The sequence below is a fragment of the Neophocaena asiaeorientalis genome, unplaced genomic scaffold (genome assembly GCF_003031525.2).
Source record: "Neophocaena asiaeorientalis asiaeorientalis breed wild unplaced genomic scaffold, Neophocaena_asiaeorientalis_V1.1 scaffold171, whole genome shotgun sequence".
Classification (NCBI taxonomy): Eukaryota; Metazoa; Chordata; class Mammalia; order Artiodactyla; family Phocoenidae; genus Neophocaena; species Neophocaena asiaeorientalis.
The window spans coordinates 15,440,561-15,512,649 of NW_020174013.1; positions in this window are offsets into that span (position 1 = coordinate 15,440,561).

The following is a 72,089-nucleotide window of genomic DNA, read 5'->3' on the forward strand; positions in this document are numbered from 1 at the left end:
CAGACACACACACACACACACACACACACAACTAAATGTTCAAAAACTGCAGACGAGACTGTATTTTGAGTGATGAAATACCCTGATTTGAACTATGAAAAGACTAAAGCTAATGTCTCCTTGAGGAATTAATGTCTATTTGACTAGAGTTGGTATGTAAACACCTTAGTTCTTTTGGCCCTTGGCCAGAATAACTCACAGTGGCCAAGTGTTTCATATCATACCCTATATTGACTTCCATCCCTTCTTGTGTTCTTTTATATAGTCAAGAATTTTTTAGTATTCTTCCCCAGTAAACTACTTGAGCATAAAGCCTTTTTTTCAGGGTCTGATATTGGAGAATCCAAACTGAGACACGTAATGAGAACAGTTCTCATACTTCTGAAATTATGTTAACATCATTAATTCTCTAGGTGTTCACAAATTGCTTTTTCTAATTTTCATTGTACACAATTTTTTAACTGCAAAAATAATACATGTATATTTTAAGGTAAAAATATTTAAAAAGATAATGATCTAATTTCCATTCTTATTTCTACTTTACCAAGATAACCCATTTCTCCATGGTGTAGTGTATAACCTTCCACAACATATTCAACACTTATAAATATATGCATAATCTTTTTCCAGCTCAAGATGGCAGACTAGGAAGATAGCGGAAGAGTAAGACACGGAGATCACCTTCCTCCCCACAGATACACCAGACATACATCTACATGTGGAACAACTCCTACAGAACACCTACTCAACACTAGCAGAAGACCTCAGACCTCCCAAAAGGCAAGAAACCCCCCATGTACCTGAGTAGGGCAAAAGAAAAAAGAATAAACAGAGACAAAAGGATAGGGACGGGACCTGCACCAGTGGGAGGGAGCTGTGAAGGAGGAAAGGTTTCCACACACTAGGAAGGCCCTTCGCGGGCGGAGACTGTGGGTGGCGGAGGGGGAAAGCTTCAGAGCCACGGAGGAGGGCACAGCAACAGGGGTGCGGGGGGCAAAGCGGAGAGATTCCCGCACAGAGGATCGGTGCCGACCGGCACTCACCAGCCCCGATAGACTTGTCTGCTCCCCCGCCGGGGCGGGCGCGGCTGGGAGCTGAGGCTCAGGCTTCAGTCGGTCGGAGTGCCGGGAGAGGACTGGGGTTGGCGGTGTGAACACAGCCTGCAGGGGGTTAGTGCGCCACGGCTGGCCGGGAGGGAGTCCGGGGAAAAGTCTGGACCTGCCGAAGAGGCAAGAGACTTTTTCTTCCCTCTTTGTTTCCTGGTGCGCGAGGAGAGGGGATTAAGAACGCTGCTTAAAGGAGCTCCAGAGACGGGAGCGAGCTGCAGCTAAAAGCGCGGACCCCAAAAACAGGCATGAGACGCTAAGGCTGCTGCTGCCGCCACCAAGAAGCCTGTGTGTGAGCACAGGCCACTATCCAAACCCCTCTTCCGGGGAGCCTGTGCAGCCCGCCACTGCCAGGGTCCCGGGATCCAGGGACAACTCCCACAGGAGAATGCACGGCATGCCTCAGGCTGGTGCAACGTCACGCCGGCCTCTGCCGCCACAGGCTCCCCCCGCGCTCTGTGCTCCTCCCTCTCCCCGACCTGAGTGGGCCAGAGCCCCCGAATCAGCTGCTCCTTTAACCCCGTCCTGTCTGAGCGAAGAACAGACACCCTCCGGCGACCTACACGCAGAGGCGGGGCCAAATCCAAAGCTGAGCCCCTGGGAGCTGTGGGAACAAAGAAGAGAAAGGGAAATCTCTCCCAGCAGCCTCAAAAGCAGCGGATTAAAGCTCCACAATCAATTTGATGTACCCTGCATCCGTGGAATACATGAATAGACAACGAATCATCCCAAATAGAGGAGGTGGACTTTGAGAGCAAGATTTATGATTTTTTCCCCTTTTCCTCTTTTTGTGAGTGTGTATGTATATGCTTCTGTGTGAGATTTTGTCTGTATAGCTTTGCTTCCACCATTTGTCCTAGGGTTCTATCCGTCTGTTTTTTTTGTTTTTTGTTTATTTTTTTCTTAAAAATTACTTTCTATTTTAATAACTTTATTTTATTTTACTTTATCTTCGTTCCTTCTTTCCTTCCTTCCCTCTTTTAGACAACGAATCATCACAAATTAGGGAGGTGGACTTTGAGAGCAAGATTTATGATTTTTTCCCCTTTTCCTCTTTTTGTGAGTGTGTATGTGTATGCTTCTATGTGAGATTTTGTCTGTATAGCTTTGCTTCCACCATTTCTCCTAGGGCTCTACCCATCCGATTTTATTTTTTTTTTCTCTTAATAATTATTTTTTTTATTTTAACAACTTTATTATATTTTATCTTACTTTATTTTATTTTACTTTATCTGCTTTCTTTTTATCCTTCCTTCCCACCTTCCTTCCTTCCTCCTTCCTTCCTTCCTTCCTTTCTTTCTACTTCTACTAATTCTTTCTTTCTACTTTTTCTCCCTTTTATTATGAGCCATGTAGATGAAAGGCTCTTGGTGCTGCAGCCAGGAGTCACTGCTGTATCTCTGAGATGGGAGAGCCAACTTCAGGACACTGGTCCACAAGAAACCTCCCAGCTCCACATAATATCAAATGGTGAAAATCTCCCAGAGATCTCCATCTCAACATCAGCACCCAGCTTCACTCAATGACCAGCAAGCTATAGTGCTGGACATCCTATGCCAAACAACTAGCAAGACAGGAACACAACACCACCCATTAGCAGAGAGGCTGCCTAAAATCATAATAAGTCCACAGACACCCCAAAATACACCACAAGACGTGGACCTGACCACCAGAAAGACAAGATCCAGCCTCATCCACCAGAACACAGGCATTAGTCCCCTCCACCAGGAAGCCTACACAACCCACTGAACCAACCTTAGCCACTGGGAACAGACACCAAAAACAACGGGAACTACGAACCTGCAGCCTGTAAAAAGGAGACCCCAAACACAGTAAGATAAGCAAAATGAGAAGACAGAAAAACACACAGCAGTTGAAGGAGCAAGATAAAAACCCACCAGACCTAACAAATGAAGAGGAAATAGGAAGGTTACTTGAAGAAGAATTCAGAATAATGATAGTAAAGATGATCCAAAATCTTGGAAATAGAAAGGACAAAATGCAAGAAACATTTAACAAGGACCCAGGAGAACTAACCATGAAACAAACAACGATGAACAACACAATAAATGAAATTAAAAATACTCTAGATGGGATCAATAGCAGAATAACTGAGGCAGAAGAACGGATAAGTGACCTGGAAGATAAAATAGCGGAAATAACTACTGCAGAGCAGAATAAAGAAAAAAGAATGAAAAGAACTGAAGGCAGTCTCAAAGACCTCTGGGACAACATCAAACACACGAACATTCGAATCATAGGGGTTCCAGAAGAAGAAGAGAAAAAAAGGGACTGAGAAAATATTAAAAAAATGCATAATCTAATGAAGAATTTATTTATTTTCCAGATTCATTGAGATACTATTAACACGTGTGTTTAAGGTATACAACGTGATGATTTGATACACGTATATATTGTAAACTCTTTACCATAGTACAGTTGGTTAACACATTCATCACCTCACATAGTTACCATTTTTGTGTGTGTGGTAAGTAGTTTTAAGATTTACTCTCTTAATTTTCAAGTATGTAATACAGTACTGTTAACTATAGTCACCCTGCTGTACATTAAATCCCCAGAAATGATTCATCTTATACCTGGAAGTTTATACTGTTTGGCCAACAATTCCACATTTCCCCCACCCAGAGCCCCTGGCAACCAGAATTCTAATCTCTATTTTTAGAGTTCATCTTTTACATTAAAGTAAAAACACACAGTATTTGTCTCCTCTGACATTTTGCTTAGCATAATGCCCTCAATGTCCATCCATGTTGTCACAAAAGGCAGCATTTCCTTCTTTTATATGGGTAAATATATTCCATTTTATATATATATATAATTTTTTTATCCATTAATCCATCAAAAAACACTGAGTTTATTTCAATATCTTGGCTATTGGGAATAATGTGCAGTAAACGTGTGGGTATAGATATCTCTTCGAGATAGTGATTTCATTTCTTTCAGATATATACCCAGAAATGGGACTGTTGAATCATACAGTAGTTTCATTTTTTATTTTTTGAGGAACCTCTGTACTGTTTTCCATAGTGGCTGCACCAATTTACTTTCCCACCAACAGTGAGCAAGGCTTCCCTTTACTCCACATGCTCACCAGCACCTGTTATTTCTTCTCTTTTTGATAACAATCATTTTAACAGTTGTGAGGTGGTATCTCATTGTGATTCTGATTTGCATTTCCCTGATGATTAGTTATGCTGAGATCTTTTCATATATCAGTTGGCCATCTATATGTCTTTTTTGGAAAAATGTCTACTCATTTTCTTACTTTTTAAATTGGATTGTTTATTACTTTGCTATTGAGTTGTATGACTTCCTTCTATATTTTGGATATTAACTCCTTATCAAAAGATGGTTTCAAAATATTTTATCCCATTCTATAGGCTACCTTTTAATTTGGTGATTGCTTCTTTTGCTGTGCAGAAGCTTTTTGTTTGAAGTAGTCCCACTTGTTTATGTTTGCTTACTTACTAGTACTTCTGGTGTCATATAAAAAAAAAATCGTTGCTAAGACCAATATCAAGGAGTTTTTAACCTATGTTTTCTTCTATTAGTTTTATATTTTGGGTTCTTATATTTATGCCTTTACTCCATTTTGATTTAATATTTATGAGTTGTGTAATATAGAGGTCCAATTTCACTCTTCTGCATGTAGCTGTCCAGTTTTCCCGACATCATTAATTGAAGAAACTATCATTTCCCCATTGAGTATCTTGATTCCCTTATCAAATACTAGTTGACCACATATATGTGGGTTTATTTTGGGCTCTTGATTCTATTCTGTTGGTCTATGTGTTTGTTTTTATATCAGTGCCATGCAGATTTGATTTTTCTAGCTATGTAGTATGGTTTGAAATCAGGAAGTGTGATGCCTCCAGCTTTGTTATTCTTTCTCAAGATTGCTTTGGCTATTCAGGATTTTTGGTTTATTGGTTGGTTGGTTGTTTTTCTTTCCTTTGGTTCTGTACAAATTTTAGGTGTGTTTTCTATTTCTATAAAAAATGCCATTGGAATATTCATAGGGATTGCATTGAATCTATAGATGGCTTTGGGTAGTTAGGACATTTTAACAATACTGTATTAATTCTTTCAGTCCATGAACATGGAATATCTTTCCATTTATGTGTATCTTCCTCAATATCTTTCATGAAGTCTTACAGTTTCCAGCGTACAAATCTTTTACCTCTTTGGTTAAGTTTATTCCTAAGTATTTTATTGTTTTTGATATTGTGAATGAAATTGTTTTATTTCTCTTTCAGGTATTTCATTGTTAGTTTATAGAAACACAACTGATTTTGTTATATTGACTTTGCATCCTACAACTTTACTGAACTCTGATTAGATCTAACAATTTTGGGGTGAAGTCTTTAGGATTTTCCATACATAACATCATGTCATCTGCAAAGAGAGATGAATTTTAGTGTTTTTTCCCAATTCAGATGCATTTTATTTATTTTTCTTGCTTGATTGCTCTGGCTAGGACTTCCAGTACTATGTTGATTAGGAGTGGTAAGTGTGGGCATCCTTGTCTTGTTTCCAACTTTAGCAGCAAAGTTTTTAAACTTTCACCCACTGAGTATATGTTAGCTGTGGGTTTTTCACATATGACCTTTATTGTGTTGGGATATGTTCCTTCTATACCCAGTTTGTTGGGCTTTTATCATGAATGGATGCTGAATTTTGTCAAATGCTTTTCCTGCATCTGTTGAAGTGATCATGATTTTTATCTTTCATTCTATATATTAATGTGGTGTATCACATTACTGAATTGTGTATGTTGAAGTAACCTTTCATCCTAAGGATAAATCCAACTTGGGTGTATTATCCTTTTAAATGTGCTGTTGAATTTTGTTTGCTAATAATTTGTTGAGAATTTTTGCATCTATATTCATCAAGAATATTGGACTATATGGTTTTCTTTTCCTGTGCTATCCTTATCCAGCTTTGAAATCAGGGTAATGCTGGTCTCAGAAAATGAGTTTGGAAATGTTATCTCCTCTTTAAATTTTTGGAAGACTTTGAGAAGGACTGCTGTTAATTCTTTTTATTTTTAAATGTTTGGTAGAATTCACTGTGAAACCATCTGGTCCTGGGCTTTTCTTTGTTGGGAGAATTTTGAACACTGAATCAGCATGTGCTGGAGTAAGCCAGGAATCTGGGTTTATGGGAGCCACCTAGGGCCACAGGAGCAGGCCTGGTGCTAAGGTGATCCAGCTCTGGGGTCTATGGTGAAGCTGGCTGCTGCTACAATCTTCTTCCATGGGGAGGGCATATCTTTCTGTGCTAGGCTGCTTGGGCTTGAGGAGGGGTGATGAGGATAATGTGACATGATTTTTCCTACCCTCCTCAATACATCTTTTCTTATTTCTATGTTTCACCCAGGTGCAATTCCCTCACCTGGAATTCCCTCACCTGGAATCCTTGGCTCTTGTGAAGGTATTTTCATACAAGTAGCTGTTCAAATTGATGCTTCCAGCGAGGCAGTAATCACTAGAAATCCCTTTGCCACCATTCTGGCCTCTTTCTCTTTTTATGCTAGCTTTATTCTTTCCATTTCTTCATTAATACATAAAAATCACAGTCTCACATTGAATTTTAATTCACAGTTTATTTTTTCACTGTTACTGAGGTTATAGCAATTCTTCCTCTGTGAATTATCAGTTTATATACCTAATCTATAATCTATTGAGTTTTATAATTTTTATACTATTCTTTAGAGATTCTTCTGTATTATTCATATCAATGTATTAGAAGAATATCTGTCTTATATAATATTGAAATTGACTATATATTTGTTGTGATCAATATAGTATGGTATTGAAAAAGAGTACAAGTAGAGAGTCCATAAAGAATATATGCATATATATATGTGTACATAAATGTATAGATAGATATAAATGCATAGGAGAAGTTGATATATGATAAAAGTGATATTTCAACTCAAGGGGAAAGATGGTTTATTTAACATGTCACTGGCATAATGAATAGTATCTGATAAAGTTAATTTAAACCCTTGCCTCACATCACAGAAATGGATATCAGGTCAAGAAAAAAAAAAAGGAGAAAAGAAATAGGAAAAGAAAAGTAAAAAATCAATTCTCTAGCTCAGATCTCTTATCTGAAAAATAAGGATATATAAACTCTCTCACAGTGAAGCTGTGACACAGAGGATATGAAAGTTCTTATCAGAAGAACAGTATAAAGTCACCTGTAAATGCAAAACAGAAATATTAGTATATTTTAACCAATGAGTTGCTGCACTTTAGGGAGTGCTTTGTGACTAGAACATACTATTCAGGGGTGAGGTTTAGGGCACTAAGTGAGGACTGTAAACACTTTTCTCAAAAGAGGAGAATTTACAACAAAGGAGAGAAAAAGTTGCTATACCTCTGTGATCATAATGCTGATCATTTGCATAAAAGGAATCTGAATGAGAACTTTCTCCAGCAGATTGTAAGATATAAGAAAAGCAGAGGAAATTTGATTTCTTCTCATTAAATCAAAAAGAAATGATTCATCTCCATGAATGCAAATGAAAGCTTTCCAAATGGTGTGGTCATAACATGGTAATTAAATGCCTGAGTGCCAGCCAGATTCCTTCATTCTTCTAAATTATAATAATTACAATTGACTGTTACTGATAACTACAGCGATCAGAGTGTCAAATTCCAATTTTTCATTCTCTTCTCTGTATTAAATGTGTAACTTCCTTCCAGTAAAATCTATCAAGTTTTCTTTTTCCTTACCCAAATCCTTTCTACCCTTTTACCACACACCCACAGAAAACAGTTCTCTCTTCACCCTCTCCTTTATGTTTACTCACCTCATAATAATGGTTTCTTTTTTGAATTTCTCCCAGGGGTTAATCAGGAGATGTCTAGCTATATAAGCATTATATCAAGGTAAAATTAAAAGATTAACTATATAAATTATTATTTCAAAAAGGGTTCTATGTATTCTGAATGCCTAAATCACTTCATACCCACTTATTATCCCTGTAATTAAAATAGAAGCTAGTAATCAAAGGTCCTAACCAATTCCTTGAGGAAAGCATACAAGTTAAAAAGGGAATGATTACCTAATCCTTCCAGCTTTACACTAATACCATGTTTCTCAGCCCTTATAAATGTATGAATTTCCTACCTGGCATGAATTGTGATTTCTGTTGTGGGACTTTAGAAGGATTTCCTACAAATCATATTTTAAATATTTCTTTCCTTTTGAATTAACTCATTCCATTCTCCAGGTGTCTTCCTTGAAAACATAAATGCCCCTGAGTAAGTCAAACTGCCCTTAATCACTCATGGCCCAAGTGTATCAGCTTGCAACTTTTTAGGACTACTAGCTCAGTACAAGTGTTAGGGAATTCTGAGGGCCATGTTGGCAATATGAATCAAAATTTCAATGCATAGAAATTTTGGCCCTGTAGTAATATCTATAAAAAGACATAAATAAACATATATTTATTGTATTATGATTTTAGTAAAAATATTATATAAAAAACTTGCATGCCCATCAATAGATAGCTAACCATTTAAATTATGGTACAAATATACAATAGAAAAATGTTTAGATACCTTGATTATACATACACACATGTACATAATAAACTTTTGACATGACAAGTTGTCCAAGACATATGATTCCATCTACATAAAATTTAATGCATGTATGTATGGGTGTGAACATAGAGCAAGGACAGAAAGAATCATAACCAATGTCAGCAGCTATTTTATCTGAGTGGCAGGACCTCACATAACTTTAATCTTTTATAAATTTTATAGAATGTTATATACTTTTATATCCTTATAAAGGTGAAGCATGGATTAGAATCATGCTATAAGGGATCCTCTGAGTATCTCCAAGTGGATTTTATTAATTGCTTCTATCTATTGTTTATAGATATATATCTATGGTTGATTTTCTGTATTGATTGAATCACGTCCCGATAAAAATCCAAAACATTCACAGTGGCAAAAACAAAACAAAAGCCCATTAGATTTGTGATCTCTACCGAAAACGTTCCAACATATGTATCCAGTGATATAAGGACATATTTAACTGGAACATTTATTCACAGATTTGAATTATGCAGGCTTTTCCTCTTACTCAAATATTATTGTCCTTGTCAGACCCAATTCTCTGGGAAAAAAATGGAAGGGACCTTGTATTAGAACTGGAAAGTTACTCCCTTTAGATAAGTAGAGGTTTCAGTGACCCTCCCCGAGCAGACAGTCTGTGGAAATTTACTGCTTATTCAAGATCATTGCAACAAGATGATGGCACGAAGTAGACAGCTTCCTCACAAAACCACCGGAAAACATGAATTGTCCTGTATGTTACACAGTCCTTTGCATACTCCGGTTTATTATTCTTGTCTTCACACTTTTCCTCTTTAAGATCTGACCCTTCCAATTTAGCCTTTAGTGGTCCCTTTCTGAAGTCTAGGCTTTACTAGAGACACTCATCTCTAAACCCATAGTTTTTTATCTGGGTGACCTTGCCTTGAGTCCCCAACCCCACCAGGGACATTTGGCAAAGTCTAGAGCCCATTTTTAGTTGCCATGACTGGTGGGAAGGTGGTGCCACTGGCATCTATTAGGTAGAGGCCAGAAACACTGTTAAATATCCTACCATACACAGAACAGCCTCCCCACCACAAATATATGCAACAAAGAATTATCTGATACAAAATATCGGTAATGCTGAAGTTGAGAAACCCTTCTCTTGATAGAAGCAACTTTGGTTGAATGAGAAAGAGAACAGGGTCTGAAAACAAAGAGAGGTTCCCACACTCGTAGGAAATGACTGACTGTCCCACAGCTATGTCAACAATTAGCCCCCAGAACTGGTTTTAAACCTATTCATCAGTTACTGAAAATCTGTCTTGTGTCTTGTGAACACTTTTACAAGCCAGTCAGTGAGAGCTTTTTGGTTTTGGATGTCAGACAATCAGGAATGAACTCATTCCAATAAACACACTATTCAAGGCCAACCAATCAACAGTTACCACACATATATGGATGTGGTCAAACCATTTGAATCTCTGAAAATCTACGTATCCCCAAACTCCATGCTTCTCAAAACCCTGTATAAAATTAACAGGGTTCTCTCATTGGGTAGACTGTATCTGACAAACACAATTCTGCCTTACTCTAATAAGCAGTAAATTTATCTTTGTCTTTATATTCCAGACAGTGACAAACCCAGAACTGTCAAAGGATTATGAGAACACCTCTCAATATCTAAAATAAAAAGGCAAATTAATGATCTTTATAATAAGGGAGAGCTATGCTGATCAGGAAAAACAGACTGCTAATTTTATATAGTGGTTTGGGGAAGCAAGATCTTCCAATAGGAGGTTGTTACTCTGACACAGAAAAACCAAAAACAGACAAGAAATAAAGGCCACTAAGACTGGTGAATAGTATGTGCTTACAAATAATGTCTTGTGTTCCCAAACCAAGCAGAGGCTTGGAAGGGACCTTATGATCAACAATCTTATGGTGTTTATGCTGGAATGCAGAGTAAACAAAGGAAACTTCTTTCACAAATTGACGAAAAAGGGAGGATTTTCATGAAAGACTTTTAGGTCACCCAGGGTAAAGTTTGACCAACTAACTTTTCATGAATTGGTCACCAGTCTAACAAACCATTAGTCCTCAGAGCTGGCTTGCTTAAGAATTGAGACTTACTTGGCTTATTCCTCCACTTATTCCCTGTGAAAGATTCTCTTATACATTATAAAACCCAGGAAACAACAAAAATATATAAAAAGAGATTGTACATATACACAGACAACAGCAAAAGCAAAATAAGCAGCAGGAGAATAAACAGGTTAATGGCAAAAAAACAAAAAAAACAACAAAAAAACGAAGGGCATACTTTCAAACCTAAAGTTCTAACGACCTTATATAAAAAACTAAGTCTAAGTATTTACCGTGTAAAGTAGTATATTTGTATAAATAAACTTAGACAAAGACTGGGCTTAATTATACAAAGACTATGGTCTAATGACTTTATGCAAAGCCTTATTTGGTTACAAATTCGAGGATAACAAAATAAATTCAGCAACAAGAGCTTAAAGAAACTAGTCAGAACTCAGACTGCCATTGAGACTGACCCAGCCCAAAATACATAGTTTGGGTCAGGGTCCCCCTGAGAACACCTGCTGCTCTGAGCATCCTCTGTAGTCCTGCTAAGCCTAAAGTCTTCAAAACAATCTCAGTAGAACCTTGTTGATCCTGGTACAGTTTTCACAAAACTGTGGCTGTCAATACTTAAGGAAGAGATGTTGCCTCTATCTGTTCCTGCAGCAGGAGGATGAAATATTTCACTTTATTTTAAGAGCCTTGACACTCAACTTAGAGTTTCTAGGAAATGGATTTCCTCCTTTCTGGTCACTTGCTATAGTTATTCAAAGACGATATCATGGGGCTTCCCAGATTTCATAGCACATTTCTTGGGAAGCATTTGATTGCTTAATTCATACATTTCTTCAAAAACTTTTATTTTTTGACATAGTACCAGACATAGTTTTGGATGTTGGATAGTCATCAATGTTTGTTAATCTATGGGTCACCATTTGTCTGTGATTGAATACTATACTTAGAAAGTCCTAAAATTAATTTTTTTTAAAAATTCTTTTTTAAAAAATTAATTCTTAATATCAACATCATCTTTAATTTGGTATCAATTAAGCCTCAAAAATAACACATGCAAGCTTTTCTTATTTTATTTATATAATATTAGAAAAGACTGGTACTATGATTTTTTGATGAAACATATATGCTAGGAAAAAAGTCATTTGATGCTTCTGGAAATTTTTGCCATTTAAATGACCCAATGGAGCAGAAGGGAAAAAACCTAACACCTTAGTAAGGTCATTTTCTTACATAATGGCACAAGCATCCACCCAGTTATTTAAGCCAAAAATTTAGATGGTCGTCCTTGATTTCCTCATTCTCTTCTAATCCATCAGTCAGTCCATCCTACCTGACTACTCTACCCCCAAAATGTAAATCTGTCCCCTCGTTTCCACTGCTACAGCTAGATTACTGTCATAACCTACCACATCCTCTCAGCTATTCTACTCTTGTCTTTCTATAATCCACTTCCCAAGAGAAGCCAAAAAGATCACTTTAAAATATATAATAGATCATATAATATCCCAGTTTAACACCCTCCAATGACTGCCCATCGTATTTAGAACACAATCCACACTACCTACCAAAGCCTATCATGGCTGTTCCTAATTTGCTGACATTATTTTCTACCTTTTTTATCCTCATTCAATATAACCCTGCTTGACTGGCTTTCTTTCTTTTCCTAGGAAACACCAAGAACTTGCTTGTCTCATGGTTTTTGCACCTATCATTCCACCTGCTGAACCTGGTTCCTCCTCGGCTTAGATGGAACCCACAGTGTGTCAAGTTGTACAATAACCATCAGCTAATTCAGAGAGGCCTTTCCTGGACACCCATAGTCCTTTCACGTTGTTCAGCTTCATATGCCACACATAGCACACTTGCCAAAATATGACACGACCTTTTCCAATGGTTTGTTTATTTTGCTCCTTTTTAAGAATATAAGCCCTAAAAATATTTATCTGTCTTGTTCACTTACATAACCTCAGTACCTACAACAATGCCTGGAAGATAGTAAGTGAATACTGCATTGAGTAAATACACTTATGATTCATCGACTCATGAAATCATGCATATGGATGGGGACAGGTTAACGGGAGTTGAGAAAACACCTTACAGATCTGAACTGAGGATCCCCAAATAAATAATGGCTGGATCCCCATTTCTGTCCTTTATTACAGTTCTCTTTGGTCAGTTCTCTCAGAAATGATATTTAGGTTTGGCTCACCAGAGATTACTTAAAATTTTCTCCTTTAAGAGTCATACCAGTTTCTAGACCATTATTTTCCAGTGCTGAAAGAGCTTGGCACATGCCTCATACGTGCATCTTTTTCAGGGTGTGTGGTAAAATCCTGAAATAAAAATAATTTCCAATTTCTATTAAAAGTAGTTTAAATCAGGAAGCATTTGAAAACCAGCATGTCCTCTAAGTCCTGGAATGCTAGAGGTAGAGAACACCAAAATCTTGAAAACTCTTAGGATTTGGTTCCAGTCGGTCATTTATCTCTCCGGATACACTGTTATCCTTCCTTTTTTGCATGAATGAAAAGATCTTTTTATTTTTGCAATTATATCACTCACGTATCCAATGTTTATATAATATTTTCTACCCATTCTGTCTTCACTAAATGGACTTTTATCTTTAATTTATGTAGAGGTATGTGATATGTGGAGAGCAGCACAGCAGTAAAAAGAGATTGAACTTGAAACTAGACAATCATTGGTTCAAATTCTGACTCTACCATTCACTAGCTGTTAGAACTTGGAAAAATTTCACAACCTCTCTAAACCTCTTTTCTCATCAGTAATACATATACTATATCACAGTATTATTATGAGTAATAAATTTATAAACAATGTGTTCAGCATAGTGCCTAACACATAGTGGAAACAACATAGGTGTAATTTGCCTCCTATAGCTTCTCTTGTCTACCCTTAATGGCAAGTCACCTTAAATGTTTTGGGAATATTGGAAGGGCATATATAGATTTTAAAAATCAAAAGCATAACCTCCTAAATATAAAATATAAATGTAGAAAAATAATATACTAATCCTAGCACCTCTGAAATGCCAAGTGTTGTAAATAAACTGAGAGAGATCATTAACTTAAGAGATTGTAGATTCAAAGTATACTTTCTTCAATGTTTAAGAAGGGTTTAGAAAAACTGCCACAGTTAGGAAGAGAAATCAGGTGGGTCAGGCGTAACACCCACCAGAGAAGCCAGCCCTCTCCTTTGTGGTTCAGCTCTAAGAGAAGGATTCAGAACAGAGAGCCAGGTCTTTAACATCCTATTTTGGAAGAGTTTCAAACTCACAGAAAAGTTAATAAATAGCTCACAGAGCATCCCTGTACTGTACCTTTTACCATTACTTTTAACATTTTTTCCAAACTTATTTTCTTTCTCTCTACCTTTCTCCCTTCCATTTTCCCTGTCTACATACATTTTTTTTTTCTGAAACATTTGAGAGTAACTTGCTGGCATCTTACCCATTTCCTTCTAAATACTTTAGTGTAAATTTCCTAACAACAGGACAACTCTAACACAATCATAATATAATTATCAAAGTCAGAAAATTCACATTGACACAATATAGCATCTAATCTGCAGGTATTATTCTAAATTCGCCAGTTGTCCCAACTATACCCTTTATAAGCAAAAAATAATCCTGGACCACTCAGTTGTATCTGTTTAGTCTTCTTTAATCTACAAAAGTTCCTCACCCTTTCTTGATCTTTCATGCTATTGGTAGCCTCAAAGGGTGGAGGGCAGTTATTCTTTGAAGAATGTCCCTCAGTTTGGGCTTGTCTGATGGTCCCTTAAAATTGAAATGATGACCTGTGTATTCTGTGTATTCTACTCAAGGGCCTTTGTCTTCTCTGAGTCTCCTAGCTCTGTTTGAAACCACATTAGTCTCTTCCTCCTCTGTGTTCTTTTGCACTTAGGGTCAATACCATAATATTAGACCTAAATCTTTTCTAATTAAAATAAATTTATCTGAGAAGAGGTGGTGTCTTCTGTACCTGTCATCACATAGCCCTCTATCTATATAGAAAGAAGACAGTCAATTAGACTTCATGTTAGAAAAAAAAAGTGAAATCTGTATTATTTCAGAAGCTTCTTTTACCAAGTGAAAACTGAGGGACAGTCTCCATTTTATCACTCAAATGGATCCTCTGAAGGCTCTGTTAATTTCTAAGTTCATCAGTGGAGGAAGGCAAACAGATTCTTTAAATGCATCTTATGCTGGTCATGATTGACTTAAAAGACTTCAAGGAGAAAATGACCCTGGAGTTGGACCTGAATTTATGACAGAGATGAGGAGAAAATGAATTAAATTGGATATCCATAAAGGTAGGAGAAGAAATTAGTAACTTACTCATGTTTGCTTTCATAGAAATTAGTAATGTTTTCTTTCTTTTGCTTAAAGCAAAACATTTAGTGTTAAGTTCTAGTCTAGTGTGTGTGTGTGTGTGTGTGTGTCTGTGTGTGTGTGTGTCTTTTACCAAGCTAGAATACACAGCCTTGATCACAATTCAGCACCCAAAGTGGCCTGAGACCTGGAAACTGACTCGTGTTACTCTAGCGTTTGAGACTTCGGATGTGATGCTATTGTTTTCGCCTCCATTTGCTGGGCTCCCTATGGCTTCTGAAGTGTTCCCATGTAGAAACCTGCTTTCCAGGAAGCCCTTCCATTAGGGAGCAGTTAGGATCAGCTGTTCTCCATTCACAGCAGTTTGAGACCCACTAGAATCCATGTAGACTAAGAGTTTAGAGATTTGATGACTTTAATATGCCCAACATTTTGCAATGAGAGTTGAAAACAAGGCTATTATAAGGATCCCCTTGTGCACTAAAAGTTTAGAGAATAGAGAAAATACATAGAACCTACAACATCTTTACAAACAAAACAGCTGTATTTTTTAAAAATATGTGAAGAAACTGGAAAATAGCAGAATCCCAACTGAGGCAATCATTGTATTTTATGGATACTCAGTCTAAAGCATTTAAATTTAACAATTAAAAAGACACTGGGGAAGAAGGTACTGTTCCATTCTGGTACTTTAAACCTGTTGTTTATGTTTTACTGAGTGAGTTCTCAAAATTTTCAACTGTTCCTGCTTAAAACCAGAGGTGCAAATATTGGAGAGCTGGAACAAGATTATGAATCAAGACAAACACTCAAATTACTTTAAAGAAACAGAATTCTCAGAAGTTCAGTGGACTAAGATGGGAAAATAATTATTTTAAGCAGTGAGTCTCATGAAACATATGACAATTTTTGAGAAAATACAGTCTCTCCAAAATGGAAACACAGAGACACTATTCTGTAAAAGATTAATTCAAAATAAAAGCAGAATAATGCGTGCTTCTATTTCTCTGGATTACATTCTTTTCATTAGCCCCACCAATCCAGAAACATATTACATTAAAAATATTTTCTTATATATAGATTATTGAGCACAGGCAGAGAATATTTTTTAATCATAATAATAAATTTACAAAAGAAGCAAAATGGAAATGAAATCCAATCTCTTCATTACAACAACACTTTTCCTTTCCAATATATCCAGTATGTCATTAATACCACATTGTAACTGTTAGGCACATGGCCTCGAGGTAGACAATGTATAAATAAGTTAAACTGACATGATACCTATTTGCTGGAAAACTATAAAAGAAAATAAACAAGTATGTCAAACTCTGTTTTCTATTTATATGCTGTCCTGGTCTGCACAATCTCTGCCTACCATATGTAGCTATCAAACTAAATGAAAGCAAATATTGAAAAAAAAAAGTAATAAAATCTTTATGGCAGAGATAATATTAGCTCAATGTGTTAACTTCAGCTGTGTATACTAATACTGGACAAATACAGAAAAAGGTATTGGCTTAAACCTTTTGATTACTTTGATGAGTGAGGAGTGAGTTACAAAAGTCATTTATGTAAATAATATTTAAGGACTCTCACATGCCATGTACTGCAATAGATCTAGGCTGGGGATATGGCAGTGAACCAGATGGTCAAGGTTCTCCCTTATCACTTATCTCAAGTATAGTAATAAAAACTAAAAGAAAAATAAACAATGAAAATATGAGTGTAATGGGAAGGAATAGGAAGTTGTGGATCATCAGGGAAAGCATTTTTGAGGAGGTGACATTTAAGCTAAAACCTAATTGATAAGAGGCTCCGGCCATGAAATGATCTGAGAGCAGAGCATTCTTGGTGAAGAGAACAGTAGGTTCAAAGGCTTGGCTGGATGGCGGAAAAGAAAGAAGAGTGCTATTATTTAAAGCAGTGAACACAGACCCCTAAACTCACCAGTACATGCCTCGGCCAAATCGGTCAGAACAGTCCAGTTAGGTGTGTGTAGACACAACTCACTGTGAAGTTTCCTCCCCATGGAGTACAAAATGGGTATAGGACAGGAAACTTGGACCAGAAAAGTCTTACTTGATAGCCATGATCCTTTTTGTAAAACCCTGCCTAGTTCCTCTTTAGAGGGTTCATGGGCTGTCTCTGAATCTTAACTCTTAAAATAGTGTCTTTGTAAAAAAGTCTGCAGAGATGAATATCAACACTTGGCGTGCCATCTGCATAGAGCTAATTATATACATTTTGTTATTTGTCACTATAAGATATTTCAGAATGAAATGTGCGAACCATCTGCCGAAGACGTTATTCACATTTCTTGGATCATCAACAAGAAACCTTATACTTCTTTTCTCCCCAGGGAATACAAATTGTAATGTGCACAAGGTGGGTAGATGGGGAAAAGATTCTAAAAATGGCTTTAGCATGTACCAGATAAATAGGAGGTATTTTCAGAATGTCCTAGAATCATGTGTATTCATTACTCTGCCATGTGCCCTTGATACAGCGTTATACAAACTAAACCTAACCCCCCACCCCCAGTGTCAGACAGGCACCAGTGCTTTTGGCATTATTTACGTGACTGTTGGGTAAGGAAGAACAAAGAATCCATGAACGTAAAATAAATTGCAGTTTGCCATTTGATAATGTAAATATGTGGTTGCATGATCCCCAAATCACGCTTTATGCACAAAGGCAAAACCAGCTTTTGTGTTTTGAAAAGCAGGTGCGCAATTACTCCTACAAAGAAAAGGAGTCATTTGCAGTGATTTTGGAGGGGTGAGATGATTGAGCAATTATAGGCATACATGCTAATTTTGTTTTACCCTATGACCATCTTCTGTTTGTAAAATGGATGGGTCTCTCTCTCTCTTTGATAAGGGAAAGAAGCTGCAGAAACAAAGATAAGGAAGTTGGACAATTTATGCCATTGCCAGTGGACATCAACCTGGCACCATCTGTTCAAGCATTTCTCACTGAGTACTTGTCATGGCCCAGCATTTAATAAAACACCCAGGCAAAGTTTAGTACTTACTGACAATGAGTTTTCCAAATACCCCACAGAAAGCCAGGGATTCAGTATTACTGCAATACACATAATTTTCAATTCTACTTTCTAACAGTCCATTTGGCAAGAAACTGAGAGGTGAAGGTAGAAGATTAAAACAGCCTATACTTTGATTTGGAAATTCAACTCACTTCCTTGCTACCTGAGCTTCCCTCGAAGGCAAGAGGGCTGTGTATTCACTATGATATAAAATTAGAACATGGATGATACTAGAAGGCAGAAAAGTGACAGAAATACAGTTCTTCACTACTTAAGCTACTTTCACTACTTGAGCCATGAAAATTTTCCAGGATTAGAACTATAATACTATAAACAGTCAAATTTCTATTTTCAAAATTAAAATTTTATAAATAAAGTTGGCTTAAGTGTATACATCTAAATTTTTTTATACATAAACACATATACACGTGTACACATACACACACACATTAACACTGATCTTTAACCGTATATTTATATCTATATTTTAAGGAACAGGTGAAGACTCTCTAATTGTAGAAAACTATTTTAAATAATTCAAAATCACTACAATGTCAATTACCTTGGAAAATTATCCCACTGAAACTACTTTGGAGATAATTGAGTGTACATAATTTTACTCAAATAATTTGATAGGGCTCCTGGTAAACCATTAGAATAGAAACAGCTGGTATAAATGAACATAGCCAAGTATTAGCAATAGACTATTATAATATCCTGGATAATAAGATGGAAAAATATAATTGGATTCTAATTAATTCTAGATTATATTAAAATTAGCAAATGTCTTAATCTAAAATGGTATAGACACATGAATCAATATCACTTGGAAAAAAGGCTCACAGCATATACCATTATATTCCATCCTTGACTGTTCTGCTTATCAACTCCATAAACACTTTGGATGAGGAAAAAGTGATATGCTTGTTATTTGCTTATTAAGAGAAACAGAGAACCTCCATACTGTTCTCCATAGTGACTGTATCAGTTTACATTCCCACCAACAGTGCAAGAGGGTTCCCTTTTCTCCACATCCTCTCCAGCATTTATTGTTTGTAGATTTTTTGATGATGGGACGTTCTGTGAGGTAATACCTCATTGTAGTTTTGATTTGCATTTCTCTAATAATTAGTGATGTTGAGCATCCTTTCATGTGCTTCTTGGCCATCTGTATGTCTTCTTTGGAGAAATGTCCATTTAGGTCTTCCTTCCATTTTTGGATTGGGTTGTTTGTTTTTTCTGATATTGAGCTGCATGAACTGCTTGTATATTTTGAGAGTAATCCTTTGCCCATTGATTCATTTGCAAATATTTTCTCCCATTCTAAGGGTTGTCTTTTCATCTTGTTTATGGTTTCCTTTGCTGTGCAAAAGCTTTTAAGTTTCATTAGGTCCCATTTGTTTATTTTTGTTTTTATTTCCACTACTCTAGAAGGTGGGTCAAAAAAGATCTTGCTGTGACTTATGTCAAAGAGTGTTCTTCCTATGTTAATAGAATTATCATATGACCCAGCAATCCCACTACTGGGCATATACCCTGAGAAAACCATAATTCGAAAAGACACATGCACCCCAATGTTCATTGCAGCACTATTTACAACAGCCAGGTCACAGAAGCAACCTAAATGCCCATCGACAGATGAATGGATAAAGAAGAAGTGGCTCATACACAGTGGAATATAACTCAGCCATAAAAAGGAGCAAAACTGAGTCATTTGTAGAGATGTGGTTGGACCTAGAGACTGTCATACAGAGTGAAGTAAGTCAGAAAGAGAAAAACAAATATCTTATATTAATACATATATGTGGCATCTAGAAAAATGGTACAGAGGAACCGGTTTGCAAGGCAGAAATAAAGACACAGATGTAGAGAACAAACATACGGACACCAAAGTGGGAAAGTGTGTGGGGAGGTGGGATGAGTTGGGAGATTGGGATTGACATATATACACTAATATGTATATAATAGATAACCAATGAGAATCTGCTGTATAGCACAGGGAATTCCACTTCACTGTATGGTAGAAACTAACACAGCATTGTAAAACAACTATACCCCCAATAAAATTTTAAAAAATGTTTTAAAGAGAAACAGAGAAAAGGCCAACACAAAAATTTAGTTAAGGTTAAAAATGATAGAATGAAACAATGGGCCAAGTTTATCAAAAAAGAAAATGAATACAGTAAAATGTAGTCTGGATTTATTAAAAGTACATTTTATCAAAGCTGTGCAAGCACAAGCACAGGATAGTCTGAATCTTTGCTGTGTCATTTACTCACTCTATACACTGGAGCAAGTTGTTTAACCTGTGTTTCAGTTTCTTCATCTGTAAAGTTGATTTAATAAAGAGAGTATGATCTTTTATGAATGTTGTATGATTAAGTGAGGCTAAGGTTTGTTCAGGCACAGAGTAAAATCACAATGAATGTTAAGGAGGGGTATTTTGTGAAAAAAGGGGGGGTATTTTTTTTGCTAACATCTCAGTGTGAATTAACAGTGTTATGAGATTGCCAAAATACACTGACCTGGGGCTTTATTAAAAGAAGGAAAATATAGGGCTTCCCTGGTAGCGCAGTGGTTGAGAGTCCGCCTGCCGATGCAGGGGACACGGGTTCGTGCCCCGGTCCGGGAAGATCCCACATGCCGTGGAGCTGCTGGGCCCGTGAGCCATGGCCGCTGAGCCTGTGCGTCCGGAGCCTGTGCTCCGCGACAGGAGAGGCCACAACAGTGAGAGGCCCGCGTACCACAAAAAAAAAAAGAAGGAAAATATCAAGACTCATAAGCCTATGGGAATGTACACACGTGCCAACCCAGCCCCTCGCTACACACATCCCTTCTGGAACATCTACCTTCTGCTGTCTCTGTCTCTTTCTTTGTTTCTCTTCAAGCATCCTTCTTAGGTATCTTTCGCTCCCTGTCTCCCTCTTTATTTATCTTTCTATGCCGCTTCCTTTCTGTCACTTTAAAGGAAAACTCAACAGTCTTGAGTGCATCTAGGGGAGAGCAAACACTAGTTGGTAAAGGCTAGAAGTGGGGTGCTAGAATGGCAGCTCTGTAAAAGGAGAATGCTGGGCTCGGGGAGGAGATGTGCTGAGGAGCAAAGCGAGCTGTTTTCAAGGCCAAGGTCACACAGTTTAAGCTGGGGCTGTGCAGCTCAGCGGGGAACAAGAAGAATGAATGGAGACATTACAGAGAAGAAGCTATTTGGATTAAAACAGTAAGTAACTTTTAACCTAAAACTGTCTAGAATTAAGAAGAGTCTCCTAAAAAAAGGAACCCTGTACAATGTTAGTGGGAAGGTAACTTGGTGCAGCCATTATGGAAAAGAGTATGGAGGTTTCCCCAAAATTAAAAACAGAGCTACCATATGATCCAGCAATCTCACATCTGGGTATATATCTGAAGGAAATGAAATCACTATCTTGAAGAGATATCAGCACCCCATGATCACTGAAGCATTATTCACAATAGCTAAGCGATGAAGAAACCTAGGTGTCCATAGACAGATAAATGGATAAAGAAAGAAATTCTGCAATATGTGACAACATGGATGGACCTTGAAGGTATTATGCTAAGTGAAATAAGCCGAACAGAGAAAGACAAATACCATATGAGCTCACTTAAATGTGGAATCTAAAAAAAGTCAAATTCATAGAAACAAATAGTAGATTAGTGGTTGCCAGAGGCTAGGGGGTGGGAGAAATGTGGAGATGTTGTTCAAAAAGTACAAACTTCCAGTTATAAGAGGGATTTATTTCTAGGGATCTAATGGGCAACATGGTGATTATCATTAATACTGTATTATATGTTTGAAAGCTGTTAAGAGAGTAAATCCTAAATGCTCTTACCAAAAAGAAAGGATAATTATGTGAGGTGATGGATGTGTTAATTAATCTTATTGTGGTAATCATTCTACAATATTTATGCATCAAATCATCCCATTGTACATCTTAAACTTACACAATGTTATATGTTAATTATATCTCAATAAGCTAAGGAAAAAAATAGTCTCCTCATGAAGTAGTGAATTCATCTCCCCAAAAGTTCAGAAAGGGGCTGGATAGCCTATGACTACATGACAGCTGGACTTGGATGATCTGGAAAGGGCCTGTCAGTTTAACCACTGTTACAGACAAAACAGATGACTTTGTATTTGCTGTACAGCAGAGGCCCTCCAGTAAAACAAACAAGTAACAAAAAAAGCAGCATTTTGACCCCAAAATGGAACAAATTTGGACTGCGCCATTGGATCAAGATATTGAAAGCTCTTGTCAAAGCGGAAAATACTATCTGGGAGTGATTTTTTAATCATTATCATTTTACAGGGAATTTATTTCCCAGCTGGGCAAAGGAACGTGTACATAATCTAAAATGGAATTGATTTTTGTATATCAAAATAGGCAACTGTTGAGAAGATACGAACAATAAAATCTACTGGTTGTGTGCTCTCTTTTGCTTTTACCTCCTTCTTTTCAAGAAGGCTGTGGTTATGTACGTGATAAATGAAAGACATATTTCTGCAAAGTATGTAAGCCACAGAGGCATTAATAATTATGTGACCACACAGATATGAGAAAAACATGTATGATTAAACTGAAATACTGCCATTTTGAATATACCCAATGTTATTATTTTGGCTATGTCAAAAAGGCAAGGAAAAAAAATGCTTGGGCCTATTATCTGTAACCTCAGTGCCATTGCCAATGTTATATAAGATAACATATACATATAAAAAGAAAGGGGGCATATACACTCAGCATCCCAAATATGATTACTTCTGAAACAGATTTCAAAAGAAAGACTCCTGATATATTTGCATATAGATACAATTACCTTGAAATTTTACTACCTACTTGCTAATAAAGATATAAAATTACTCATTTTATATGATGCTTTGGGAAACAGGATTTTTTTTAACAACATAACATTCATCACAGAACCTTCCAGTTGACTTAAAACTGCATTTTTCTCACTTGCCATTTAGAAAATGGAGAGGGTCAACATTCCAGGAGAGAAAGGTGCTTGAGAGCAGTGACACAGCTCTTGGAGGCCCTAATATCCTCTCCCTGTTCCTCTAGAATACCAAGCTACTAGAGAAAGTTTTTCAGGAAGAATTGTGAGAAATGAACTTTGAGGCAATGTCTTTGGAGAAGGGAACAGACAAAGCATCAGCAAGGTGTTCACAGTAATGCAGATAAGAAGTCAGAGATGGATTTTGAAGAGGTATTGAACAGGTGAGAGAGACAGAGACACACACAGAGATAAAGGGACACAGAAAGAGACAAGAGACAGAGACTCCAAACGTGGTTTAAACAGAGAAGAAAAAGAAGTCAAACAGTCTACCCAGTAAAGTTGTTACATTTTACTGTGCCCTGTGTAAAAGTTATGAGGAATATCTTGAGTAGTACCCAGGAGTTAGATATTTTTATTCTGTTCCTTCAGCCCATGGTTTCATTCTGTTCAGAACAAACAACTGAACTTTTCAAAGATAATTAAAGAAGAAATCTTAAGGCCTTAGAACTTCATATTATTGCTACAAGCCTAATCCTGCCTCCTCCACACATGATGATACTGAAATATATCTTTTATTTCTTTGATCCCAAAGGTCACTTCTTCAAATTCGAACATCAAAAGAGAGGAGAAACTGGTGGATTCTTTTTCTTATTGTAGCATTTATTTCAAACAAATTCCACTTTGCCTTTTTTCTTCCCATAATAAGACTGAACAGTACACACTAAATCTTCTCCTATGCCAGGAAATCCATTCCTACCATGTGGTAAATTTTTGGATTATAAGAGCAAGTGGGCAAAACATAGTGGAAGTCGAGACATGGATATAGTCCTTACCACCAGCAAAACCATGTGATTTGGGGCAAGTTATTTCCCCCCTCTGGGCTTCTGTTCTGTTCACTGAAAAATAATAATTCTTAATTCAACGCTTGCTAATGTCCTTTGTACTTATAAAATTATATTATTCTCTAGGTAACTATACAACATGCTAATGAAATAATGATTTTTGAATAATAGTCATTTTATTCCATTGTTATTTGACTTAGCACTTTATATATATGTGCATATTTAATGGTTTAGTATATATTTAAACACAGCATATATTATAATCTTAACATTCTCCTAATGGTTCTTAATGCACTTAATTCTACTTTGCCTTCATAAGAACACTTACGGCTTAATTGCTTTACTAAAGAGGAGGGTATTACAATCTATTGAAAGAGTCACACACAAACACACACACACACACCACAAACCTATTATTTCTCAGCATCAAAGTAAGTTATTTTCCATACAAAGGTAGGGAGGGAGGTGATGTCAACTTAATCAGACAATAATGAAACACATTAATAGGTATACAATAGCATCAAGAAAAAAGAGAGCCCCCCCAAATTATGAAAAGTTCTTAGCAGTTAAATGATATAGTATAAATATTGGCTATTTTTAAGAAGGAAGACTAAGATTTGGGTTATTCATGAAAAGTGTAGGAAAAAGCAAATGATTCCTTAAAATAAGTGCAATTTCTCCCAACCATAAGTGATTATATTGTGGTAAGTATAAAAGTGATCTTATGACAATAATCTGTGGGAAAATTCTAGTAAAATTCTGGTATCAAATTTTAAAATTATGTCCCAGACTTTAAATTTTGAAAACTATAAGCTAACTTATTGATTTGATGTCCATGAAAAATCTGGAGATTTAACTAAACATGAAAGTCTATTCACTCTTAGAAAAGACTATAGCAATCTGTATGAGCCACCAGAGTGATGGCTCATGCTAAATTAAATTTGCTTCCTTTTGTGAAAGATGTATTAAGATTTTCAAGCCAGATTATATTACAAATAATTTACTGCAGTATCACCTTGGTTCTACTGAGTTTAACATTTTTATCAATGATCTGAATGAACACTGCTATTTGTGGACAAACATGATAAATATTATAACAGATAAAATAATGAAAGGTAGATATAGTATCAAAAGAATCCAAACACATAAAATTGAACATGTATAAATGTACGCTCTGTAGTGGGTTCCAAAACAATTTCACATATATGCAGTCAGACAAGCATCTTTGAAATTAATTTTTGTAAAAATTATAGTCAAGAGCAGCTTGAACTATAGGTTGTTATACATCTTCTTGTAGAAATATGTTTTCAGATGAATACTACCTAAAGAATCAAAGCTGGAGAGAATGAGGTCTTCCTTAATCAAGCTTAAATGAAATACAATAGAGTCACCCCTCAGTATCTTTGGAAGATTGGTTCCAGGACCTCTGCAGATACAAATATCTATAGATGCTCAAGTCCCTGATATAAAGTGGCCTAGCGCCGCTGACCCTCTGTATCCATAGGCACTGATCCTCCACCTGACTTTGGTTAAATCCACAGATGTGGAAACCATGGATACAGAAGGCTGACTGTAATACCCGATCCTCAAAGTAAAATGAACAGTGAAGAGCTATCAAATATTCAGAGAGTTCCAGGCAATGTGTTAAGCAGTTTATATGCATAATCCCGTTTAATTTTCATGTCAATTTCATTGAGATAGGGACTGTCCATCTCCATTTAACAACCTAGAAACAGGCTTAGAGAGGTTAAGTAATATGTCTGTGTCACATAGCTACTGGGTAAGTCATGACTTAAAGCCACTCCTGATACTCCAGTACCCACATTCTTATCACTACAATATATAAACTCCCTAGTGTGGAGGTTATAGAGTTAGAAACCCTGATCTAAGTTTTATGACTTGTGTACAGCAGCTAATAGATCAGAATATAATTTTCTTTATTGTTAATGATATGGCCTCAATATCATCACCTAGAAATGGCGTAAAGTAAAACTTCCCACTGCTATAATAAAGAATTCAATATCAATTAAATTCAAATGAAAATATTTCTTGGCTCTTACATTTAAAATTTAGTTGAAGAAAAAATGATACTACCTCTTGACCAATAAATTATATTCTAAAACACCTAAATATTGTACACAGGAAATCACTGAATAATTTCATTAGACCACTGTTGCAGTTTTTAAAAACTGCTAAGATTAGAGTAACTGTAGAAGGTGGACAAAGACAAATGCCATTCCAATATTCAAAAAGATAAAATTGGGTTTATTTCCTGTAATTGTGGACTACGTAAAACAGACTAAAGCTTCTGTTGAGGAAAAATAGAAAAACTGGAAAAATATCATGGAAAAGACCCTAAAATCCTCTTTAGAAGAAGAAAACATCATTCCAGGCCTCAAATTATTTCCACAAACATTTTTCCACAAACATAATATTTACAAAACATGAAAATAGAACAACATAAAGGAAACTGAGCAGAAATAAAAATTAATGATGTCAGGTTTAAAGGGGCGTTTAAAGTGTTGTAATTATCAGACATAAATTTTTAAGTAACCACTTATTCTGTCCAAGAATCAAAAGAAAAATGAAAAATTTAGCAGAAAACTGGAAAAAAATCACTTTGCATATTTGAAAAAGAATCCCAAAAAACTAGAATTTAAAAACACAAGAGCTAAAATTTTGAACTCAGATATATTTAACAATACATTAGACAAAGCTGAAGAATTAAAGAACAAGAAGCTAAGTGATTAAAAAATACTGAAAATGAAATATAGTGGGAAGGCAAAATAAGAATAGGTAAGAGACAAATTGAATACATTGACAAGTTTTAATATACATGTATTAAAAATAGACCAATGGAACAAAATTAAGATCCTAGAACAGACATATAGATATATGGAATCTCTATTGATAGGCAACAAAAGTGACACTATAAAGCCATGGGGAAAGGATGGTCTTTTCAATAAATGATGCTGGGATAATTAGATATCCATGTAAGAAGAAAACAAAACTTTACTCTTTTCTTCTACCATACAAAAAAAAAAAATCAATTCCTGGTGGATTTTAAGCACAAACGATGAAACTTTTAGAGGAATAGAGAAGAATATCGTAAAATCCTCAGGGAAGGAAAATGTTTTGTTTTGTTTTTAACAGAAAAATCAAAAGCACAAACCATAAATGTGAAGACTGATATTTATGACTGCATTAAAATTAAATTCTTTTTCTCTACAAGAATCAAGAATTGGGAGGCAAGTCATAGAATTGAGTTGGCATTTGCCATTCATAGAACCAAAAAAGGAGGTGTAAATGCAGAATATAAACACCACACAGTAGGATATGTTCAGATGGCCCACTGTCAAATGAAAAATTGGTCCTCTTCATTATTCATCAGAGAAATGCATATTAAAACCATAATTATATATCACATAGACCCGCCAGAATATCTAATATTAAAAAGACTAACAAGGTAGGTGCTAGCAAAGATGAGGAGAAATAGGTATACTCATAAAATTTGGTATTATCTACAGAAGCTGAAGACGCTCACCTTCTATAACTCAGCAATTTCATTCCTATGTATAGACTCAACCAAAATTCATTCATGTGCACCAAGAGACAAATAAAGAATTTTTAATAGCAGTCTCATTACTAACAGTCAAAAGCTGGACTCAACCTAAATGTCCATGTACAATTGATTGGATAATTTAATTGTATTATATTCATTCAACAGAACACTGTAACAGCAGTGAAAATGCATAGACAATACTTATATGTAAAAACATGGATGAATCTCACAAACATGTTGAACAAAAGAGCCATATGCAAAAACAACACTTATTGGAAGATCTATTTATAAATCTAATTTTTTATATATGTGTTGTATTTCATAGTAAAAGTGGCTTCTACAAAAGGATAACACTGTTATGCGATAACATTTATAATCACACATGTTACAGAAGCCTTTCTAAGTGCCCAGTTTATATTATCTCATTCACTCTTGAGAACAATCCCTATTTATAGATGATTACTCAGAGGCTTAAAAAGGTTAAATATTATGACAATCACAAATGACAGAACCAAAAATAAACACAGTTCTGATTCTGGAGCTTATAAAATAGTCTGCCTTAGATGTATTACCTCATTTAATCTTGTAAAGTTGCAAGGAAGGAGCTATTATTTCTATCTTCTATGAGACAAATGAGCCCTGAAGAAGTTAAATCATGTGAGCTAGGAAAAGCCCATCACACTGCCTCCTTCTAGTAAGACAAGTAGGCACATTTTTATGTTTTACTGTACACAAGTCCACTGAAATACGTTAGCAGCCTTGCTTACTAAGTAATTTGGTGCATAAACATGCTATACTGAGCCATATGACCTATTTATTCCAAAATATAACATGATTCTCCATTTCCTAAATAAGAATTGAGAGGTAACACACATTTGTTTCTGGCTTTCCATGGTAGTATGTGACTACTGATTTTACTTTTGTGACAATGGACCCCAGCGGCCTAAGTAGGACTAGTTTTGAAACCAATTAGAAAGAAAAGTGCAAAACAGCTAACCAGAGGCAGAAACTGTCAATGCTGCTTCTGAGATATAGTTGGCTAATTTCTTTGTGTTCCTAGTATCTTTTAAAAAAATTTTTATTGGAGTATAGTTGATTTACAATGTTCTGTTAGTTTCTGCTGTACAGCAAAGTGAATCAGTTATACATATACATATATCCACTCTTTTAAAGATTCTTTTCCCATGTAGGTCATTACAGAGTATTGAGAAGAGTTCCCTGTGATATGCAGTAGGTCCTTATTATCAATAGTTATGGTATCTTTATCACAAACTGCAATTACTATACAAGAAATCATGTGAGGAGAAAAAATTAAGGTTAAATAGAGAGAACAAAATTTTAAAACAGAATTTCCATTCCTTAGGTTGCTTCCATGACCTGGCTATTGTAAATAGTGCTGCAATGAACATTGGGGTGCATGTGTCTTTTTGAATTATGGTTTTCTCTGGGTATATGCCCAGTAGTAGGATTGCTGGATCACATGGTAATTCTATTTTTAGATTTTTAAGGAACCTCCATACTGTTCTCCATAGTGGCTGTATCAATTTACATTCCCACCTACAATGCAAGAGGGTTCCCTTTTCTCCACACCCTCTCCAGCATTTATTGTTTGTAGATTTTTTTGTTGATGGCTATTCTGACCAGTGTGAGTTGATACCTCATTGTGGTTTTGATTTGCATTTCTCTAACGATTAGTGGTGTTGAGTATCTTTTCATGCACTTGTTGGCAATCTCTATGTCTTCTTCGGAGAAATGTCTATTTAGGTCTTCCTTCCATTTTTGGATTGGGTTGTTTGGTTTTTTGATATTGAGCTGCATGAGCTGTTTGTATATTACAATTAAAAAATTCAAAAAAAAAGAATTTCTGTTCCTTGATATCTTGAATAGGAAAAGGAAGGAGGGAAGAAAGGAAGAAAGTAAAGTAAAGAGGAAGGGAGGGAGGAGAAAGATCTTCCCACCCTAGGGGGCAAAAGAAAAGTAGTCAGAGAAAGAGTGATAATAGGAACTTCCGTTCTGATTTCTGCCAGTTTGTGGAATCAGATCACACTCTCAGTGACTCCTAGTGTTTAATCACCATTCTTCTCTAACTTTCTCAGTCTGAATTGAAAAATGCCATCCCACATTCAGCATGATGTTACAATAAAATGATTTCTTCCAGCAACTTGCCTTGTAATTTGGGTGAATGACAATTGGCTCACCCAGTAAAATAATGTAATGCTTTTTTGTGACCTAAAGTCTTCAAAACATCATTCGTTTCTCTGTCTTGAAAATAAATGTTTTACTACCAAATTTATTATTTCAGAAGGGCCTAAGTATCACTATTTGAATCACCACTGTACAGAGTAGTTCTGGTAATACTGACATCAAAATACTTGGTGTCAATTCTAAAAACAAAATGAGTTTCATCCAAAGGATGAGTTGCATCCTTTAATTGCACTAACAGTCTCTTAATGTGGCATATCAGCCAAAAGGGGATGTTCAGTTTTAGCCAACAATTTCATGCAGACTCCTATTCCAAGAAATTTCCTACTGTCACTGGCATTTGTCTTGTTTTCAAACTGCATCCTGTGTCGCTTGTAAATCTGCATTCCCAAAGGAAAAAATGACATTCAAATCTTATATTTTTGTGAGGCAAGACAAGAAGCTCAGCTGTTTTCTGAAACCTGCAGAATGGTAGAAATATCATTTCTCTGTCAGGTAATGAGAAGATATTCCCAATCTTCTCCAAGGGAACCCCAGCAATGGAGAAATGAAAATCCTTTAATATACCAAATTATGTTCTAAAACTTATAAATGGTCTGAAATAGGGAGTGGATATTTTTGAAAAAATTAAGCCCATGGGTATCACAAACTGAAAAGAATAACATTAAGTGATATATAAGATAGTGATTATTTTACAAGTATTTTCCTCCTCCTGCTTGCCCTCAAAATTTTCTCTATTATTTCTGTATAATTTAGAAAAACTTATTTATACGTTGAGCTAAAACTGCACAAATGCTCTCAACTAGGAGTCAGTTTAACTGACAACTAATATATTCTCTATCTGAAGTAAACCATCAGAAAAAGTTATGTCCAAGTTCGTATCAAATGTATGTGCTGATGGAAAACAAGAGAATTGGGTAACTCTTATAGAAGTAGAAAATCACCACCTCCAGAATTAGAAATAACAGGACTCCTAGAATTCTTTGTGTCTACCACAGGGAAAGGACTCAAATGGTTTTCCCGTGTCCACCCACATTAAAGTAGAAAATGGGAAAGGGATTCCACTGAAGAACAAATTAATGTATTGTTTGGGGCCTATTTACATGAGTATGGGCTCAGAGAGGGACATCTATCTTGATATAATTGGTGGCCAAATCAAGGGAGAAAGGAACAACATTATTTTCCTGGATTCATCACCTGGCTTAAACTATCAAATCAGGTGGCCTGGGAGAGGGAGAACCAGAATTAGGCCCATCAGTACAATAGACTAGAATAATTCTTAGCCAAGAGTGATTCTGCCCCATCATCATAACTTGAGGTTTCCACTGGAATCTAGTGGATAGAGGCCAAGGATACTGCTAACATCCTAAAATACATAGGACATCATCCCCCACCACGAAGAATTATCTGATCCAAATGTCAGTAGTACCAAGGTTAAGAAAACATGACCTAGGGAAATACCCGTGTGTATAAATGATAGGCAGATAAAAAGTTAAAGTTAGAAACACAATACATTAAGTTCAATGAAATTTGTTTATAGGTCAAAGCACATAGAAACTAACTGGGCTATAGTTTAATTCTTGATTTGTATATTATTTCTATATTAAAGTATATCTTAAAGAAGTCAGTGCTTCTTAATTCATCATGTCATTTAAAAGTTTTAAATATTGTTCTGATACAACACCAAAAGCCTGAACTATAAAAAAAAACACTGATATATTACACTTTATCAAAATTAAAACTTCTGCTGTTCAAAAGACACTGTTAAAAAGAAGACACTGTTAAGAAAATTAAAGTACCATTCATAAACTAGAAGAAAATATTAGCAAACCATATGTCTTATAAAGGACTTTATCCAGGATATATAAAGAACTCTCAAAATTCAATAATAAGGGAAAAAACTCAATTAAAATGTGTGCAAAAGAAGTAAAAGGACAGTTCACCAAAGAAGATATACAGATATCAAATAAGTATGTGAAAAGACATCAGCATTATTAGTAATCAGGGAAATGAAAATTAAGATCATAATGAGATACAACTTGACACCTTTTAGAATGTCTAAAATCAAAAAGACTGACCATATCAAGTGTTGCTGGAGAGGATGTGGAACAATTGGAACTTTCACACATCATTGCTGGGAATTTCCAACCACTTTGGAAAACAGTTTGGTATATATCTACACAAATACTTGGACACAGATATACAGAGAAGATTTATTTGCAAAAATAAAAAACTGGAAACAACCCAAGTGTCCATCAAAAAGTGAATGGAAACAAATTATAGCATATTTATTCAATGGAATACTGCTCAGCAATAGAAGGGGTCTAAGAACACAGAAACATGGATAAATCTCAAAACAATCTTGCTGAGTAAAGGAAACCAGACATAAAAGCACATACTGTATGATTCCATTTATACAAAGTCCCAAATAATGCAAATGCATCTGTAGTAACAGAAAGAAGATCAGTGGCTTCTGGGGAACCAGTGAGCAGAGGGACATTTAAGAGAAGATGGAGGAATTACAAAGGGCCATAAGGAAACCTTTGGGGGTTATGGATATGTTTACGATCTTGACTGTGGTAAAAATTCATGGATGCATACAGAGGTCAAAAATGAAAAAAACTGTTTACTTTAAATATGTGAAATTTATTGTATATCAATCATACATCAATAAAGCCATTCTAAAAATAAAAAAGAAAATTTTTCTGCAAAAGGCGCATCAAAGTCTTCATTGTTTATTATTCTGAGTTGTTTAAAATAAAACCTTATTTTTAACATAGAACCTTATTTGACCCTTCCTTAACTGTCATATAGTAGCAAAAACTCTTGATCAGCTAACACGGCCAATGAGAGTCCTAACTAAGTAAACCTCTGACAGCCCAGATTGAAGTAGCTTAGTTTTTTTATGTGATAACCAAATAGGACTTCTACAAAAAAGTTCAAGTTACATATTAAAATATCACTCTACCAGTCCTTAATGTGTGAGTTTCAAAACCAATGAACAAGTAGTTACTGAAAACCAACACAACTCATTCTAAAGTTTGAGCCACTGTTCCGATCCTCAAGAATTTCCAAAATGATCTGAGAAATAATACTACATATTTATATTATATATACTATATAAAAACTTATATATAACTATATATATAATTTATATATACAGTAAAACTATATATATTATTTATATACATGAATAAACTTGTAAAGATGAAAGAAAAATTTGAACAGAAAATGGTTTTACTAGAACTTTTATAAGGTGAGTATTTCCATGGATTTGGATAATAAGAAGTCTATATTAAGGAACTGAGGCCTAACTGAGCTATATCATTAATTTATTCAACATATATTTGTTGTGTGTCCACTAGTTAGATGCTAGAAATACAGCTAACTAGAACAGATCTCATGGAGCCATGCTTTATGAATTTTATATTCAAGTGGGAACAATGCATAGTATAAATTTAAAAAGTAAAGTTATACATGATATCAGTTGGTAAAAAGTACTAAGGAGAAAAACAGAGCAAAGAAGAGGAATAGTTGAATGTCACAATATTAAATAGGGGGTAGGGATCCTAGTAAGTCCTCACTTAAAGGGTAATGTTCGAGCAAAGACTTGAAAGAAGTAAGAGAATAATACATATGGATAACAAGGAAAAAGCACTTCAGGAAAAGAATAACCAGTTCCCTCTGAAGGTACGATCAGAGAGGTAAACGTTCAAATCTTTTATGGCCATATAAAGACTTGGGCTTTTATTATGAAAAAAATGAAAACTGTTTAAGGTTTTTGAGCCTAGGAATGATGTGATACGGCTTAACGTTTTAAACGATCATTCTAACTATCAAATGAGGGTGGGAGAGGGAAGAAGCAGGAAGGAGTTAGGAGGCTATTTCAAAAATCTAACCAAGAGATGACAGTTATGGCAGACAATCCCTAAGGTGACTCTCAACGATCCTTGCCTCCTGGTGTCTACACCTTTGGACAATCTCCTCTTTTGGGTATAGGACCTGTTTGCTGCCAACAGAATATGGAAAAGATGATGGGATGTCATTAGCCTGATTACCTTGCCATATATCTGAGTCTTCATCTTGCTAGCAGAGCCAGTGGAGAGATTCCCTCTTGCTAGCCTTTAAGAAGTAAGGTGCCATGAAGTAAGTGGCCATGTTGGAGAAGCCTTTGGGGCAAAAGTCAGAAGAAGGCTTTGAATTGTTAATGGAAGCCTCCAGAAAGAAACTGAAGCTTCGGTTATGCAGCCACAAGGAAATTTTTTTAACAATAACCTGTTGGCACTTGGAAGCTTACGTTTCCCCAGTTCAGCCTCAGATGAGACTGTTGACTAGGCCATCATCTGGACTGGAGCCTAAGGAAGGAAAACTCTGAACCAGAGAACACAGTAAAACTACACCCAGACTTCCTACAAACTGTAAGATAATAAATGTATGTTGTCTTAAGCTATGAATCTAAGGTAACTTGTTATGCAGCAATAGAAAACAAGTACAGGGACTTGCCTGGTGGTGCAGTGGTTAAGAATCCACCTGCCAATGCAGGGGACATGGGTTCGATCCCTGATCCAGGAAGATCCCACATGCCATGGAGCAACTAAGCCCGCACTCTAGAGCCTGCGAGCCACAACTACTGAGCCCACGTGCCACAACTACTGAAGCCCGCATGCCTAGAGCCCATGCTCCACAGCAAGAGAAGCCACTGCAATGAGAAGGCCGTGCACCGCAACGAAGAGTAGCCCCCACTCTCAACTAGAGAAAGCCTGTCCACAGCAAAGAAGACCCAACATAGCCAAAAATAAATAAAATAAAAAATAAATTTATAAAAAACAAAGAAAACAAGTACTACAGTGGTTCAGGTTAGGGTGGTAGTGGTGGTTTGAAAGTAGAGGCAACAAGATTTAATAACAATTACAAAAACCAAAAGACTCCAAGCCTTTTTGCTCAGACCACAGAAAAGAAAAGGTCATTTCCTGAGATGGAGAGAACTGTGGAAAGAGCAAGTTTGGAAGAGGTGGAATCAAGTGTATATTTTTGAATGATTTAATTTTGAGATGCATGGAGACAATGAGTAGGGAGTAGTATGTTGCATACAGGAACTGGAGCTCCGTGGAAATAAGAGGCCAGTGATATACATTTGGGAGTAGTCAGTGTACACATGGTATGTATGGCCATGAGACCAATGACATCTCAAAGGTGTGGAAGACAGAAATCTAATAGGAGAAAAAGATGTCACTCAAAAGAGGGTACAGAAACTTAGTGGAAGAAATGATTCTAAGAGATTGACTATTAGTGACTTAAAGGCAGTCAGCATATTTCATTCATCTGTTACATCTTCAAGAATCTAGCATAGTGCCTGGAAACCAGAAAATCCTAAAAAAACGACAGGTGGTAATGAGCAAGGCACATGAAGGCTGCAAAAGGAAATTGTCCTTAATGGGAGATGGGAGGTTAGAGGGAAAGATTTACATTAATGATTTTCCCTCAGAGATATCTGACCCTAAAAATGGCATGCATATTCTCTTTCAGGGTGTGAGAGAATTCCTCTGAAACAGAAGCAGGAACCTTGTAGATACCCTGGCTAGTAATAAGTAGGTGCCTTAAGTTCAAACACAGCTATAGGAGAAAGTGATAACGATTGAGCCACCTGAAATTCTTTTTGACACAGAGAGAAGAGTTAGGAGTAGATTCATAGTTCAAAGATAGAAAATAGAGTGCTCAGGTCAACCAATAGGCCTCCAGACATTTAAAAATTCTATACTAGAGCCTTTTCTTATTTTAAAATGCTTTTCTTCAACAACTCTAAGTATTGTATGTTTTCAATACCATGACAGAAATAGTGTGTAAAAAAAAAAACAAACCTTTAAGGTGTCTTTTCAATACTGCACCAGAGATATTGTGGAAGATAATAAAAAGTAAAAAACTACCTGCAAGAAACCACTAGAGAATCAGGAGTCAGCATATATTCACACTTTGGAGATGTTATTAATATCTTAATACTTCTATAAATTATTTAGAAGCACAACTTTTTAACACCTCTAAAAGATTGTCCTGCCATTCTCTGGTATACCTTACCAAATGTGTATGTGTCTATATGTATAAGGTATAAAATGTAGATTATGATCAAAATCACTGAAATACCAGATAAGTAAATATCAGGAGTTACATCGATTGAGTGTCTGTTATGAGCTCAGTACTTTCATCTGTGTTAGCAGGACTATTAAGTGACAGGGTATGGAACTGAACACAGGCTGTAGGATCTAAAAACCTCTCTGCCCCAGTGCTCTTTCCCTTTCACTCTGCATGTGTCAACTCAGATGGACTAATTTATACATTCACACTCTTCACTTTAGATAAATGCTAAAAAAAAAAAAAAAAATTAAAAATAAGTCACCCTGACACATGGCAATTTTGCATAAGCTTTGGAAGTTCTTCCAAGTGTTGCTATGAGATAAATTATGTACCAAAATAATGTACTGTCAGGCACATTCCTTTCTTGCTACTTGGATGGTTGTAATAACGTAATAGGTTCTTTCCACCTCTAATTTATTGTTGGCATGAGATTTGACATTGTGTCTGGGTAAAATAATATTTCTAAAGGGAATTTTCAATAGATCAAGCTAATCTCAGTCATTTTGAACTTTTAGCAAGTCTGGGAGATTTTTATAAAAGCACTAACACTGTCAACCAATGAGGCAAGAAATTATATATTTTAGTTTGGATTTTTTGAAAGCACATGAAAAGGGAATTCACACAGTTTTCACACAGTTTTTATATTAGAAAGAACACTCAGAGGTTAAATGCCTACCAAGAGTATCACCAAAAAAAAAAAAAAAGGCAAACATACAGATTTTTATTTCTTTCAATTAAACACAGATTAAAATATTCTCCCATTAGAAACTGGGTAAACCCAAAGATTTAGAAACACACTAATTCAAACAAATCACAAATATGTTGTCCCTCCTTTGTGTAGACAGGACCTCAGCTGTGGTCATCAACACCTCCGGAAGAAAGAAGTGTCAGCCAAAAAGTCTACTACTTTATCATCCCAATATCCAAGCTTTGTAAATACCCAGTTCTTTCACTGAATTGTTTCAGCTAGACATTGGGCACTAAGCAGTCTAAGCAGACTAACACATGCATACTTCCATTTAATATCACTAATGTGATTAAGGTACATAACTACATTCTCATAGCTGAAACAAAATGTTCCCTCCCTAAAAGGAGGAACTTAAAAAAAAAGGAATTACATTTTGTGACTTTGCTCATTCTACTTATGTGCTAGTATACCTCATCCTTTATCAGGCTCTTCTTAAGAATGGTAACACTAAATTATTAAACTGTATTATGTGTGCTATAAATACTTATTTCCACTTAATATCCACAAAAATCTTACAAACTGGGGATTTACATCCTGATTTTAAAGATGACAAACTAAGGTATAAAGATGAAAACTATCTTGCCCATAAGTTCTTTCATAAGGATGAAAACAAAGTTTACCCAGTTCTGACTACAAAGACAATGACCTTTTAATTGCTAAGTACTTAAATAACTCTAATGCTTAAAATAATATATTAATACCACTTTCAAATGGGAGGATGCCCTGGAAGTTGAGACCCATAATTCGGGTTTCAACCAAAGTTTGAGTAGTTTGAGTAGTCCTGTTCTCATGCAATGAGGGAGAAAAAATACATTTTTGAGATACACTGTATGAATATCAGGCAAATCTTCCAAGTTCTGGAGCTCCTACTTTCCCTCTTGTTCTCAGCTTCACTGTTTCTTTGTACTGTTCTCTCATTTCAGAGAAGATACTAATAAATGGTCTTTGGGTCATAACTGATGCTGGTCTTAGCAGAGGACCCCACCAAATTTGAATTCAAATTCAAGCTTAAGAAGAAAAAAGAATCTAAAAGAGTTTTTTCATTTCATTCCTTGCTATTTTTCTGCCTTTGACCACAACCTCCAAGTCACTGGCAATATTAGAAAAAACCAGAAGTCCAGATGGAGGAAAAGGAAGTGGGAAGAAAAAAATGAAAAGAGGATAAGGTTTGGCAAAGTTTTCAAGAGTTTAGAAATGGGTCATAATTAGGGATTAGAAGCATAAATTGAGAATATTAATTACTTTTATGCAAACAATGGATAAAAAATATGAATTGATATGCCCAGTTTTACCAGATAAAATTTGCCTTTGGAATTCCAAAGAGAACAGGCCTTTCTTGTAGTAGGCTACAGGTCCCAGCGCTCTCCCTTAATGATTTATCTACAACCCCAAAGTGCTATCAACTTTTGAATTACAGAAAGAGAATAGATACTTTTTATCACTATTAAAAGGAGGATACTCATATTTCTTTTCCCATCCTCTTTATCAACTTCCTTGAGTTCCTTTCCACACGGAAAAAAAAAAAGACTTAACAGTTCCTCCTTCTGAATAACAACAACAGAAGCCATACAGAAAGGCAAAACCTAGCATTTCAAGTTGTATTCTGTGTGTTGACATTAGGTATCACGTTGGGATATGAAAGTCTTAAACAAGAAAGCAAAACGTCCATAATTTAAAAGTAAATATACACCTTTAAATGTGTTACTTGAAGGATTTTGATGACAGCACAGTTCAACAGTTTTAAATAAAAATTAAGACATTCACTTAAACACAGAGCCCATCTGTCTAAAAAATGGAGAAATATTTTGTCATTCATTTCATCATTTTAACTGGATTTTTTTGGTATGTACAGGCTTGGGAACCCCAGATAGTTTTTGCATTTTTTAACCAGAACACAGCCTCTTCTTTCCTCAGTATGATATTTTACAGTCCCTTCCTTCCTGCTCTTCTAGCCTCTCTGATCCCTCAACTCCACACTACTGATTGCCTTGGTCTGAAAGTGCAACATAGAGAAAAAGAAGGATTTGAAGTCTAGCAGTAAGAACTACTCAAAGGTTTTTATGGGTAAAGCTTTAAAGATACTAACATTAAATCCTAAATAATTGCTAACTCTTGTTTAATAAAAATAAATGTCAGTGAACTTCTTAGACCAAAGAATCATTTTTAGGTCAGGAAACCTAACAGCATGATTTTTTCCAAAACTCTACAGAATGTCTCATGTGAAATTGCTGTAATACCCATGACTACTACACCAACAGCAACTACTAGTGCCTGTACTGTTAACAGGAGGCACTCTTCTCCATAAAAAACCACTGACTTCCTCTACAGGTCTTAAAACGTTTTACCTTTGCATAATAAGAATTTATCCCAAAGTTTTCCCCAAGTCTGAAATCTGCACCAGGTTGCTGAATACTACTAAATTAGGATGAATTTTCAGACAAAAGACAGAAAAACAGGAATATAGGGAGGAAGTACTTAGTCATAGCTAATATCACAAGTTTACAGGTTCATATTTTCACACCAACAAGAAGAAACAACAGGTTTTAGTTTCAGAGTTTCAAGGGGACATAGTGGTAATTTATTTTTTCCTATCAAAGGAAAAATATTAAAAACATCTCACTAAAGGAGTTTAGCAGAAAAATCAGTTCTAATTTACCTGTCAAAAATATTCTGTAGGTATACAAATGGAACTATAATGTTCTTATAGTGGTAGACCTGAAATTATGAGGACATGGTTATTTACTGTTAATGATGCAAATAACTGATAGACTTGCATAGTGATACTTCCATATTTATTAAGAATAGTTTATTATCCAAGTATTGATACCCTCTTAGTAAAATTCTTACCAATTCTGCAAGAAATCCAATGAAAAGTAGAGAAAGCACACTAAACTACTTTCCTAGATAAGTGAAAGCCCATGGAAGGAAAAAATATATATACATACATATATAAATAGAGATAGAGATATAAACATATTTATTCATAATACTTGCTACATTGATGGGCTTGGAGGAGGTAAGGGATACATCAAGGAGATAGAAACAAAAAAGAGAACTAAAATCAGAAACTAAAAGCAAAAAGTAGTAAGAAAATATGAAAGTCGCATTGCTCTGAAGACAAATGCACTGCAGCATTGCAATGAAGAAGCTTAGTCTTGGTACAGAGCAAAAAGGTAGAGCTGAATGCAAGATTCTTAGATTAAGCCAAGACTCTGGGAGAGGGCTAAAGATTTGCTGCTGTCAGGTTAAACAAATGCAAATCATCTCTCAGAAAAGCTTCTGCATTGTAGGTTTACAGGTTTTATTTTATATAAGGTCCTTTATAAAACTCATAAAACTATGTGTGTATATATCCATTTATATATCGTAAATCATTATATGTATGTTTACATATACACACATAATCAAAATCACCAAACATGTAAGTACACATGAATACAAATCAAGAAAAGCATAGACAAGAGTTTTAGATATTCAAGAACTTGAAGTATTTTATAAGCTAGAGATCATGAAATAGCTATGGATGAGATATATAAAGAAGTAATTAAATTTTCAGAATGAGCAAGCTGTAAGATACTATCAAAAGTGATCAGGCAAACCTGAAAAAAATAACAAAATAGAAATTTTACAAATGAAAAAATATTATAGAAACAACCCAAATTTCTACCAACATATGAATGGAAAAAGAAAATACAATACATACATACCACAGAATACTATTCAGAATTTAAAAAGAAGGAAATCCTGCCATTTGCAACAACATGGGCAGACCTGGAGGATATTATGATAATTGAAATCAGTTATTCACGGAAGGACAAACACCACATGATTCCACTTATACAGGTACCTAGGACAGATAAACTCAGAGAAGCAAAAGACTATAACTGTGGCTACCAGGGACCAGGAGGAGGGAGAAATGAGGAGTTGTTCAACTGGTATAAATTTTCAGTTATGCCAGGTGAATTAGTTCTAGAGATCTATTGTCCAGCATAATGCCAATAGTCAAAAATACCATATCACTCACCGAAAATTTTAAAAGGGTAGATCTCATGAGTGTTCTTACAAAAACAAAACAAAACACGAGGAAACTTTGGGAGCTGATGGATATGCCTGTTACATTGATTACAGTGGTGTGCAAACTCATCAAATTTTATACATTAAATTTGTGCAGTTTATTGTACATCAATTAACTTTAATACATCGGTTTTTTAAAAGAAATGAAAACACATGGTTGAAATAAAAATATTAATAGATAGATTAAATATCAGAATAGGCAAAACTGAAAAGATGAATTCAGAGACATCACTGAAGAAATTATTCCAAATGTAGCACAGAGAGAAAAACAGAAAATTTGAAAGAGAGGTTAAGACATACTGAGCATAGAAAGAAAATAGCTAATATTTATTTATTCACCCATTCTACAAACATTCAACAAGCTTTCCTTCTGCTAACTTTGGGTTTTGTTTGTTCTTTCTCTAGTTCCTTTAGGTGTAAGGTTAGATTGTTTATTTGAGATTTTTCTTGTTTCTTGGGGTAGGCTTGTATAGCTATAAACTTCCCTCTTAGAACTGCTTGTGCTCCATCCCATAGGTTTTGGATTGTCATGTTTCCATTGTCATTTGTCTCTAGGTATTTTATTATTTCCTCATTGATTTCTTCAGTGATCTCTTGGTTATTCAGTAATGTATTGTTTAGCCTCCACGTGTTTGTGTTTTTTACGTGTTTTTCTCTGTAATTGATTTCTAATCTCATAGCACTGTGGTCAGAAAAGATGCTTGATATGATTTCAATTTTATTAAATTTACTGAGGCTTGATTTGTGACCCAAGATATGATCTATCCTGGAGAATGATTTCATTGCACCCCTATTTACAATAGCCATATCATGGAAGCAACCTAAATGCCCATCTACAGACAAATGGATAAAGAAGTTGTGATACAGATATACAATGGAATATTAGCCACATAAAGGAACGAAACTGGGTCTTTTGTAGAGATGTGGATGTATCTAGAGACTGTCATACAGAGTGAAGTAAGTCAGAAGGAGAAAAACAAATATCGTATATTAACGCATATATGTGGAACCTAGAACAATGGTACAGATGAACTGGTTTGCAGGGCAGACATTGAGACACAGAAGTAGAGATCAAACGTAAGGACAAAAGTGGGGAAAGCGGTGGTGGTGGTGGGTGGTGGTGTGATGAACTGGGCGATTGGGATTGACATGTATACACTGATGTGTATAAAATGGATGACTAATAAGAACCTGCTGTATAAAAAATTAATTAAATTAAATTTATAAAAAAAGAAGCTTTCATTAAGCATCTGTTGTGTATTAGGCACTTTTTACTCTCAGAAGGGAAAAGGTAAGAAAAAAAAAGATGCAAAGCAAATAGGAGGTAGATAGTAGATCATAGCATTGTGGGTGTTTTGAAAAATAACGGAAAAAAGAGGATAGAGTCAGAGTTCCATAGGTGAGAAGAGATAGAATAGAAAAGAAGCTACATTTAAAGCATCATTGCTACAAATTTTATAAAGCTAAAGAAAGAAATTAATCCACAGGTAAGGAAACATAATCTACATTAAGCAGAATACATAAAAATAAATGTGTACATAGCTACTTGGCCATGAAACCAGAAACTCTGTAAGAATATCTTTAAAGTAGTCAGAGAGAAAGTACTTTTATCCACAAAATAAAATTAACCGAACTGACAGATTTCTCAACAGTAAAAATGGAAGTCTTAAGATATACATTCATTTATTCAAGAAATACTTGTTGAGTATTTACTATGTGTTTTTTAATGTTAATTTTTTTGGAGTATAGTTGAATTACAATGTTGTGTTAGTTTCTGCTTACAGCCAAGTGAATCAGTTACACATACACATATATCCATTCTTTTTTAGATTCTTTTCCCATATAGGTCATTACAGAGTAGTGAGTAGAGTTCTCTGTGCTATTGTGTTATGTTTAAAATAGTAAAAAATAAGCAAAAATTTCCGCCCTGACAGAACTTTCATTTTAATGGTTGGAGGCTGACAATAAGCAAAATAATAAATAAAATATATATTGGAGAGAAGTGATATGTTATGGAAAAAAAATTAAAAGACAATGACTTATTGTGGGAAATAGAAAAGGGTGTTTGAAAGAGTTGCGATTTTAAACAGAAAGTCAGGGAAAGTCTCAATAAGAAGGAAACCTTAGATCTAAGCCCTAAAATGAGGGAGTGAGAACTTGGAATTTGGAGCCAAAGTGTTCCATTAAGTTTATTGCTCTGAGGGGTGCATGACTGCTATGTTCCCAAATCAAAGGATTATAGTATGCCTGGAGTAAAAAGAGAAAAAAGAAAATTAGTTAGATATGAGGTCAAAGAAGAAAGACAGGGAGAGGGCATCTTGTGTAGGAACTTGCAGTCTGTTGTAAGGACTTTGCCTTTTACACTGAGTGATTTACGAAGCAATTGGAGGGTTTTAAACAGAGAAGTGGTAGAGTGGAGCTGAATGGTGGCCCCCCAAGGATACATCTGAGCCCTAATTTCTATGACCTGTGACTATTACACTATATAGCAAACAAACCTAGAAGTGAAAAAATATAACAGCACAAAGGGTGGGAGGGGATGAACGTAATTATACCATTTAAGGTTGCTACATTATACATTAAGTAGTATAATATTAATTCAAAACATACTGTGAGAAGTTATATGTGGTACTGTTAGCCTTACCTTAGAGGGACTTCTATACAAAAAGGTATAGTTAAAAGGCCAAAAGATAAAACTAAATTCAATACTCAAGGTTATTTGGCTAACCCTAGGGAAAGGAACAAAGTAAAAAACAAGAACCATTAGGACAAACAGAAAATAAATAGGAAAACAGTAGACTTAAACATAACTACATTATATTAATAATTATATTAAATGATAATGGCCTAAATATCCCACTTAAAATTATCAGACTAAATAAAAAAAAAGATTTAAAAAAATAAATACACAAGACATTGAAAATAAAACACCGGGAAAAGACACCCTGTGTATACCTGACCTCTCTTCATAGTGAGTATGCAGTTACAGCAAGAGATCCATGCCCCAACATTTATTAAATAGACAGCTGGTCTTATATTTTCAGGGTGCGTCCAAAAGATAACTAGCTCTATAATTTTGAGTAGAGGATATTAAAGTTTGCCTTTCTGCAGCTAGGACAGAGTAAAATCTGGGGCCATACTCTAGGTCTGGTGAGTTAAATTTGGTAAGTTAGCTTTTAATCACTTGCTTATATTTACTGTAAGAAATTGTGATTCATTGCCCCTCCCAGATGTTTGTTTCAAGACTTACTTTCATACTGGATAAACCTGGTCTGGGTTTTTAATTGTCCCTGTTTAATGTTTTTTTTTTTTTTTTTACCACCCACCATTACATATAGGCTTTTGTGCTAATCCAGGAATGAAAATTTCTGATTAACAGTGAGCATCTGAATCATGGGGGAAACTTAGAGGCAGAAATATCTATTATATGAGTAAGACACAGTGAAAAGACCAGTGATTGTTCTCTGCATCATACTGTCTTTATCAACAAATTAAATAATAAATATTAAACAAAGGTGAACAAGTCCCTGCTTCTTGGTTAGCAGTATTCATTTAATTGTACAGTCAAATAGAATTGGAGAGTGCCAATCTTGTTGTGGGCTAAATCGTGTCCCCTGCCACTAAATACATATGTTGAAAGCCTCAGAATGTGACCTGTATCTATTCAGATACAGGTATTTAAAGAAATAATGAAATTAAATTAGGTCATTAGGGTGGGACCTAATCCAACATGACTGGTGTCCTTATAAGATTAAGAAACAGACGCAGACAGAGAGAAGACCATGTGAGGACACAATATAAAGGTGGCCATCTACAAGCTAAGGAGAGAGGCCTCAGAAAAAAAACCAACCCTGCTGAAAACCTGATTTTGGACTTCTAGCCTCCAGTTCTATGATAAAGTAAATTTCTGTTGTTTAAGCCACCCAGTTTGTGATACTTGGTAATGGCAGCCTGAGCAGACTAATACAAATCCCATCTTCTTGTTGCTTGGTGATGCTGCTGTTGGTACTGTTGAAATTGTTGAAAAGAGAGCCCAGATGACCTAGTCAAAGTAACAAAGCAAGTTAGAAGAGCTGGGCTAAAACCCACATCTCCTAGAAACCAATCTCATTTTAAAATAAAAATCCAAAGGTAGGACATAGAAAAACAAAAAGACAGATGATCTGAGGAATGGCAGAAGAAAAAGCCCACTGTTTGTGAAACCCCTGAAGATACGCCTACTGATCTACAGAGCACCATGTGAAAATCAGTGCATTGAGAAGGCTGACATTTTACACAGGCATTCCTAGGGAAGCTTGCCACATAAGTTGGTTTTGAACCTTCCCTTCTGACCTTAGATAATAAGTCAACTGCGACTATAAAAATAAATACACATAAAAAAGATAAATACTTTCTGTGGTTGGTGAAACAAGATATAGAGGTTTAATTACACCATTTGAAGATATAAAAGTAACGAACAAAAACTGAAAAGTGTTCTAAGTATGCCATAAAGGGGATGAAAAAAGTGGTGATAGAGTGCAGTTAAGCTAAATCTTTAGCATAGTAGGAAGTTTAGTGACTAAATCCAGAAATACATATATAAACATTTATTAATGAGATGAAAATAACCATCAAAGGAAACTAGAAATAGCTATAAATCACTGGCTCTAAAGCTCTGGGATTAGAAGTGCGAACACATGAGGCAGGAGATTATACATCCATTATAAGCACTCCTATAGCATTTAAAGTGTATGGAGATGTGTGCTGTGGTGGGGAGAGCGGGGGATGGTTTGTGAGTGTGTGTGTAACTCTCTCTTTAAAAGAAAAAGGAGAAGTTTGTGAAAGGGAAGCTTTCATGGAGTATATCTTTTCTCTGTAACTACCAAAGGGAACAGTGAAGTCCGTTAGTATACAATAAAAAATATAATTCAAAAAAGTGAATAAGACCAAATAGGACAAAAATCACTCATCTGTTCCATGCTTACTTCTAATCAGATACAGAGCCCATCAGGCCCTTCCCAGTCTTCCCTAAAGTGAGTTTTCCTAAAGCAGAGAATCACTTTGGCCATCTGGGGACAAAGTCAAATCAAATCTATCCTCTGCTATCACCTTCACACTTCTTTCCTCCTCCTGCCAAAAAAAATTTTTTAAACACACAAATGAAGCACTTTATATACTAGAATGGAATTTGTCTAGCCCCTGAAGCAGAAGATGTTACATTTCTACAAGATTTCATTTTAGTGCTAAAAATTCAATTCCAGACCATGCTGTCATTTATTTTACTTCCCTGGGCTGTTGAAGAATTGAAACAAAGGAAGTATTTTTGTTTACCCCTTAAAAATGAAGGTAAAAAAGAATTGGCAATTTTGCTATCCAAAAACAAGTCATGAAGGACATATATCATAACTGGATAATCTATCTCACCTTTAATGATATTAAGATCAACTGAAGACTACCAAATGTAAAATAGATAGCTAGTGGGAAGCAGATGCATAGCACAAGGAGATCAGCTCGGTGCTTTGCAATCACCTAGAGGGGTGGGATAGGGAGGGTGGGAGGGAGGCACAAGAGGGAAGGGATATGGGGATATATGTATACATATAGCTGATTCACTTTGTTATACAGCAGAAACTAACACAACATTGTAAAGCAATTATACTCCAATAAAGGTGTTTAAAATAAAAATAAATGGGAGGTGTTAGAGATAAATAGGGAATTTTTAAGGCAGTGAAACTATTCTTTATGATACTATAATGGTGGACATAATATTATACATTTTCCAAAACTCACAGAACTATATAACACACAAAAATACTTTTTACTTATTTAATATCAATATGTTTCTTCAGTTGTAACAAATGTACGCACTAATGCAAAATGTTAAGAATAGGGTAAACTGTGTGTGTGTGGGGGAGAGGGGAGCATATGTAAATATACTTTCTGATCAAATTTTCTGTAATTCTAAAACTGCTGTAAAAGCAAAGTCTATTAATTAAGAGAGAGAGAGAGAAAAAATCAACTAAAAAAGGTTTCTTAAAAATTACATGCCAAACATAATATACAATAGGAAAAATTTGATAACTTTTCTGTCATAAATTGATAGAATAGAGAGTACCTTTTTATTACATTTGCTTGTCTAGAGTAACTTCTGCACACAGCAGAAATATAGTTGTTACGTTTCAGTGTCAAAATATCAGTTAAGGACCATAACTGTGTTTGCCTAAACAATGTATAACACGTAAAGCCAATACATCTTTTATTCACAAGCAACCTTATTCTAATAATATTAAAGGAAAAATACCTAGGTTATTTTCAGACTAGAAAACTAAAAGGGTAATGAATCTATTATGTCCTTGTAACTAAATTAGAGCTGTCAATATGCTGTACAAGTTTGTTTCATAACAAAAGACCACAGAACATGTGCTTTCTCTGGCCTTGATACACAAGGAAAACATGATATGTATTGTTCTGTCATAATCCATGCTATTACAACTGTCTGAGCAGTACATTTTCCACAGGGACATTTCCATTTGGCTCTCCTCTTTCTGAAGCACTGCCAATTTTTTCAAACTATTTGGAAGGTTTCACTCCATTACTTTCAAAGCCACCAAGTTAATGTGATCCAAAGCAATCTAGAAACACTTCAGACCCACCTGGAAATTTTGGACACAAAGTATGTTTCTGCAGTGGTGAGTCCTCTTAAGAAATCACACTTTAAAAAATAAATTTTTAAATCACTCAGAAAAAGTCTTCACTGTAGGAGCTCCCTGAATAGGAAGTCATCATGGCAAAAGCAAGTAGCAAAAATTTACAGACAAAAACACTACACAAACAGTCTAGGTAGCATGAGGGACCACCCATTCCTGAAGGCTCCAGATGCTCATTTAGACACAAATTCTAAAATTGTTTAGAGTAGAAACATTGTTCTGTTTCTGACTGGAATAAAAAACTCTCACCAATGCCTTCAAGCAACATGAACAGACCTTTTTTGGGTCCTTCTGAGTAAAAGGACAAAATTCTCAGACATTCCAAAAATTATTTCCCTTTTTTACTTAGAAAGCACTCTTTTGTACACATGACAACCTCCCCACCTTCCCTAGCCATCATTTTTATATGTATTTTGATTCAAACAGGCAGCTATAACTGACTAATTATGCACCTGTGATCTGGAGATATGGGCTGTGGAATAGACATTCCTTCTGAATCATGAAACTTAAAGGGGAAATGACCGATTGGGTCACACCACTATGTTCTTGCTCATAAAAGCTAGAAACCAATTACATAGTTCCTTGTTTTTGCGGCAGCAAAGATCGTATCGGAACAATTACACAGGGCTTCAATAGGTGATTTTCTTTTTTTTAGAAAAAATTTATCTATCCTGCCATTCAATCACTAAAGAAAACACTCTTAATTTGTTACTAGATGAGAAAGGAACTTTTAACTCATCAGATAAAAAGTTTAACACAGGCTATAGTTGCAGGCTCAGAAAACATGACAATATTCCTTAAGAGAGATTTATTACCTTTTTGAGTTACTTCCATTGATTTTTCATGGCTATATACCTATGTTTCCTGCTGCACCACAATATCTATTTTCTATTTGGATACTTATATTTTCCAACAGCCTACTACTAACTCAAGTCTTTAATAAATTTTTAATGGGTTTTTAGGGTGACCTTGGCAGACCATGTCTTTGTTTCTCTCAAGTAATCTCTAGAGAGAGAGGCCAAGGTCAGCTTCTCTATTTCTAACACAAGTAGGAAAATAAACTTCAGGTTAAGCTATAAGCAATGTTAGCTGTTGTACTTCTATCTCTAAAACAATGTAATAATATAGAGACTACTGATTTTTAATACCATCAAATAACTTGATTTCAACAATTGGAGAATAGTATAAATGGATAAAAATTGAATATGTCTGACTTTTAAAAACTATTTCTAATCCAAGGAAATGACTTAGACAAAGCTTAGAGAGTAGCAGAATAGTAATACAGAGTATGGCACTCAGTAAATTATTATTAAATGTTATTGAATAAATAGTAATGATTCTATCTGACATGATTTAAACAAAAGTTTTCTCATAAAGGAAAGAATAATTTTGGCTGCTACAAATCCTCATCCAAATTTCAGACCACCTTAAAATAAGAATATAAAAATGTTTGCATGGTCGTAGGGTAATGACTTCGTGTGAAAAGAGATGACCTTAAAACCCTATAAGAAGGAGCTTCAAGATGGCGGAAGAGTAAGACGCAGAGATCACCTTCCTTTCCACAAATACAACTACATGTGGAACAACTCCTACAGAACACCTACTGAACGCTGCCAGAAGACCTCAGACCTCCCAAAAGGCAAGAAACTCCGCACGTACTTAGGTAGGGCAAAAGAAAAAACAGAGACAAAAGAATAGGGACGGGACCTGCACCAGTGGGAGGGAGCTGTGAAGGAGGAAAGGTTTCCACACACTAGAAAGCCCCTTCGCGGCCAAAGACTGTGGCGGAGTGGGGAGCTTCGGAGCCACGGAGGAGAGCGCGGTAACAGGGGTGCGGAGGGCAAAACGGAGAGATTTCCACACAGAGGATCAGTGCTGACCAGCACTCACCAGCCTGAGAGGATTGTCTGCTCACCCGCTGGGGTGGGCGGGGCTGGGAGCTGAGGCTCAGGCTTCGGAGGTCAGATCCCAGGGAGAGGACTGGGATTGGCTGTGTGAACACAGCCTGAAGGGGGCTAGTGTGCCATGGCTAGCTGGGAGGGAGTCCAGGAAAAAGTCTGGAGCTGCCCAAGAGGCAAGAGACTTTTTCTTGACTCTTTGTTTCCTGGTGCGCAAGGAGAGGGGATTAAGAATGCAGCTTAAAGGAGCTCCAGAGATGGGCATGAGCTGCGGCTATCAGCGTGGACCCCAGAGACGGGCATGGGACGCTAAGGCTGCTGCTGCCGCCACCAAGAAGCCTGTTTGCAAGCACAGGTCACTATCCACACCTCCCCTCCTGGGAGCCTGTGCAGCCCGCCACTGCCAGGGTCCCGTGATCCAGGGACAACTTCCCTGGGAGAACACACAGCACGCCTCAGTCTGGTGCAACGTCATGCTGGCCTCTGCTGCCACAGGCTTGCCCTGCACTCCGTGCCCCTCCCGCCCCCAGGCCTGAGTGAGCCAGAGCCCCCCGAATCAGCTGCTCCTTTAACCCTGTCCTGTCTGAGCGAAGAACACACGCCCTCAGGCGACCTACATGCAGAGGCAGGGCCAAATCCAAAGCTGAACCCCATGAGCTGTGCGAACAAAGAAGAGAAAGGGAAATTTCTCCCAGCAGCCTCAGAAGCAGTGGATTAAAGCTCCACAATCAACTTGATTTACCCTGCATCTGTGGAATACATGAATACACAACAAATCATCCCAAATTGAGGAGGTGGACTTTGAGAGCAAGATTTATGATTTTTTCCCCTTTTCCTCTTTTTGTGAGTGTGTATGTGTATGCTTCTGTTTGTGATTTTGTCTGTATAGCTTTGCTTTTACCATTTGTCCTAGGGTTCTGTCTGTCCATTTCAATTTTGTTTACTTTAAAATATTTTTTCTTCTTTTTTATTTTAATAACTTTATTATATTTTATCTTCTCCATCCCTCCCTCCCTCTCTCTCTCTCTTTCTTTCTTTCTATTTTTTTCTCCCTTTTATTCTGAGCTGTGTAGATGAAAGTCTCTTGGTGCCCCAACCAGGCATCAGGGCTGTGCCTCTGAGGTGGGAGAGTCAAGTTCAGGACACTAGTCCACAAGAGACCTCCCAGCTCAACGTAATATCAAACGGTGAAAATCTCCCAGAGATCCCCATCTCAACGCCAAGACACAGCTTCCCTCAATGACCAGCAAGCTACAGTGCTGGACAATCTAGGCCAAACAACTAGCAAGACAGGAACACAACCCCATCCATTAGCACAGAGGCTGCCTAAAATCATAATAAGGCCACAGACACCCCCAAAACACCACCAGATGTGGACGTGCCCACCAGAAAGACAAGATCCAGCCTCATCCATCAGAACACAGACACTAGTCCCCTCCATCAGGAAGCCGACACAACCCACTGAACCAACCTTAGCCACTGGGGAAAGACACTAGGAACAACGGGAACTATGAACCTGCAGTCTGTGAAAAGGAGACCCCAAACACAGTAAGTTAAACAAAATGAGAAGACAGAAAAACACACAACAGATGAAGGACCAAGGCAAAAACCCACCAACCTAACAAATGAAGAGGAAATAGGCAGTCTACCTATATCTGTAAAAAACACATGGAGGCTAAACAATACACTATTTAGTAATGAACTGATCACTGAAGAAATCAAAGAGGAAATCAAAAATTACCTAGAAACAAATGACAATGAAAACATGATGACCCAAAACCTATGGGATGCAGCAAAAGCAGTTCTAAGAGGGAAGTTTATAGCAATACAATCCTACCTCAAGAAACATCTCAAATTAACAACCTAACCTTACACATAAAGCAATCAGAGAAGAACAGAAGAACACCAAAGTTAGCAGAAGAAAAGAAATCATAAAGATCAGATCAGAAACAAATGAAGGAAACGATAGCAAAGGTCAATAAAACTAAAAGCTGATTCTTTGGGAAGATAAACAAAATTGATAAACGATTAGCCAGACTCATCAAGAAAAAAAGGAAAAAGACTCAAGTCAATAGAATTAGAAATGAAAAAAGAGAAGTAACAACTGACACTGCAGATATACAAAGGATCATGAGAGATTACTACAAGCAACTGTATGCCAGTAAAATGGACAACCTGGAACAAATGGACAAATTCTTAGAAATGAACCACCTTCTGAGACTGAACCAGGAAGAAATAGAAAATATCAACAGACTAATCACAAGCACTGAAATTGAAACTGTGATTAAAAATCTTGCAACAAATAAAAACCGAGGACCAGATGGCTTCACAGGCGAATTCTATCAAACATTTAGAGAAGAGATAACACCTATCCTTCTCAAACTCTTCCAAAATATAGCAGAGGGAGGAACACTCCCAAACTCATTCTACGAGGCCACCATCACCCTGATACCAAAACCAGACAAGGATGTCAAAAAGAAAGAAAACTACAGGCCAATATCACTGATGAACACAGATGCAAAAATCCACAATAAAATACTACCAAACAGAATCTAACAGCACATTAAACGGATCATACACCACAATCAAGTGGGGTTTATCCCAGGAATGCAAGGATTCTTCAATATATGCAAATCAATATGATACACCATATTAACAAATTGAAGGAGAAAAACCAAATGATCATCTCAATAGATGCAGAGAAAGCTTTCAACAAAATTCAACACCCATTAATGATAAAAACCGTGCAGAAAGTAGGCATAGAGGGAACTTTCCTCAACATAATAAAGGCCATATATGACAAACCCATAGCCAACATCATCCTCAATGGTGAAAAATGGAAACTATTTCCACTAAGATCAGTAACAAGACAAGGCTGCCCACTCTCACCACTATTATTCAACATAGTTTTTGAAGTTTTAGCCACAGCTATCAGAGAAGAAAAAGAAATAAAAGGAATCCAATTGGAAAAGAAGAAGTAAAACTGTCACTGTTTGCAGATGACATGATACTATACATAGAGAATCCTAAAGATGCTACCAGAAAACTACTAGAGCTAATCAATGAATTTGGTAAAGTAGCAGGATACAAAATTAATGCACAGAAATCTCTGGCATTCCTATACACTAATGATGAAAAATCTGAAAGTGAAATCAAGAAAACACTCCCATTTACCATTGCAACAAAAAGAATAAAATATCTCGGAATAAACCTACGTAAGGAGACAAAAGACCTGTATGCAGAAAATTACAAGACCCTGATGAAAGAAATTAAACATGATACAAATAGATGGAGAGATATACCATGTTCTTGGATTGGAAGACTCAACAATGTGAAAATGACTCTACTACCCAAAGCAATCTACAGATTCAATGCAATCCCTATCTAATTACCACTAGCTTTTTTCACAGAACTAGAACAAAAAATTTCACAATTTGTATGGAAACACAAAAGACCTCGAATAGCCAAATCAATCTTGAGAAAGAAAAACGGAGCTGGAGGAATCAGGCTCCCTGACTTCAGACTATACTACAAAGCTACAGTAATCAAGACAGTATGGTACTGGCACAAAAACAGAAATATATATCAATGGAACAGGGAAGAAAACCCAGAGGTATACCCCTGCACCTATGGTCACCTTATCTTTGATAAAGGAGGCAAGTATATACAGTGGAGAAAAGACAGCCTCTTCCATAAGTGGTGCTGGGAAAACTGGACAGATACATGTAAACGTATGAAATTAGAACACTCCCTAACACCATACACAAAAATAAACTCAAAATGGATTAAAGATCTAAATGTAAGGCCAGAGACTATCAAACTCTTAAAGGAAAACATAGGCAGAACACTCAGTGACATAAATCACGGCAAGTTCCTTTTTGACCCACCTCATAAAGAAGTGGAAATAAAAACAAAAGTAAACAAAAGGGACCTAATGAAACTTAAAAACTTTTGCACAGCAAAGGAACCCATAAACAAGATGAAAAGACAACACTCAGAATGGGAGAAAATATTTGCCAATGAAACAACTAACAAAGGATTAATCTCCAAAATTTATAAGCAGCTCATGCAGCTCAATATTAAAAAAACAAACAACCCAATCCAAAAATGGAAGGAAGACCTAAATAGACATTTCTCCCAAGAAGATACACAGATTGCCAACCAACACATGAAAGAATGCTGAACATCATTAATCATTTGAGAAATGCAAATCAAAATTACAATGAGATATCATCTCACACTGGTCAGAATGGTCATCATCAAAAAATCTACAAACAGTAAATGGTGGAGATGGTGTGGAGAAAAGGGAACCCTCTTGCACTGTCGGTGGGAATGTGAATTGATACAGCCACTATGGAGAACAGTATGGAGGTTCCTTAACAAACTAAAAATAGAACTACCATACGGCCCATCAATCCCTCTACTGAGCATATACCCTGAGAAAACCATAATTCAAAAAGAGTCATGTACCAAAATGTTCAGTGCAGCTCTATTTACAATAGCCAGGACATGGAATCAACCTAAGTGTACATCATCGGATGAATGGATAAAGAAGATGTGGCAAATATATGGCACAACGGAATATTACTCAGCCATAAAAAGAAACGAAATTGAGTTATTTGTAGTGAGGTGGATGGACGTAGCGTGTGTCATACAGAGTGAAGTAAGTCAGAAAGAGAAAAACAAATATCGTATGCTAACACATATATATGGAATCTAAGAAAAAAAAAGTTATGAAGAATCTAGGGGCAAGACAGGAATAAAGACACAGACATACTAGAGAATGGACTAGAGGATATGGGGAGGGTGGAAGGGTAAGCTGTGAGAAAGTGAGAGAGTGACATGGATATATATACACTACCAAACGTAAAATAGATTGCTAGTGGGAAGCAGCCGCATAGCACAGGGAGATCAACTCAGTGCTTTGTGACTACCTAGAGGGGTGGGATGGGAGGGTGGGAGGGAGGGAGATGCAAGACGGAAGAGATATGGGAAGATATGTACATGTATAAGTGATTCACTTTGTTATAAAGCAGAATCTAACACACCATTGTACAGCAATTATACTCCAATAAAGATGTTTAAAAAAAAAGAAAAACCCTATAAGAAGTGCCTGTCTAATCAACAAAGTAAAAGAATAAATGATCATATTTAGCAGAAGTCATTGAAAGAGACCTTAGTACTTATCTTACTGACTCTTACACCCAAAATACCACCCCCTTCCCTACAAAACTGACTGTAGTCACTAGTTCTGTTTGAACACTTTCCAAGAACAAGGAAGTCACTGCTACCATTAGTCCATCCAATTTGGACAACCAAATTCTTTCTTTTTCACCCAAAATCTATCTTTAATTGAGTCGACTGCATTTATTTTAGTTTTGATCTCTAGAGATTTGCAGTTAACTAAATGCCATGAGACATTTTCACTTGAACTCTTAAGTCAGTCAGTCTCTTGGATCTACTTTTAGAACCTAGCTTGAAAGTTTGCCTTGCTCCCCATTTTATTTTAGGTCAGTATTAAAATAAATTTACACTATACATTTATTGTGAAATATTTTAAACACACGGAAAACCCTAAAATAATAAAAATAAATGCTCATATACCAACTAATGTTAACAGTCTTCATGTTTTGCCATGTTTGTTTTAAATATTAAAACAAAGCAAATCAGAGCAAAGTAAATCAAACAACAAGCAAAAACTTCACAAATACGGCTGAATCATCTTGTGCGATCCTCCCAAATCCTATCTCCTTTCCTTTCTCCCCAGAACTAACCACCATATTGAATTTACCTTGAATCACTTCTCTGCATTTTATAGTTTTCCTCATATGTATGTATCTATAAATAATACAGAAATATTTAATAAATTAAAAATGCTCCATAAATGTTATCACCCTCTCGATAGATAGATAGATAGATAGACAGACACATACACATACAATTGACCCTGAAACAACTCAGGTTTGAACTGCACAGGTCCAGTTTTATGTGGATCTTTTCAATAGTAAACACTGTGGTACTACACAATCCTCAGTTTGTTAAACCAGGGGATGTGGAACCATAGATGTGGAGGAACCTTGGATACCAAGGTCCTACTCTAAGTTATATACAGATTTTCCACTGCTCAGAGGGTCAGCTCTCCTAAGCCTATGTTGTTCAAGTGTCAACTAAACACATGTCATATTCTAAAACTTGCTTTATTCTATTTAACTTCTGAGATTTGTCCGGGTTGATACATAGAGCTCCAGTCAATTCATTTTAACTTCTGAATAACCAAAATAAAAAACAAAATGCTGCAAAAATCTGTGTACTCAAGTACACTTGGAAGAGTTTCTCTAGGGTATAAACCTAAAGTCACTTGGCTGTAGTAAAGAGAAGCAAGGATTGAACCGATTTATACACGTACCAGGAGCCCTGTTGCTCCACTGTCTTGCCAATAGTTGGTATTATAAGACTTGGTACTTTAGGCTAATCTGATGGGAATTATATTTCATTGTGGTTTTGCTTGCATTTCCCTAATTACCAACAAGGCTAAGAGTCTTTGCTTATAGTGCTTGACCACCTAGCTTTCTTTGTCCATGAATTGCCTATGTACTTTGTCTTTTTTTCCTCTTGAGTTTCTGGTCTTTTTTTTTTTTTTTTACTTTATATATTCTGATAAAAATCATTCAATCTCTCCAATGTGTGCCTTATAATTTATCGTTGTACAGATATTTTTAGTGCTAATGTAGTCAAATTTGTGAATATTATTCTTTATGGTTTGTGATTACTGTGTCTAGTCTAAGAATTGTTTTCCTACCATGGGGTCATAAAAATAACCTATATTTTCTTTTAAAAGTTTTAAAATTCTGGTTTTCACATGTACGTTTTTCATCTTCTTGGGATGTATATATACTTGTGTCTATGGGATAGAATTTGACGTTATTTTTTATCCACAGAGATAAGCTTTGTCCCAGTACCATTTATTAAGTGCTCCAGTCTTTCCCCATTGATTTATAATGTCACTCTGTCATTTGTCATATTTCATATTTTAATGGTTCATTTCAGGAATTCTCTATTCTTTTCCATTATTCTATTTAATCTCTGAAATAATGCCACATTTTCCCCACACTGTTTTAATAACTATAATTTATAATTAGCCTTGGTGTCTGGTAGGGAAGAACCTTTACCATGTTCCTCTCTGCAATGGTTACTTTTATGTGTCAACTTGACTGGGCCAAGGGGTGCCCAGATTAAACATTATTTCTGGCTGTGTCTGGGAGAGTGTTTCCTGATGAGATAAGCATTTGAATAGCTGGATTTAGTAAAGTAGATCATCTCCCCAGTGTGAGTAGGTATCATCCAATCTGCTGAGGGCTTGAATAGAACAAAAAGATAGAGGAAGAAGAAATTTGCCCCTTTTGCTTCCTGTCTGCCTGTTTGAACTGAAATATGAGTCTCATCATGCCCCTGGACTGGGATTTGTACTATCAACTCCCCTGATTCTCAGGCCTTTGAATTTATGCTGAAATTAAACCACCAGATTTCCTGAGTCTCCAGCTTGCACATGGCAGATCATGGGATTTCTCAGCATAAGCCAATTCCTTATAATAAATCTCTTCCTATGACTATATATTATTGGTTCTGTTTCTGTGGAGAACTCTAATACATCCCCTTCAAAACTGCCTTAATTGTACTTGGCTTTATGCTCTTCAATGTACATTTTAGTATCAGTTTGTCCGGGAAAGTTCCTGTCAGGATATAAATAGAAGCTAAATTAAATGTATAGGTTAATTAAGTGATACTTTTCACATTAAGTGACCACATACATGACTATATATTTCCATTTAATCAGATTTTTAAAATCTCCTTCAATAATATCTTATATTTTTCTCAGTAAGAACCTTAAGTACTTTTGTTCAATTTATTCCAAGTTATTTAGTTTTTTGCTCTATGGGCACTTGAAAGAATATATATCTTTACAAATGGGAAATAGAATTTTAAATATATTTTAGATCAGGCTCACTAGTTTTCTTGTTTAAACACTCTAAATCCTTCTAATTTTTTCTTCTCAATTTCATAGAGGTGTGATAAAATCTCCCACTATGATTGTGTATTTTTCAAATTTGCCTGTGTTCTGTCCACGAGGGCAGGAATTTTTGGCTCTTTGTTCACTTTTACTCCTCAATAACCAGAATGATGCCAAGTATATAACTGTTTTATATTCTTGGTAGATTAATTTGTATTAGTATATAGTAACTACTTATTCTTATACATGATTTTTGCCTTAAATTTTATTCTGCCTAATATTAATTTTGACACAGTAGCTTTCTTTTAATTCAGACTTCCCTGATATATTCTTTTTTATCCCTTTATGTTCAAATTTTCTGCATGGTTTTGCTCTAGGTCTTTCTCTTGTTAGTATCATCATAAGGCAGGATATTTGAATATATCTGATAATGTGTTGAGATTTATCTTACTGACTTCTATCATCCTAATTTTCATCTATGTATTGATATTAACCTGTCCCTTTGTTTTTATTTTCCCTTTTTATTTCTTCTATTGGAATTCATAAAGCATTATATTTTCCCTTTGTTGGTATGTGTCATACATTATATATCTACTCTTTCAGTAATTAATATTATTTCCAATTTTTTATTGTGGTACAATACGTATAATGAAGTTGACCATCTTAACTATTTTTAGATATACAGTTCAGTGGTATAAAATACATTCACATTGTTATACAACAATTACCACCATTCATCCCCATAATTCTTTTTACCTAGCAAAACTGAAACCCTGTACCTACTAAACAATAACCCTCCACTCTCCCTCCCCACAGCCCCTGGCAACCACCATTCTATTTTCTGTCTCTGTGAATCTGACTGCTCTAGGTAACTGTTGTAAATAGAATCACACAGTATTTGTCACTTTGTGACTGGTTTATTTCATTTAGTATATCTTCAAGGTTCATCCATGTTGTAGCATGTGTCAGAATTCCTTTCCTTTTTAAAGCTGAATAATATTCCACTGTATGTATACCTCACATTTTGCTTATTCATCTGTCCATGAACATTTGGATTGTGTCCACGTTTTAGCTATTGTGCATAATGCTGCTATGAATTTGAGTGTACAAATAGATCTTCGAGACCCTCTTTTAATTCTTTTAGATATACACCCAGAAGTGGAATCATTGAATCATAGAGTGAGTCTATTTTTAACTTTTGAAAGAGCCCCCATACTGCTTTCCACAGCAGGGGCACCATCTGATATTCCCACCAATAGGGCATAAGTGTCCCAGTTTCTCCACGTCCTTTCCAACACTTGATATTTTTTTATAGTAGCCATCCTCCTGGGTATAAGGTGGTAACTGTCCTTAAATTTCTAACAAACTTAACTATAAATTACTATAACAGAGCAAAAGTTATTCTAAGTTTCCATCTCATCCCAAATATGTCTCAGAGCCACAGTTCTATTACCCTCAAAAATTATTCTCCTGCCTCCTTTAATTCTTGTTCAATGGTTTACAATTATGTTTTTAAAATGTTATTTTATAGTCAGTACTCATTTTACATGGTTTTGACTTCTGTGCTAAAAACATCTTTTCTCCTAAAGTAGTTTTAATAAAAATTTAAAATCTCAATTGGTATAGGTCTGGAAAAGAAACTCCTGATTGATAATACAGCAGGGAGTAAAATTCTAGGCTGAATACCATCTGACTGCAGCACTTTGAAGCCACTGTTCCACTATTTTCTAGTCTCTACTCATGTCTAGAAGTCAACTGTCAATCAAAGTGCTATTCCCCTGAAAGAAATCTATCTTGTCTTACAGGTTTAAGAGCTTCTCCTTATTATTTATGTCCTATAGTTCCACAATAATCTTCCAGGTTGTAGATTTATTTTATTCATTTTTTCAGTCTCAGGATTCAGGGATTTAATTCTGGAAATTTGTAGATTTTATCTCTTCAAATATTGATGTTCCACAGTTCTTGCCATTCTCCCCTAAAGCTCCTTTAGATGTTTGTTGGAACTTTTCAGTCTCCCTTCTATATCTACTAACTCTACATTTGTATTCTTTGTCTTCGTGTGCTGGTTTGAGTGAATTTCTCAGCATCATGTTCTGGTTCACAAACTCGTTCACCATGTACAGTCTAGAGTTCATCTAATTTGTTCCATTTTAAAATATTTTAATGGCTATATTTTTCATTATTACTCCTTTTTACATAAGAACCTGTCCTTGTTTTATTTATGCTAATATATTTTATAGCGCCATGCTCTTTCATAAAAATTGTCTTAAGTATTCTAGGCAAACTTATTTTAAATACCTTGCACTACTATTCTTATGATTAGTTTCTTTGGGAATAAATCCACATTCTAAGTGTTGATGGGCTGTCTTTTGGGATTACATTTACTCATGTGTTTTGGAATTTTGGTTTACAAGTTCATTTTGAATATTTAGTTTTTGTTTTCTGATATTATTTCTCTTTCCATCTTTCTCTGTGTTCTTCCTTCCACATTGCAAGGTTTTGCAGTTGTCACTTTCCAAACCCTCAGGACCCTTGTGTCCTCTAATGGGCTCATGCCCATTGTGATGTTGATAAAATTGCAAATCCAGTTAATGATCCAGGGCACAGCTTAGTTCAGTCTTGGTTGGGAGGTTATGTAGGACTGTCCATTTCTCTAGTTCAGATGCTTGCTTACATCCAATACCACATATAATGGCAAGGTTTTATTTTTCTCTCAGTTTACTTTCATAAGCCTTCTGTGCAGTCCCTGGATACAATCAAGGAGTCTTCTTCAGGGTCCCGTCCCCCATGGAGTACTTAAGTCCCCTTTCTCCCTCAAGGGTCAAATGAAACCACAACTTCCTGCTGAGGTCAAGGGCTAGCAGTTGTGTAGTCCATCTACATTCATCATTTTTTGTTCATCATCTGATTCAGATCCATGAGATTCTTTTTCATGTTTTTGTTTTCTTAGCATAGTAACGTGTTTTCTTATTTTGTCTTGTTATAGTTTATCTATGTGTTTGAAATAAAGAAGATGCATTACAGTGTTAACTCATGGTGTGATGTTGACCAGAAATCCATATTATGATAATTTTGAAAGGTGAGTCCACTTTCCCACCTATTATATTTTTTCTAAGTTTTATATACATTTAAAATTCCTTGGATAGAGTTGTGTTGCCAGTTACAAATTTCCCAAACTATGATATTGTCATTCCCATATTTATTGTACTTGTTACTGAGAACATCATAAAAACCTTTGTCAAATGTTCTGCTAATATCCAAATACCTAGATTATTTCATTCCTATATCATTTACTATAAAAGGAAAAGTGTGACCTAGTTACTCTTAGTGAATTCCGTGGTCAGTCTTCTAAAATTTGTCTGGGGGAGATATTAACTTTATTAGCCCACTTAAAAACAGTATGGTAAATATTGGGTTGGCCAAAAAGTCCATTCCATTTTTTCATAAGATGTTATAGAAAAAACTCAAGCGAACTTTTTGGCCAACCCAATACTATACATTAAGCCAGGGATTCTGCAAGGCCTTTTTTTCTAGCACCTCCCCCATTTTCTGCAATTCTTGAAAATTAGCAATAGTGGCTGTTTTCCCACCTCTACATCTTTGTTCAACCTCCCTCCCAGAAGTATTCACTTAGTTCTGAAGAAGTGACTTGATTTGAAAGAGCAAATTACCCACAGTATCTGTGTGGTACTTCTATTTTCTCTTAATTATGTTTATTTATCCTACACTTGTAAGTTTTTAAGTTACTTTCCTTGATAAAGAAGAACAAAGCATAACAGAAACTGAATAGTTAAGCTTTCTAACATCTCTACACAGTACAGCATCTTCCTCCAGTGGTATCCTTATTCTTTCCTTAATTCCTTTTCTTTTCCACCAGACTAAAAGCACCCTAATCATCCCTCTGAAATTTTATCCCCTTTATATCTTTTATGCCTATATTTCTATAAATGTGTACTCCATCAAGAAATTCTAATAGTGTTAAAGTGATTCATTTTTGTTTTATCAAAAACAGGGATGAGAATTCTGAAAGACTGCAAGTAATCATTGACATATGTAAATATATCATGGTAGAAAAAAAAAAGGAAGTCACCAAAATCTTGATAATTATTGCTTTTTATAGAGGATGACTTTCTCTTTATTAAATATTTGAGCTTCAGATTTTAAAAACATCTTGAACAAGCATGATCAAATGGCTAAAGTCTCTGATATCATATACATGGTCCCTTGATGATAAATCTGTCCAACAGCACTAGTAGTAGTAATAATATCTAACTTTGTGAGCACTTACCATGTACCAATGCATTTCATCAAACACTTTACATGGATTATCTCATTAAATCCTTAAAACAATTCTGAGGTAGTACATTGGATTAAATAGTGTCCCCCCAAAATTCATGTCCACCTTGAATCTCAGAATGTGACTTTATTTGGAAATAGACTATGCAGGTGTAATTAGTGAAGATATCATGTTGGATTCAGATGGGCCCTAATCCTATGACTGGTGCCCTAATAAGAAGATAGAACAGAAACACACAGAGAGGATGCCATGTGAAGACAGAGGTAGAGACTAGAGTGATGCGTTTGAAAGCCAAGGAAGGCCAAGGATTTCCATCAACCACCAGAAGCTAGGAAGCTTCCAGAGGTGAGAAGAGATCCTCTCCTGGAGCCTTCAGAGAGAGCATGACCCTGCCAACACCTTGAATTTAGACTTCTAGCATCCAGAACTGGGAGAGAATAAATTTCTGTTGTTTAAAGCCACCAAGTTTGTGATACCTTGTTATGGCAGCCCTAGGTAACTAATAAAGGTAAGTACTCTTTGTTATTCCACTTTATATATGAAAATACCTAAGTTAAGAAAACTTTGGTAATTTATCTAAGATCATATGACTTGTAAACAGCAAAACTAGAATGAAAACTCAGTAAGCCTGACTCCAAACTCAGATATCTATATATATGTGTGTGTGTGTGAGAAAAAGAAATGTACATGTATAAATGCATATGTATGTACATATGTAAATACACAGACACACATATACACAAACACATGCATTCTCCAAATTACCATAAAGGTGTATAGATATGAGTGCTATGAAAATTCCTAGGTAGACAAAAGCATTGCAGGATAGTTTCATCACATTCTTTATCAAGGAGGTAAAACTTGTATTGGACCTTAGATTTTGATGGAATTAAATGAAGCCACTACAAATTGGAGTGCTGGGGATAGAGAGTGGATGAACACATTAGAAGATGGAATGTTATAGCTGTTAAACCATTCTGGCTGTAGCATAGAATCCAGAAGAGGATTAAAGTGAGGATAGCGTTGGGAATGCAGAATGGAGGGAAATGATGGAACATCGTGTACACTAGGAAAAAGAAATGGGTCTTTATCATAAAGGTGCAAATTGCTATTATAATTGAGTGTAAAAGAGTATTTGCTTTTTCAAAGCTGAACTTAATGAAAATTATACATTTGGAAGATTAATCCAGCAACTATATAAAAATTTGACCTTTATGGAAACAATATTAGTGGGAGAGAAACTATTTTAGAGAACAAAGCAATAATCTACGTATGAGGAAGTAAAGGCCTAGATATTATTGGTGGCAAAGGAAAGAAAAAGGTAAGGTAAGATTCAAGAAATGTTGCAAACGAGATAAGAGGAATTAATTTCTGATTGACCTGGATAGTGGGGATATAAAGAAAAAGGAAAGAAAGGAGGCAGAAAGAATTAAAGTGCTGCTCAGGATTTAAAAAAAAAAAAAAAAGGTAAGGAAATGAGATTAGAACAAAGATTGTTATTTTAACAAACCCAATTTACTCATATCCATGATCATAATAATTATTATCCTTTTCTATCTTGAAAATGGATTGGCTCAAAGATTTTTACTACAACTGTTTCGATTATACACAGTTCTCTTTCCTCTTTAACATAAAATCCTAAAAGCTATAGACATTTGAAATTATAGATAGATATAATAATTTTGGAATTACAGTCCAAAATCATTACATTTGGACTTGGAAATCACCACATAACACATTTTCCTAGGAAAAAATAACAATTAGGTTACCTTAAAGAAAAACCAAAACAAAACTGGTTTTTGTTTTAGAATGCTTAGTCCACCCATAAACTTACCTAATTTATTTGTAATAAAAAATGAGACTGGTATTCACAATTTGCCTAGTAAACCAATCTTTAATGTGTATAACATGGAAAATCAGGAAGGTATTAACCAGATTTCAGAGGGAAAGTTTTACATAGTCAGCAAAAAAACAAGATGTCATATGTCATATAATGTTCCCTCTTTTCCAAAGGCATGAAAAAAAATCTGGTTCATTCAACTTCTTAGCACAGAGTTAACACATATAAAGTAAAATACAGTTTCACTGAGAATCTACTCCAAGAATTTTAATTTTTTACAAAATTATCCCAAAGCTGCATCCAAATGCTAAACTGAACTTGACTGAGTGGAAAACTACAATTACCAATACATTTCATCTACATAAGAAAAAAACTGTCCCTTAGGAGGCTTTCACCAGATGGCTTTGTGATCCAAATACCCTCCATATTACAAAAGAATGTATAATTCCCTTCCCCTTCTCATCACCATAACAACTGTATCTTAACGCTTAGTCTAATATCTAACATCAACAGGTAAGATAACCACCAAGCTGCTGTGGTTTTACCTAGTAATTAGAGGAAAGGTGAAAAATCCAAGATCTAATTCTAATTACGAATCTATGCAGTTTTAAGATGAAAGATTAGAAGGTGACATTGTTTACCATCTTTAATGACATAGTGTTGAGATACTTCTTGCATATATTTCTCCATAAGCTAATCTCCATCTCATTTGTGTTTTCCTGCTCCACATATACTGCCCCTCCAACATACCTATATATTCTGCCATAATACTAAGAATGTTAACATGATATTTGATGTATCTCCCTACTTGGAAGCATGTTTACTATACCAAGAACCTTTTAGTTTTCTCCTAGATTCAAATGTCTCTGTATTACTGCAACCTAGACTATTTGATAAGTTGATGTCACACACTGGAAGTGGAAACTATTATCATTATGTCAGTTTTTTAATTTCTATTTGAGGATGTGAGCGTGTTGCTCTAATCAAACAAAAGTATCCTAACAAAAATTTTCCAAGGAATAAAGAAGAACTTCACTTGTGGAGTTTATTCCTCTTCTTGATCTTCAAAATCTATTGAAATGATAAATATTTATTTCAACAAATATATTGCAAGCCCAAGTAGACTGTAGATTTCTTAGGGTCAAGTACCATATCTCAAAGTATTTTTATATTACCCATAATATCAAGCACAGTGTTAAATGCACACTGGAATCTGAGGAAATATTCACTGATTTAAAAAAGGAAATTATTTTTTGGTCTGATTAAGAGGTGGTCTGTTATTGCCCAAAACCGGGGAAAATACTTCATGACTTCTAAACTGGGATATTAGGGGGAAGAATTTGAAGCTAGTTTCCATATACTGCTGATAAACCAACCATCCTCTCTTCACTTTGTAATTTAGAAATTCACAGCAATAGGTTGATTTCAAATACCAACCTAAATGACAGCCCCATCATTCAAACTCTAAGGGCAGATAGCTGACCTCACAGTCAGGCTGGGAGAGAGAGCTCTACATTTGTGCAATTTTTAAAGGTCTCTATTAAACAGATCTGTTATTAAAGGATCTATTGCTCTAAAAATAAAAAACTAAGTGCCATCAAAATATTTTATGTTCCAATTATTGTTTTAATTATATAAGTTTCAGCATTCAATTGAATTTTGAAAATAATCACTCTTCCATGTACACTCCCCACTTTTCTACAAATTCATTTTGAAAAGTAATCTCTCTGAAAGCCAAACCAATATTAGAGATGTCAGAGCCATAAAAAAAAAACCATCATAACAAGTTCAGTGTCTTGATTTCTAAAACTTTTTGGAACCTGTAAATTAAGTTTAAAATCTATTAAAGAAGTAAAGATGAAGCAATAGAAGAGAAAGAACTTTGAGTCAGATACAACTGGATTCTGTTCATGGCGAATCTACTTACTAACTCTTAACTTTTAGGCAAGTTACACCGGGCTCTGTTTTTCTCATGGATGAAATATAAGGTAACTGGTTCTCCTTCATAGGGTGGTTGTGTGAATTGATGTAATAATATATATGCAGTGACAGTACAGGGCCTGGCACATAATATCTACTCAATAAATGATAACATGCACAACTTCAGAGAGGAGAAGATGGAGTGGTAGCATGAAGGAGAGAGGGGGAAGTATGAGGAGAAAGGATTTTCAACAAGGGCATAACTGCCTTCCTTGAAGAAAAGGCATAGGTCACAAGCCCAGAATTGAGCAGCTCAATACCTGGTTAGTATTCAGATGGGACTTGACTGAGTGAGTGAATGAAAGAAGAGGGGGAAAATAGCTAGAAGACAGAGAAAACAAAGAGATAGGGATAAAAAGAAAACAGTTACTCAATAATACTGAGTATACTCATACACATATGGAACAATTCAAGTACAAACTACAAACCACTGGGATAGTGTCACCACCATCAGTAAATGTTAGCAAATGTAGACTGGGCCAACTACAATTTGAAAGACTGAACTAGATAAATGTGCTTCTAATAATGCCTGAGAACCATTTACCAAATTAAAGCAACTTGTCCACATTCATATGGATGTGAGGTGAGGCAGCTACACAGCTGAGCCAGAACTCATCATCCCTCACCACGTGCTTCAACTATTGGTACACTATTCCAAAATCCCAGATATGAAAACCATGCGGAAAATTGTGTCTATGTCCTGGTTTTGTTTAATCTATTTTCTCCCAGTTAAAAATTGTCATTTGTGAGCCTATATGCTTTTTATTCCAACCAAACAGCATGAACTTAAAGAAAAAAAAACCAGATCATCCAATAGTGGACTGTAAAAGGTGCACTCAGAACAGAGTGGTTTAAGAAGAAACAAAGGAAAAAAGAATAACATTTATAATTTCTCAGAAACCCAAGTTATTATGCCCATACATTCTCAATTACTATACTGCCCTTAAGCAATGAAGTTTATATGCAAGTTGATTATGTTTTGGGGCGCTGGAATCTAAATTGATTCTTATTATCTCAGAATATAGAAGCACTTATGATTTAGGCAACAGCTGCAACTCATAGATGATTTCCAAATGAGCTAAATACAGAGAGTTGGGGAAAATAAATTATGAACATATGTAAATACAGACAATTCAGCTTATCAGGTTTTCAATATTTGATTTTTCTAAAAATTTTTCTTCAATTATATCTCATTTATTTAATGAATTATTTCTAATTTTCTGAGGTGCTTGCCATTATACTGGCCCACGTTATACATTCATAATGGGCATGAGAAAATATTGTTTTATCAACATAAATTAAGAGCCAACCTCTTGTTACGATAACTCATTCACTTTATTAGGGATGAACCTGTTATTTTTGCCACTGTTTTAGGCTAAACAATTTTGTTCTAGACCCACACTGAAGTACATTCATAGAAAAATGACAATTCATGTATATATACTCAGAAAGGGAACTTCATAGTATTTTTTTGTAGACTAACTTACAAATTCTCTTACAAAATTCTTGACTGTAACAAATGTAAAATATGTAAGATCCGCACTATTCAGTTCATTATTGATCTATTCTTTTAGACCATTGCTAGTCTGATGTCCTTTAGAGTCTTTGGATTCAAGATTTTGCTTTCATTCTCAATTTACTGGTTTCACCAAAGTGTCTGAGAACTGATTATGAGCCATGCACTGTGCTAGATCCTGTTGCCGCCAAGAGGAATAAGACAAAGCTTGCCGTCAGGAACTTACAGTCTAGTCAAGGAAACTAGAAAGGTAAAGAAGGAAATAAGTTATGCTTGCAACATTGGACATCTGAATACAGGGAGGAAAAGAAAAGAGAATGCTTGGAGATATATATCTACCTATAGGGACATGTTGGAATGGCTTTGGAAAGGAGTTTAATTTTGAGCTGAATCTTGAAAGACAGGTTACCTCCTACTATGTAAATATATGGGGAGAATGGGGAGCGTATACCAGAATGGCCTGTATGACAAAAAACAAATTTGGAGAATTTCAAGTAGATGTGTTTGCCTTTGGATGTGATGACAGAAGGACATGACACAATGGAAAGCTGGAAATAGTAAGCAAGATAAATCTGAGGAAACAGATAAGAGAACGCTAAAGAATGGACACCTAGGGTAAAACCTGGGTTTAGAGATTAGAAGATTGGGTAGAGGCTTATGACATTCACAGAAATTGAGAAAAATAAAACAGAAACATCAGTGTGAGGAAAATTTCTTTAGTTTTTGACTTCTTGAAGTTGAGGTTCCTGTAGAATAACCAGACCTAGATGCCCATAGACAATTAGATATATGGAAGTAACACCCACTTTTCCTGCATTTGAACCTTTTAAATTATTTCTGTGATGTTATATCTCTGGGAAGTAGAAGATAGGTAACTGTTACGAAACTCTCTCAAGCTCACACTTAAACAATAGAAAGTCAAATATAAAAGGAACCTTCTGAGAGAAAGAACAATTATGATGTCTATAAAGCAATTTATCTTGTCCATCAGAAAAAAAACAAAAACAGAGACCCTGGAATGAGTGAGATTTTAGAGTGAGCTTGGGGTCAAATTGAGTCAAATCCCACCTCTGCTTGTACCAACTATATGAGCTTATGCAATTTATCCAGCCTCAATTTGTCTATAAAATAAGGGTGTTAATATCAAACTTAGGTTTGTTGAAATAAATATTTTAGATCATTTGCATTAAGTACCAGCACAGAGCCTTCCCCTTTCTAAAAATACTAAATTTAATCATTGTGACGAGTTCACTATTTCAGTTCAGTAATTTGCTTCCTGATGATGGCTGCTTACAGGACACACACATCTTTCAAACAATCTCTAGAATGCTCACAACCCTGGAAGGCAAGGTTAAACTATGACTAGCTGAGTGATAAAACAGGTAGCTGACAGATGGCTTTGTTCTCAATCTTTCTATTTCCAAGCTGTTCATAAAACTCCAATTGCTTTGTTTAAAGAAGAAAAAGATGGTAGAATGATTTGCTCCTTGACACCATCCAAAAACATTATGAATTTGCACTATCATCTTCATCTTTCTCCCTTATGCAAATGAAAGCATTATTGCAGATGTTTATGTGACTTTCTTAAATACTTTTCTAATTAAGGATTTTGTCATTCCTCCTCCCTCACATACAAGGTGGGAACCATTTCAATCAGGACTGTACGCAGAGCTAGTCCAAACATCTCTTCCCAAAAATAAATTTAAAAAGGGGATTTGTTGGGGAAGGAAAAATGAGATTCAGAAGCTCAACTTGAATAAGTCCATTATTTAAGTGCCACACTGTCCCTTTGTCCCTCCTCAAAAAGCACAGACTCTGGCTCTCAGAGCATTCCTACTGCTCAGCCCTGTTATTCTCTCCTCTAGTTGGATATGCCCTTCTTGAAAAACAAACATAGAAAACAGAAGGATCTTTATCTGCCTTTCATCCTTGCCCCTACAGAGAAGCATGTAACATATAGAGTGTCAGATGGAGTTCAAAGATGTCACTTGGATACTTTTTTGTCAATTTTTAAAGCCTTAGTTCCAGCAAAACTATGTTGTATACAATCATATCACTAGTTTACCTAGCTCCTTGAATTTCTTTGTAACAAAATGATTGTAAGTAAGTTTGTCTAGGAGGAAATATGTGAATCAGACATGACATTTAAGACTAAAAACTGAAAAAAGAGGATAATTTCTACTTTACAAATCCACACTTCCTATAATCATGATGCCAGAGTAAACAATAAATCCAGTTTTTTATCTTTGTAGGGGGTGATTTTATGGCTCTGGGTTCTAGAACCCCTCCCTGGAGTTCTGAGAAACCAGTTCAGCCCTCTTGCCTCTCACTTGTAGGAACACTTGAGGAAACAGTTATGAAGTCTAGCCCTTTTCTAAATGATGATCTGTCATCCACTTATAAGAAACATCAATTGTGAGGGCACCAAAAGAAGTTCCAGAGAAAGCATATGGATATCAGGAAATTATGTTGCTTTTTGATCATGAACAAGTCATCTGCAAGTGTCTCTTGAGAGATGGGATTGGCCCAGGACTTCATTTTCAAAGAGAACTGATGGAGCATTAAAGCCAAAAGCATCTGGGACCAACCAGACAACCCAATCAGCTTATCTTTGCATGAACTATGACAGACACTGAATGTAACTCCAACAAAGCATCAAAGCAATTGCCTGTGGAGTCTGCCAACAGAGGAAAATGCTGCCAGTGAAAAAGAGCATTCCTGGCTTAGCAGCTGGAGCCTCAAACTGCTTTTTTTAAATGAGCAAAAATAGAAGTACAAAGAATTGGTGGTCAGCAATAGTTTGAAAATATTCAATAAAATGTGTTTGTGAGTCGTACCATAAATCTTCTATTGCCTGGCTGGATATTTCTCATCCAACAGAAATGCTTCTGTATTAGACAGCATGTTCTATTCAATTACTCAATTTTCTTCCAATATGTTTTCTTTAAGAGTCAAAGGAAGACAGTGATTAAGGAAAAGGGGTATGTGCTAGATGCTTTAGAGACATTAACATCTTTACTTTCTGTTTTTACCTCAAGAAGAAAACTCAGTGATCTCTTCAAAAGGAAAAATCTTGAAACTGAAATGGTTGAAAATTCAAAGCTGCTCAGGGCCACAGTCTCAGAAAAGACCTTTGAGATCCTTCAGTGGCATTTCCAATTGAAGGCAAAATGCACCAGCCTCTCCTTGCACACTTGTAGAAACGGGAACTCCCCTGGTTATAAGGGTGCTTATACCATCACTGCATAGCTCTTATTATTAGAAAGCTTTCCACAAACATCCCCCACTAACCTCCAGGTACCCATTCAAACTCTGCTATCTGATAAGCTAAAGACCAAGACTGCTGTTTCTTTCACGTTATGCCCCTCATTTCAATTATTAGGTGACAAGAACTATGGCTTCCCAAATTTTTTTCTAGACAAACCTCCAACTTAAGCCTTGGGTAACTCTTGACTCTTTAACATCCTGTTAAATTCCCTTTCCATATTTGAGGATTATGTGAGGGTTCAGGCATAGGAGATGCTCAGATGACTGAATGTAATAAATATGGTGAAGAAGTTCAGCAGCAGTCCGCTCAAGTTGATTTTATCCATTGTTAGGTTGACTCTGTCCGGAGGTGTTACGTTGACTAGCATGACATGTGCCCTGAATCCACTAGGATATATCAACCTGCTGTGCAACCTGACACTGTTTCTTGTGCCTCTCTAGACTCACTGACGGCTTCTTCCTATCCCCGTAACACCCTAAACTTGCCCAAAGCTCAACCTGTGCTCATCTCAATATCACCCTAGGCACACGCCAGCCTCACTCCAAGCTCATTTTAACCTCATTCTAATCCTAATCCAACCGTGTTCCAACTTCACCCTTACCTCGCATCAGAAAGGCTTTTCCGGGAATCATTTGATCCCTTTTAGTAAACTGGAGGTTTCCTACCACATCCTTAAAGTTAAGCAAACAATATGTCTTTTTATATCAATACATGTATTCGTTTGACCTTTTATTTGTAATCCAACTGAAATGATCCAATACACAATCATAAGACATCTAGAAGTGAACTCAGTATTCCAGATGCAATAGGATCAGCAGAGAGCAGAGAGAATATTATCGCCCTTGATCAAGACACAATATGTTATGAATGTAGCCAAAATTTGCATTAGCTTTATGAGCAGTGGTGACATACCCATGCTGAATCTACAAGCAGCTTAAATGAGGAAGTCTTTTTCACAAGAGCATGTTAAGACACATCCTGCCAGTCAGTCTGTGATAAATAATATTAACTGATGGCAATGTAAACACTTTAGAGTAATGTGATAGACCAGAGATAAATTTACATAAAAATAGACCATATTTTTGACCATATTTATAATTTAAGGGTTAATCAATTCAGTCTACTGTTTCCTAAACACCCCTCACTTATCCAATGACCATTACTTCATTTCTGTGCTTAAGGTTTTGATTCCTATTAAACTGTTTGAGAAGAATAGCATATTAAGTTGTCAGGCATAGGTAGGAGAGGAAGATTTGACAGAGAATGAAAGAGAAGCATAAAGGAGGAGACAAAATATCCTGAGTAAAATGAGCAGAAAAGCTACTGAACATGAGGCTGAGGGTGCTAAGGAAAGCTTCACTGGATCCACAGTGCTCATTAAAGTTAATTCTGCTGATGACTGTGGTAAAACCTCCATCCAGTACTCCTTGAGTTCCCGGGGAGGCTGAAGACAATTTCCACATTCTTGAAAGAACAACTTACTTCTCCTCTGGTGAAAGCTTCAGAAACAGGCCCAGCTCTCACTATTGTAGATTCCTGGGTATTCCTGGGGCACAACAAATATGAACAATATAGTTCATATGATCCAAATTTTGTTCATCAGCTAATTATTCATTAATTAGTTCATTCATTAATTTTCAAGAATCTTGTTTTATTCAGATTAGTTTTTCCTTTTTATTAGCTTCTGATGTGGAAAAGACTTAAAGATGGAGGAGTAAAGGCAGAGGAGGTTTGGGGACTAATATCCAGTGTCTTAGAGTTCCATAATCAAGGCAAAATTTAAACTTGGAAGCATTCAGTGCTAATGGTTAATAGAGTTATACGCTAGATTTAT